Here is a 72,089-nt window from a genome sequence, read left to right as displayed (position 1 = left end):
GGCGTCCCAGTGACAAAAATTTCTGTACAAGTACAAGCTATGGCAATTCTCAGACTTTCACTAAATGTTCAGTCAACCTCCTGACACTCTCTTCAAGGACCTGGTTAATGAAATCAAGGTCCCTAATTGAAAACACAGTTTTAATATTTACTTTCCAGGGAACTGTAAAGATACCATAAACAAACTCTAACCCCCTCTAATGTTTGCATAACTATCAGCCTTCTGCAATTATCAGTCCTTTTCAGTTTTAAAATTTCACAAGTATAGCACCAAGTTCTCAATGGCTGAAGATTATTAAATAAACAGTGAGTTTCAGACCACTTGAATAAGAAATGTGGCTAATTTAAAGTTACTTTTATAGTTCAACATGTACAAGAAAATGCAAGAAGAAATAGATCATTACGATTTTAAGTACTTTCTTGCCACCTTTATTTTATCTATAGCTGAGCATGCAGAGTGTGGCAGGAACCTTTGTCGAACACAATTTTTTTCTTTTTTCTTCTGACTGCATCATGTGATGTGATTTGATTCCGGGTCCAACTTGCTGGAGCGAGAAACAAGGGACAGAGAGCAGTGACAGGTGGAGGAGGTCACAGACACATGGTCCCTGGAACATGCATGACCCTTGCTTGGTGACCATAGGAGAAGGAAGCAGGGAAAATCTCTATCCAAACTGGGACACATTGACTTGATACCAGCAGCAGAGAAGGTCTGGTCCCCTGGTCGGATCTAATTCCCCATGTGTTTGATCTGGCACCAGACTTCAGCCAGCTCTGCCCAAAGTATTTCCCCTACCGGCCTTCCGTGCTGTGCTATTTAGAGACAAGACTCTAAACTGGCAAGGAGTACAGAGACAACTGATCAAAATGTCAAATGATTTATAACTGAAATCCAGGAGAACAGGGTATATAAAAAAAAACAAACCTGCATTCATTTAACCCTTCTTCTCCTCATTCTTTTTCAACACCTCTGTTCCTCTTGCTTTATGACTGATCTTCTCACATTCGCTTTGTGCTTTCCCCTCCACTTCTCTACTCCTCACCCTCTACTGACCACCCTGCCACATCATTGCCTATGTCAATTTGGGGGAATTTCTCAGCACCTTGGAGTCTCAGTTTCTTCATTGGTAAAATGGGATTAATGATATGTCTCAGTGAATTTCTGTGCTGCAGAGTGCATGCCCAGTGCTTAACTAAATGGCACAGATCTCAAGTTCTCCCCTCTGCCACTGCTTCTTCCTTGAAGACAACTCCCAGTCCTGACTTACCACTGGAGATTCCAGCTGAATGCATAAGGACATATGCACTTAACACCAGCCACAATTTACATTGGAAGAAAGAGGAGAGCAACTGGAGAATAAAGGATAAAGAGCCAACACAGGCAGCGTGGGACTGCAGATCATGAGCTTGATCCGGCCTTTGAGACGTTTCATTCGCAGGCTGAGATTACAATTGCAAGCGTGTACCCAGTTTCGTGCTAAAACCTTATCCATGAACCTGCTGTTCTGCGGTAATGATGGAAAGCTAGACTCATTCCAAACAGAGGAGTGAGCTACAGCCAACTTTTGATTAATGAAGGACAGCTGATCGAATTTGGAGCTCCCCTGGGGGTCCGGCAGGGCCACATTTCTGTCACATGCACCATTTTATTCTCCGCTTTCCTGCACTGAGGCTGATCCTGGGAAGGAGCCATAAATGACTTTCGATCATGCACATGCCATCAGTCGGTTGGAGGAGACGGGATGTTGATTTGCCTCTTTTGGGGAAAAGGAGGCAGCTAGATTGAACCTCAACCATCTCTAGATGCTACTTCAATTGTCATCTTCTGCTCGTCTTCTCCTTGCTCTTCCTTTCCTCTCCTTCTGCTCCGGATTGCAGCTAAGGATCTAGAGGCACTAGGAAAGAAGTTTAGGCTTGAATGCAATGGGGTGAGTGGGGCCGCAAGGCTATAATTATCATTAAATACTCAAGTTCTACCTAGTCGCTGATGAATTCATTCATTCAGTCCATCAGTCAGTCAGCATTCATTGTCTCTCCACATAGCCAGAAAGCACTAAACTCAAGCCTGTTCTAGGAAACTTACTTTTGTTGGAATAATTCCCAGCCGTGATTGTGGATAAATATCCTGCGGAGTTTGGGGGCAGGGGATGGGGACTGCACATTCCTGGGCCCTACCCTCCAAGGAGCCCAATTCAGTGTTTCGATGGGGTTCTCAGCATCTGTGTCCAGACGCGCGACACAGTGCCTCCGTGTCATTACCACAGGCTTCTGTATCATGAACGTCTTCCTCCAGTCCTTCTCCCTCTGCTCACAAACACTGTCTATTCCCATTAATTAGCTGATCAGATAAACTTCATCAGGACGTTTTTTTTCCTCTCACAAGGAATATAGATCCACTGGACAAACACACAGAAGCCCTGCGCCAGGAACTCAGTCTGTGTTATCCATCAATGTGGAGTCCTGGCCTTCCCTCCCCTGTTTTAACCAAGGTCTTCAGGAGACAATAGACTTTGCAAACTCACGTCAGTCGTGTCCGACTCTGTGCGACCCCATAGATGGCAGCCCACCAGGCTCCCCTGTCCCTGGGATTCTCCAGGCAAGAACACTGGAGTGGGTTGCCATTTCCTTCTCCAATGCATGAAAGTGAAAAGTGAAAGGGAAGTCGCTCAGTCGTGTCCGACTCTTAGCGACCCCATGGACTGCAGCCTACCAGGCTCCTCCAGGTTCCCCCGTCCCTGGGATTTTCCAGGCAAGAGTACTGGAGTGGCGTGCCATTGCCTTCTCCATAGAAAACAACAGAGAAGATTTTCAAACTGAGGGAAGGTGGTGCTTTCCAGGAGGTTTGCCAAAGACAGGTATTTTAGCTGCCACTTAATCTGACCCAAGGTAGAACTAGCCAACACCAGGTTCTCACGATTCAGGGGACCGGGGGAATTCCTTCCTTATCCTTGTTAGAAGCAGCAGACTGGAATTGGGCCTTGTGTTGAAGCATAGAAATCTGAATCTTAAAACAGAACATGACCTTAGGAGACCCCCAGAGAATCTGAGAAACAGATCGTCAACTCCCACATAATCAAGAGTTGGCAGAGAACACTGGATATGCTTAGAAAAATTAGTTTGTGCCTGACTTAAATGCTCTGCCCAATTTTCATCAGGCAGAATGAAATGCCTAACTTTCATACAAGCTGATATATTTTAAGTTTGAGATTATCTATGACAAAATCTTTTTTTCTTAATAGTCTGGAGTTGGCCATATTGTATTGTATAAAACATGTAATTTTTTACTATCCAACTCTGGGATTACCTATTAAGGAAAAAATCTATGTGATCTTAAGCCCAAGAGGTCTAAGTTAGTCTTGGATTTAAGCCTTCCATGAACACTAGGTTTGAAGGTGATATTTCCTCAAGGGCACATCCATCCCTGTGAATCCAGAAAACACTAGAGATTCTGAGGTTGATATGTAGATCAACAAATAATAGCAGAATTTAATTGTTTAATTCTTATTGAAAGGGAAAGATGGGAAAGAAACATCAAATTAGTAAAGGCACTTGGAGAGATTTTAAGGCTGAAAAGTACCCAAACAAACGCCTGTTAGACTAATTGGAACTTTTAAATGAGCTGGAGAACGTTGAACACGGGCTGTTCCGTGGTTTCTCATACCACCCCACTCTACCCTCAATCATTACAAGGCAGCAGTGGAATAACTTGATAAAATAAGTTTTGCATTACTGACATATAACACTTTTGGTGAATGAGTAACTGGCTAGATCATAAAATCAGAACACAGACATTTCTTTAAATGTCAAATGTTTTTGGAAAGTAACCTGAGGGCATCTTTCATGGTTCTACTCACAGACTTCAAACTTCACCTGTTTGTCAGTTGACTGTGGTGTGATGGCCTCACGTGGCTGAGGTGTGTCACAGGTCACCAGCTGCGCACACAGCATCGGTCACAGACTGCAGAGCCGGGAAACGAGTTGAATGAGACAAAGCTCATTTCAGATACCTGCCATTCCAAATGCCAGGATGATTAGAGATTAAACAGGAGGAAATTAAATGGACCAAAAGAAAAGAAGGGAAACCTGGAGGTCACAAATGACCAAGTTTTATTTCTTTACTTATTTGTCTTATTCGCAATTCTGATCTTTATCCCTTGAATTTTCTGTTTCACATGAACATATACATACACATGTATTCATAATTATCTACATAAAAACACACATATATGCAGTTCCTATGTTTCTCCTCTTCTGCTAGTAAAATAATAATACCCATCTTGTTTATGTGGGAGAAGCATGAAACAGATAAAATAACCAAATCACATTTTATTGCAAGAACCATAGCCTCAGGACATTTAGAAGTTGGAGACCAGAAATAAATAGAGACAGAAGGGGATCATAGCAAAGAGGGAAAGTCTTCCAGCCTTTACCCAGCCAAGAACATGTTTTCTTTTTCTTCCTAAATTCGGGGTGGTCTATAAAACCACTCTCATTAAAGCTTCAGAAAAAACTTTGACAAGCATTTTTGATGGAGGGAAGGAATAGGCATTTACAAGAAATTCCAGTGAACTGGTTAACAGAATACATAACATTGGAGGAGCCTCCCATGTCTAACATTTTGTACATTTGCTTGGATTTGTACTGAAGATGGGAAAATAAATAACTAGGGGATCATAAAACAACTGGCCACACTTACGAAGCCAAGAAGAAAGTCTGAACTTTAAACAACTGCAGAACTGAAAAATCAAAAGCTCTGTAACTATATTTTCACTCTAATTCTAAGAAATGACCAGTTTGGTGGTGAACCAGTGTGGTACAGTTTGATGTGGAAACAGATGAGACCCAAGAAGAAAACTAAAAACATGAGCCTCATTAGCCTGTGAGAAGATAGTCCCTAGCAAGGAGACACTGGTCGTCAGAATCAAGACTATGGAACTGTGGCTTGTCCGCCTAAACTTGCTTAGTTCACCTACTCAAATATCGATGTCTTCTGTTACCTCCGGGAGGAGCTACTATCAGCCCCATGAAATCCAGACCCTGACCTTGGCTTCTCTAAGAACATCTGCCTAAGCTGGTTGTGGGGTTCCTGCAAAGTGATGGGAATTTGATATTCTGGAGATCCAGTTAAGTTGATCAGGTAGATATTTCTTGTTATAACATTGCCTGAGCAAATCCAAGTTTTGTGTACCTACTTTTCTCTCAACTAGACCCCGATCTTTACAGGGAAAATTGATAGGTCATATTCATTCCCATATCCCCAATGCACATAGTTGATGCTCAAAAATATTTACTGAATGAATGGACCAACATGCCACTCAAAGTAAAAGAGGCTTCAGAGTAAAATGTTGAAAGTCATACATTCATTCAGTAGATTTTTACTGAGCACCCAGATCTTATGCTAACTAGGGATAAAAAGGAAATAAAAGGCAATATACATGCCCTCAAGGAGCTCACATCTCAAGCAGGAGGCAAGACCTATGATGGAGGGGCAGTGGAAAAGAAAGAAGAGGGCAGACTCAAGAGACAATGGGGACACCAAACCAACAGCACTGGATACCAGTTTCTCGCTTGGATGGAATGAATGGATGGTAAGGAAATTAGAAGAGTTTGGATTACAGGGAGAAACATGAGAGACTCTAGTCTAAGGGGAAAAACCATTTGAGAGAAAGGAGATAATTGATGTAGTGAAAACCCTAAAGCCTCCTCCCTCATCCAAACGACACCCAAAGACAGGTCAGGTCATAAGCTAAGTATCCCTCCAATAATGGGGAGTTCTTTCCACGATAAAGCTCCTAGTCCATTTTTAGCAACTCTGAGGGCTTAATGTCTACTTTGATATATCTTCTGCTCACTGATCCTAGTTCTATCTAGAAGAATAGGTTAGATTCTCCTATGTGATAACCCTTTAAATGCATGCCCCACTCCTTTTCTTTGGTCTGAGGTTTATTCACGGTTTTCATACATTTCACCATTTTTCCTCATACTTATGCTTCTACATTGACTAATTGGAAGATGGAAACACTAAGAGAATATGAAAGATAAGAAATGTTATGGTTGACAGTGCTAGGAGGTGTGGTAATAGAAGAGGAAAAAATTACCTACAGGTAAACACTAGGTTAGGACCTTTTTATACAAACTGAAATGTTGTAGGGATCTGAAGCTAATTCCATGATGCCTTATTCTCCTCCTTCAGTTCATTCCCATTTACTTTCTTTTACTAGGTCACTTATCATGCCCTTGTTATTGTTCAGTCACTCAATCATATCCAATTCTTTGAGACCCCATGGACTGCAGCATGCCAGGCTTCCCTGTCCTTCACCATCTCCTGGAGCTTGCTCAAACTCATGTCCATTGAGTTGGTGATGCCATCCAACCATCTCATCCTCTGTCGTCCCCTTCTCCTGCCTTCAATCTTTCCCAGCATCAGGGTCTTTTCAAATGAGTCGGTTCTTCACATCAGGTGGCCAAAGTATTGGAGTTTCAGCTTCAGCATCAGCCCTTCCAATGAATATTCAGGACTGATCTCCTTTAGGATGGACTGGTTGGATTTCCTTGCAGTCCAAGGGGCTCTCAAGAGTCTTCTCCAACACCACAGTTCAAAAGCATCAGTTCTTTGGCACTCAGCTTTATAGTCCAGCTCTCACATCCATACATGACCACTGGAAAAACCACAGCTTTGACTAGAGGGAGGCCAGAAGTCCTCAAGCATCAGGAGGAAGTAAACTGCAAGTGGCAGAAGGTTTCCCTTCTCTGTTGAGGACACCTGGTTCCGCCTGAACTTAACTTTTCTCAGACTTTGGGCTGATCTACGTGCTTTTCTTATGGAAACGTTTTTCTTAAGCTATGTTAAGGAAACTATGTATTTGCTTTGGATTCTGCCTTCAAATCTGTTCCGCTGAAGACTAAATTTTTTTCTCTTCTCAAACCTTGGGCCGATAATGGCTCAAGAAACCAGTATTCACGTCCATTGTTTTATGGCCAGGGACGACAGACCTTGTGCCATTTTATCTCAAAAATGCATATTGTGGGAGAGGGGCCTGGTGCAACTCCCTCAGCCCAGAGGTGTCTCTCTTATCTGATTAGCAGCTGGCTATCAGACATGAAACGCCTTGCCAAAACCTAGCGAGCAGGCACTCTTTCTGTCCCCTTCTGATGTCTATGTCAGAAGCTTTCCCTATCTCTATTACACTTTAATAAAACTTTGCTACACCAAAAGCTCTGAGTAGGCAAGCCTGGTCTCTGGCCCCAGATGAAAATCCTCTCCTCTGTAGGTCATGAATCCCAGCGTAGCACATGGCTGGCAACCGCAACCTTACAATTTTGCATGATGTACTCTGCATATAAGTTAAATAAGCAGAGTGACAGTAGACAGCCTTGACATACTCCTTTCCCAATTTGGAACCAGTCTGTTGTTCCATGTCTGGTTCTAACTGTTGCTTCTTGACCTGCATACAGGTTTCTCATGCCCTTAAACTATATTAATTCTGTTTTTCTCTTCCCATTCTTCTGTAGTAAACTACTTATGAAAATAATGTGCTGGGCAGTAGGATAAGTACCGATATTTCATAGTCTTTTAGAAATAAAATATATTTAAGTGTGAGGCCACAAGCAATGATGAGCCAGCTCTATCTTTGGCCATCTTAAGTCATCCAAACATCCTTTGTAGCAAGTTTAAGGGGGAAAAAATTGAGCATTTCACTATTTCTGTGCTGCATCTGCCTTAACACATCCAAGGTGAAAGCGGAGAGAGGTGTAAACTCAGCTTTTTTTGTTTACATGCATAGTTTAATAGCTTTTAAAATTAGGAAAGACATTGCTCAACCAAGAAAAAGATACTATAATTTCTTCCAGACATCAGAATCTATTTGAAAACTGTCTTCCAATTGGACTGACATCTGGCTTCTAACACTTCAAATCAAGTATCTCTTAAATAAAATACTTCTTTTCACAGGTTGAATGGCTTCAAATGAGGCTCAATTTACCCTCTTTTTTTTTTTCCCTGTAAAGTCATTCACTTTACAATTCACCTTTCTTATCATCTTGTCACAGTTTATGTTCCCGATTTATATATGGGACCACAAAATTTCAGAATCAGTGTCCAAACCAACAGCATCTTTTTCTCTTTAGGGTCTTGTTCTACATGTATAGACCTTGAGAAAAGGCTTAAGAAATATATTTCATCCATTATCAACACTCTAGGATCTTTTTTCCTGTAAGGAGTTTTAGCATATCTGTGCTCCACAACTTGCTACTTCCCTTTAAAGCAAAACCCAGCATAAACTGGAGAAACTTCCAAAATAAGCTCATCATGTCCTGCAGCCCTGTAGCTTCTAGCAGTCTAGGCCATCACTGGGCAATGCATTTAAACCTCCAACTAATTCTGTTAACAAATCTGTTTAAAATCCCATCTTTTGAATTTGCCTTTGGTAAAGATGGGATTGTCAGTTTGCTAAATGAAACAATTCCCCTAACCATGCACACAGTATATCTTAAGAACATAGTGGGACTTCAAATTTGTTTCAACAAGGAAATTTCACTCCTATTCCTATTCTATCACACTTTTCAACGTATTATCCCTCTTGAGTTTCATGTTTATATTATCAAACAACACATCAATTAATATCAAGCATTTTGCACCTATTGGAGAAGGAAATGGCAACCCACTCCAGTGTTCTTGCCTGGAGAATCTCAGGGACGGGGGAGCCTGGTTGGCTGCCGTCTCTGGGGTCGCACAGAGTCGGACACGACTGAAGCGACTTAGCAGCAGCAGCAGCAGCAGCAGCACATTCTCACTACTTCCGGTTAGCTTGTGGCTCATTTCATTGTACACTTACTTCTACATGCTACTAGATAAGTTTTGTTTTTATAGTATTACAAAAAACAAAAACCAAAAAAAACAGGGCTGTTGTCAAACATTATATAAGGCAACGGTTTCCTTGATAACCATAACCACAAGCATGTTGTTTGAAACTCTTGATCATTGCATGGTTTGTTTAGTTACTGAAATATTTCAAAACATTTTGAATCAGACTCAGATGCTAATATCTGAATTTATACAACAAGCTAGAAGTAGAACAGGTGATAAATAATCCACACAGTTGCAAAGTATTTAACTCAGCCGTTTCCAGGTATTAGAGTTCAACCTGTGACACAGTCTCTAAAAGGACGAATGTGGAAAGCTTGATATTTAAGATTAAAAATATATGAATATCCCAAGGACACAATTTAAAAAAAAATAGTAGCTAGAAATGCCAAAAAATGAGATATCATTTAACATGGAAAATGGCATTTCAGTTTTATTAATTCATAATTAGGTGCCAAATGCTGATTCTGTAATAGGAAAGAGGTCCACTTCAAGGTTATCAATGGAACACCAGAAATTTGGTCAAAAGTGCTTCTAAGACTATGTCTCTTGACAAAATTAGACCCAAAACAGGGAGTATCAGTAAAACACTTAGTGTAATATTGCAAATGTAAAGAAAATGTCTCATTGTTCATAAGATGAAAAAAATCTCTATCTCTGGGAAACTCTCAAACTAAAAATATCTTCCTATATATCAGTTTTTCACATAAAATGGAAACGTACAGCTTGTAAGGATTATAAAAACATTACATAAATCAATGTGATTAGCATCTCAGGATAAAATTACTAACAAAAGTTTATAATTCCCATACTGTCTTAATGCTCCTTCTGAAGCCTGTCAAAGATAGAATATAATAACAGTTTCCTTCAGCCCCACAACATTATTAATTTGGGGATGTTGTCAGACTGTCTAGAATCAGAGTAATTGGCCTGAAATAAATTATATAAACAGTTATGTTTGTGTTCATATATGTATATTAGGAAAAAATTGTGCGAAATATGGGTCAAAATTTAATTAAGAAAAGCAGTGGAAACCCTTTAAGAAATTGGAGCTATGGTCCCCAGATAGGTTGAACAGCAAGTGGAGAAGACAAATAGAAATTTACTTTCAAGCTCTGAGAGTGTCTGTGAATTTAGATATGAATTAAGGAGCAGGGGTTGGGGAGGCAGGCAGGGACATAGGAAGGTGGAGGGAGGAGGAAGGGAGAATGGATAAAGAGGAAAAGGGAGGGATGGAAGGAGGAAGAAAAAGAAAAGAAAGAGTTCTGGGGGGAAAAAAAATAGGCCAAGCTACTCAGTGTTTTGAACATTCAGCAGTGCTCTAAAAATCAAAGGAAAAGTCAGTGAGCAAGTTAAGCAGAGATTCCATTCTGAGGCGATTTTGGGAACAGTGTCAAAATGAAGCCAAAGAGATTTATCTAAGGCCTAGTCATAAAAGGACCTCAGTTCTCCACGACTGAGAGCTTAATCTTTTTTACATATTATACTTACACTCTAACCACACTGCTCTACAGACACATAATGTTACAGCCCTTCCGTTCAGCCATGTGTTGGAACAGAACTAGAACTGTGAGGAGAGCTTTGGTAGTGCCACAACGACTCCTTGGCCCAACCCCAAAAAAAGACCTCTACTCAGGTGGCATCCATATCTGAATTCTTTACATTCACCTGAGGAATTCTATCTGATCAGGTCAGGTTCTAGACACAACTGACCACAGAGCAATGTGCATTCCAGGAGGTATTTGTCAGGCAGAATCTCATCAAAATCATCGCTTTCAATACCTCAAAGCTTGCTTGGGAAATATCATGATGGAGAATTGCCTGACGGATAGAAAACCCAGCCATTCCTCTGCATACTCTAAAATCTATCTTTGAAGAGATCGAAGCCAGAGATCTTCATATCTAGATAGTCTCATTCAGTTCTACCTTTTGATGAATTTTATTTATTTTGGTTTTAAAATGTATACATCTATAGTTCACTTTGTTCTATAAAAATTTTAAGATATGAATTTTGTTGAACTGTAGACCAATACCAATTTTTATCTGAGGAACATTATGGGAAACGCCCATATGAAACTATGAAATGCCTATCAAAGTACTGTTGAGAATGTTACTCATTATATTTCAAAGTGTCCTCCTTAAGAAGACCCACTGGGAGAACTTCCCTGATGGTCCAGTGGTTAAAACTCTTCTCTCCCAATGCAGGGGGCACGGGTTCAATCCCTGGTCGGGGAACTAGAGCTGCGTGTTGTGCATAGCCTGGCCTAAGACACAAATAAATAAAGATTAAAGTTAAGAAAAAGAAGACCCACTGGGGAAAAATGACCTCTTGCTTTGATACAAAGACATGTTGTACTTCTTTTCTCATGGACACTCACTCAGAATAGATGATGTTTCTCACTCGGCACAGAGGTGACTTGTAGCCTTTGTCCATCATACAGAACCTCACAGCATACATTTTGTGGATTCACTGCTAGAGCCATCATTCTTTACGTATTTTCTCTGCATTCAAATATTTCCACTCTCTTATATTTTTGCATTAGTCAATGTAGGACGCTGAGTAAACATACCATGGGCTAGGGTAGCACAACTCCTGCCCACATATGGAGAGAGGCAAACATAGCACATGGGGATTGAACAGGAATCCTACCCATGAAGACCCAGGAAGGAGTTTGAGCCTCTCTTCTTCCCGTAGAGAAAGAGTACAAGAAAATCACAAGCTGCCATCACCTGCCAGGCCACCTCATCCAGGGAGGGTACCTTTCCGGGAATGCATTTTGGAGTGTCTTGTAATACCACTCAATTCTCCTGTATAATGATAAAATAAAATACTCAGCACTTTTAAAAAGTGAAAACAAGAAACTAGAGTTCATTATGTTCATTATTAGGATGAAGTGTTTCCTTCATTCCTGGGGTAGGATGGAGACAGCCTACTGCTCTGAGGACAGTGCTGGCTTCCCCTGCCGGCCCAGCCCTGCAGTAGAAGGAATCAGATGAGAAGGCCATGATAGAAGCCAGCTCTTCTGGAATTCCTGGGGCAGGGGTTGGTTGGGGGCAGTGGGGAATAATCCCCACTATCCACCTAGAACAGGGGTAGCTTTTTCTAATTTCATTTGACTCTAAACCAGGACAGCCCTCACTCTCTCAAACGCTGACTTGGCCGTTAACTTCAGCCTCTCTCCTTAACTCTGCTCTGATCTTTCTTTAACCCCACTAGTTTTGCTCATTGTCTCCAAGGTTCTACAACTCACCTAGGCCACCAGGAGAGTTCACGCCTTCTCCATAGCCACTCCCTTGAGCTAAGATGAAGAGCTTTTCCTGGTGTTAAAACATAAAGCCTCACATGCTGGAAACCTCTCAGTCCTAGGGAAACAGGATAGTTGGTTATTCCCAGTCTGCAGTGAGCACACTGCAAACTGATAGCAGAAAAAGAAACTTGTTTATTTTATTTATCTATTATACAACTTGTAAAAAGACAGCACTGTGAGCAAATATCACAGAACTAAGTTATCTGAGTATATGTGAGCAAGAGAAGCGATAGCCATAAAATTCAAATCTCATTCTCCTCGCCTGTCACCCTGTGTCCTTCAGAAATGCCGCTGCTGCCTTTTACCACTCTATGCTCAAGTAATATAACTTTGAAATTGGCCCAAGGAAAATGACGTAGGACAGTATATCTTCTATCTAAAAATAAACAATGAATTGTAAATCCAAACAGAAATGATTTTCAGATAATCTGATTTTATCACATCTACATCTCTCTCCTCCCCCTTTTGTGGAAGTAAAAAGAACAACCTATGAATCTATGTCAGAAGACAAAGGGAAAAACAAAACTCTGTGCCCGGGAAGACCTGATTTTACAAACCAGGAGGTGACCAAATTTCCAAAACATTATTGTCATAACCACGCACCAATAGAAAGGGGACACTAGAAGTACAAATAGTCAATACACACAATAGGACTCACCCATTACAAATCAGTCACTGATCCTTTATGCATTTCTTAACTCACCCAGTCTCAGAAAAGGTGCGCACGAAGACTTGTTTATGTTATGGTCTCAGTTGTTCATTTTTGAGCAACCCACAGGGCAACCTATCCACATATGTTCTTCTGGTTTAGTTGCTAAGTCGTGTCTGAATCTAGCGACCCCAGGGACTGTAGCCCACACGAGGCTCCTCTGTCCGTGGGATTCTCCATGCAAGAATACTAGATTGGGTTGCCATTTCCTACTCCAGAGGATCTTGCTGACCCAGAAATCGAACCCGGATCTCTTGCATTGCAGGCAGATTCTTTACTGACTGAGCTATCAGGGAAGCCCATGAAGAATATTTCCTTAACTGTTTCAACAAAAAGAAATTAATGCATAATCATTTCAAAGCTCTGACTTTAAAGTTTCCATGCTTGTTGATATACTGGAGAAAAGACATACTTAGTGGACATCAGAATTGAGAGCCAGATTAACTTGATGAAGCATACATACAGTTCTGCATCCAATTCTGGAGGTAATAAAACCATTCTGTCATGTCTGATGGATGCTTGAACAGATTTTCGGGTTTTGAAAGTCTCAAGTTAAGCTTCTAGTTTATTCCACTAAATCTCCAAGGCTTTGTAAAAAATGATCTCTCATATCTTCACTGCAAGACTTGAGTATGAAACTCTCCAGCAGGAAACCATCCTGAGCGCCAGGTATATTTTATAATCAATTATGTGTCCACATTACCTGAATATAGGAGACCAATGCTGAAGCTGCTTGAAAATAACAATAGGAAAACTGGGGGCCAGTGGAAAGCCCCAGAGATGGGGCACCAATTTACTACAGACATTCTGATGAAAGAGGAAAGTTATTTGTCTTAAAGGAAAACTAGAGTCAGACATGGCAAATCTATTGGCATTAAAACCTAAAACTTTGCCTATTTTAAAAGAACTACACATTTTTAAAAACAGATGTTACTTTTTAGAGTATTTTTAGGTTTTTAGAGGGGAGAGAGAGAGTTCCCATATGTCCCTTCCCCCTACGCATATGCACTTTCCCCACAAGTACCGCACAATAGAATGATAATGTATGTTGCCCCTGATGTACCTGAACTAACACATCCTCATCACCCAGGTCCATAGACTACATACAGGTCCATAGACTACATACACACATACTACATACATAGACTACATACATACATGCTACATACAGGTTTGGACAAATGTATAACATGTATGCACTATTGCAGTATCATCCCGAACAGTGTCACTGTCCTAAATTCCTCTGTGCTTCAACTATTCATCTCTCTCAATCGCCGGCAACCGCTGATCCTTTTACTGTCTCCACAGTGTTGCTTTTCTCCAAAATGTCATCCTCCGTATGTAGCCTTTTCAGATTGGTTTCTTTCACTTGGTAATATGCATTTAAGTTTCCTCCGTGTCTTTTCATGGCTTGATAGTCCATTTCTTTGGAACCACATGTATTTTTATTTGACTTTCTTCCATAACTTAGAACTGTGGTTTCCATAGTTGGAGGAAGAGTTTCCATTTTACAAATTGGTAAACATAACATATTGGAGTAGGTAAGCCCTGGACTTAGAGACAGCAGTCATGGGTTTAATTTGTTCAGCTCTGCAATTTACTAGAATGAGACCTTGGAGAAGTCCCTTAACCACTGAGGAGAGTGCAGACTGGACATAAATAGGTTTAATTGTCTGTGAGGAAACTTGGCTTAAGGTTGTGCCTGAAAGGAGCATCCCTGAATGAGTGACAACCCACTGACCTAGCTGTAAAATGAACACACAAAAGAAACAGGGAGTTACTAACTTTGAGGACATCAAAATCATAAATAAAGATCATAAAACTGCTGTTGAATTCTAAAACAAATTCCAGTTACCCCCATACAGTGGAACAAAATGTAGCCAATGAAAATCATGATTTAGGGTATGGGACATTTTACTAATGAGGGATCACGCTCATAAATAATCCCAGGGGGAACAGAGATATAAAGATTCATACCCAGAATTATACTAAATCTGTTGCCCATACATGGGGTCATAAATAAAGGCAGCTAAAGAAATATATCAAAATGTTTATCAGTGCTTACCTGTGGTTAATAATTATAATTGTACTACCCAGGATTTCAGCAGAAAAGAGATGAAACTCTTAAACTAAATAATTTAAGGAGAGTGGAACATGTATTAAGGGACTATTAGCAAGATACAGGGCAGAATGGTACAGGCTTCCAGAGCAGACCACATTCCTGGCCTACATGGTAGGGGCTGGAGGAGGAAGTGGTCTCCTGAACGTATAGAGAGAATTCTATAAAGAAGGCTGTTTGGTAGGAGCTGTGCCCTTCGATCAAGGTGCACAGCCAGCTGGCGGCAACCCTGCAGGGAGGAAATAAATAACCCAGCCTCATTCACACTGGCAAAACCCAAGGGGGAGTCAGAAGGCAATGCGGTCAGGTTCCTAGATACTCCGTAGCATGGAGAAGGATGGATCTAGAGAAACAGAATGATTTAATTCTTTTTTCTAAAATTTGAATTTTCTGTTTTCTCCAATGAGTGTGTAAAACATGTATTTCATAGATTTACTTTTTTTTTTTTTTGCACCTGTAGCATTTCAAGTTTGTCATCCTTTGCAATGGTTTGGATAAAAAAAATAAAATAAAACAGGGGCGTGGGTCAAGAAAGATTGAAAATAAATAAGAGGGAAAACAAAAAATTACAGAAAGGTAACATGAGGAGCAATACACGGAAATATAAGACATACTTGGTGGTTAAAGAAAATAGATGTCTGAGTGTTTCTGTGCCAGTTCCACACATCTTATGCTCTTTAAGGACTAATAGTCATAGAAGTAATAGTAAATTTTTTGCATTTGATTTATTTTTAAAAATTTTATTAGAATAATAGCAATTTTTAAGAGAACATTTAGGAGACCTTCTGGCACCCACTTTGACATACAGTCAGCCCTGAATGAAAACACTTGTTTCAGAGCTGCCAAGGTCCTTTTTCAGCATTCTGAAACCATTTTGTCTTCTCCTATCTCTGATCTAAACACATCTGCTTTCAAACCCCAAACAGTCATTTTGCAAATGGACCAGATCAAGTGCAATCCAAACCTAGCTGATCTTACAGATGGGGCCAGTTTCAGTATCAGCAGATGTCAAACCAAGCAAATCATTGTCACTGGCTAATGGCAAGCAGATAAAGTCAGGAATAAGTTGTGGGGTCTCCACTTCCTCAGAGCTCAGTTCTGTAAGTTAACACTGTTTTTCAAAACTCCCCAGTGTCCATCCAGATGCCTGTGCCGATTCAGTAAAGGGCAATCAACAATCTAGGAGTCTGGTCCCAAGCAAGGATTCCCGGGTGGAGGCACAGCTCCAAACGGCTTCATCCGTGTGAGGCAGGCGGGGTCACCTGAGTTTATTTCTCCATCACAGTCTGGTCTGTGGCTGCTCCCTTAGCAACCCTGTGGCTGCTGCCAGCAGTCATGGGAACGGGAGTTATGACCTTTGCCTCAAACTGCAAGCCTGAAAACAAAAGCCACAGCACCTCCACAGCCTTGGCAACGTCTAATTTACGTCTGAGTTGCCTGGCTGTAGATTTCAGACCCAAGGCAGCCCCTGAATGAGGTAGGTAGGGGCTAGTCCATTAAAAGGGTGGTGGGAGCACCAGGAAGTCCAAAGCAGATGTCCAAACCTAATCGAGTAGAAACCTAAGAGCAGACACAATCAATGCCAGTTTTGGCAGGCCTGTGGCTCTTAATTAAACAGACCCCTGACCTGACACTACAATCAATGCTAGAGAAGTGAGGGTGGTTCTGAAGAAGCAAAAGCATGTCTGAATTGCAAAACTTCAAATAAACTGTGGAAACTATCAGAATGGAGTATTAGCTGATAGGTACCTCTAGAGATTTTAACCCACTAGGATTTTCTAGAAATACTTGATTTAAGAGAAGCTGGGGAAGCACATTGTATAGGAGTTTCCCTAGTGCCACTTCACTTTCCTATTAAGGAAAACAACTTTAGTAATTTGCATTGAGCCATTTATATGCAATCAAGAGTTAGTCTTCTCTTCAATGGCATATAAAAATAGAAAGCATAAATGTCAGAGCTGGAAGAAACTCTAGATAGCACTATTTTTACTTTGTTAAGCAAAGCAACCCCTTTTTAAAGAGATAAATCTTGCATATAACCTGAACATACCTAGAACAGATGAGAGAAATGTTTTGTTGACATAAATGTATAAGTTCACATTTCTGCCCAATGCTGCAAGTTTAGTCACTATGAACAAAGAGGTTTTTTGGATGAATGTGATTAGGATTTTGAGAGATGATTTGAAGACTTGTATCAATTTTAGAATTTAAAGGGTTTTTTTTGGGTATTTTCTTTGCAACTGCTTTTGAAGGTGATGACAGCGATTCTCACAGATAAATTGCTGCTGGTGGTGAGGATGTTTTTGTAACAGCATTTTTTTTTTTTTCTGCAGCCATAGGGCATTTTATTGAATAAAGCAAATGAAATTTCATTCTGAAGTCTTCACTGAAGCAAGTTAACATTGGCAATATTTTAAGAAGCTGTAGTCTCCAAAGAGTTAAAATATCTTTTTTAAATGACTGTGATAAAGATAGCTAGCTGGACTCTTAACAAAAATCATCTCTCTTTCCTTTCCTTCCTGGGTACACAGTTCAGCCATGTTTTCCAGCCTTCTTTGTAGTTATCTGTCTGAGATTTACCTAGCGAAATGTGAGCGGAGCTGATACACACCACTCCCAGACTCTGCACCTGCAGACTTGTCACAGGCAACCCTCCAACCCCCGACAGCCTGCTGGCTGGAAAGGACTCCAAGGATCCAGTGAGGAGGATGAGGCCACAAGACAGAGGAAGCCTGGGCTCTCCAAGGACCAAGCAGAAGGCCACCTGCAGATCAGGAACAGTTTACTACACTTGGAAGAGCAAGGACTAAACTTTAACTGTGTTAGGCAAGTAAGGTTTAGAACCTTGTTATGATAGCCAGCATTATTTACTCTTAAAATATAATGGTTAATGTAAATATGCAAATAATATTTGAATCAAATGTTTACAGGACTGCTGAAGGACCTATGTAGAAGCCATGGTTTGAGAACTAGAACTTTGATCCAAATTTCTGTAGAAAGGTATGTTTTCTGTGGTACAGGACAAAAACAACCCTTATTCAAAGCCGCCAAAACATCAGGAGAGCTTTTAGTAACTGGTGAGGACACTAATACGATCAAGATAGCTTCCTTTTCTGTGCAGGACTGTGCAGGGAGACTCAAGGCTCCATTCCCTCTCAGCCTAAATCATTATCATTCTGGCACACCTTCATAAATCTCAAAGGACTCACCTTCTATACCTGCCATACTTGGGGGCGTAAGTTAGAGCAGGACTTCTTTCTTCTAAAAGATTCCTATACCAGAGGGACACCTTCTCTGCCATACTACTCTTAGTGAATTAGCCACAATAAGACAGGAAGCTGGAGGTAGCAAAAGACCAGCAAACTCAGAGAAGATTAAACTTCAAATTCCACACCCACTTTTTTAAATCATCTTATTGAGGCACGGCCTGCCTGCCTGGTAAGTCACTTCAGTTGTGTCCGACTCCTGGTGACGCTATGGACTGTAGCCTGCCAGGCCCCTCTGTCCGTGGGATTTTCCTGGCAAGAATACTGTAGTGGGTTGCTGTGCCCTCCACCAGGAGATCTTCCTGGTACACAAAAGCTGTATATATTTAATGTATACATGTTGTTGAGTTTAGAAATAAATATAAAACCATGAAAAGAATCACTACAGTCTATGCCAGAAACCTATCCATGACCTCTAAAAGTTTCCTCCCAACATCTTATTCATTATGTTTTATATGTATGGACTGTTGTTTTGTTTAGTTGTTCAGACATGTCTGACTCTTTTGCAACCCTGTGGACCATAGCCTGCCAGGCTTCTCTGTCCATGGGATTCTCCAGGCAAGAATACTGGAGTGGGTTGCCATTTCCTTCTCCAATACATATGGATAAGGAAAATTAATATAAAATCTTCCCTATTAGCAAATATTTATATGTACAATACAGTATTGTTAACTATAGACACTGTGCCATACATAGATCTCTAGGACTTATTCATCTTGCATAACTGGAACTTTGTACCCAAAGCCCCTCAGTTAGAGAGCAAGGAAGAGAGGAGTTCACTCTAATTTTTGCTTCTGAAATAACTCTAGCTGAGAAAAAAATTAGAACAATTCCCATACTCCCCATTTTCCAATCCTCAGTGATATGAAGGGACAGGAATCTAGATGTTTAACTTTTCTTAGTGCTATTTTTTCCCTATAAGATCAGAAAAAGCCTTTACCAAGAATTGTACAAAGGTAGCAAGATACAACAAATCTATTATATGTCTTTATACTAACAATGAAATATCAGAAAGGGAAAGTAAAGAAACAATTCCCTTTAAAATCTCATTAAAAAAAATACTTCGGAATAAACCTGACCAAGGAGCTGAAAGATTTAAACACTGAGAACTATAAAACATTGATAAAGGAAATTGAAAATAGTTTAAAGAAATGGAATGCTATCCCATGCTCTTGGATGGAAAGAATTAATATGTTTAAAATGGCCATACTATCCAAAGCAATCTACAGATTTAATGCGCTCTCTATTAAATTACCCATGACATTTTTCACAGAAGTAGAGCAAACTTCATACCATTTATATGGAACCATAAAAGACCCAGAATTGCAAAAGCAATCCTGGGGAAAAAGAACAACGCTGGAGGCATAACCCTCCCAGATTTCAGACAATACTACAAAGCAACAGTAATCAAAACAGCTTGGTTTTGGCACAAAAACAGACATGTGGGTCAATGGAACAGAATAGAGAGCCCAGAAACAAACCCACACATCACAGGGAATTAATCTTCAGAAAAGGAGGCAAAAATATACAGTGGAGAAAAGACCATCTCTTCAGCTAGTGGTGTTGGCAAAGCTGAACAGCCTCATGCAAATCAGTGAAGTTAGAATGCACCCTCATACTGACACAAAAATAAATTCAAAATGGCTTAACGACTTAAATATAAGACATGAATGACACCATAAAACTTCTAGAAGAGAACATAGGCAAAAGATTCTCTGTCATAAATCATAGCAATGTTTTCTTAGTTCAGTCTCCCAAGGTAATAGAAATAAAAGCAAAAATAAATAATTGGGACCTAATCAAACTTATAAGCTTTTGCATAGCAAAGGAAACCATAAATAAAATGAAAAGACAACCTACAGACTGGGAGAAAATATTTGCAAACTATGTGAGCAACAAGGGCTTAATTTCCAAAATATAAAAACAGCTGTTAAAATTCAATAATGAAAAACAAACAACCCAATCAAAAAATGGGGAAAAGACCTAAACAGACATTTATCCAAAGAAGATACACAGCATGGCCAGTAGGTACATGAAAAGATGTTTGACATTGCTAATTATTAATGTAAATAAAACTGTAATAAGGTATGACCTCACACCTGTCAGGATGACCATCATTAAAATGTCTACAAATAAATGCTGGAGAGGGTGTGGATAAAAGGGAACCCTCTTACACTCTTGGTGGGAAATTAATTTGGTATTAATTAATTAATTAATTTGGAGAACAGGATGGAGGCTCTTCAAATTAAAAATAGAGTTGTCATATGTTCCAGCAACCCCACTTCTGGGCATATATCCAGAGAAAACTGTAACTCGAAGATATATGCACCCCAGTATTCTTAGCGAAAGCGACCTAAATGTCCATCAAAGATGAATGTAAAAAGAAGATATGATATATTTACACACTGGAATAGTATTTAACCATAAAGAATGAAATAATGCCATTTTCAGCAACATGGATAGATCTAGAAATTGTCATCCTGAGTGCAATAAACCAGAAAGAGTTATACCATAAGATATCACTTACAAAGTGAAGTCACTCAGTCGTGTCTGACTCTTTGCAACCCCATGGACTATAGCCCACCAGGCTCCTCTATTCATGGGATTCTCCAGGCAAGAGTACTGGAGTGGGTTGCCATTTCCTTCTCCAGGGGATCTTCCCGTCCCAGGGATCAAACCCAGGTCTCCTGCACTGCAGGCAGACGCTTTACCCTCTGAGCCACACTTACATGTGGAAACTAAAATATGATACAAATGAACTTATTTACAAAGTAGAAACAGACAGACATAGAAAACAAACTTATTACCACAAAGGGGTTGCGGGGGGGGAATAAATTAGGAATTTGGGATTAGTAGATACAAGCTACTATATATAAAATAGATAATAAACAAGGTTCTACTGTATAGCACAGAAAACTATATTTAATATCTTATAATAAATCATAATGGAAAAGAATATGAAAAAATATATATAACAGAATGATTTTCTTGTATACCAGAAACTAACACAATATTGTAAATCAACTATGTGTGTGTGTATGTGTGTGTGTTAGTCGCTTAATCTTATCTGACTCTTTGCAACCCCATGGACTGTAGCCTACCAAGCTTCTCTGTCTGTGGAATTTTCTAGGCAAGAATACTGGAATGGGTAGCCATTCCCTCCTCTAGAGGATCTTCCTGACCACGGAATCGAACTCAGGTCTCCTGCATTGCGGGCAGATTCCTTACTGTCTAAGCCACCAAGGACACCCCAAATCAACTATACTTCAATCTGTACATACTTGTACAGATGTGCCAATGGCCAGCTCAGCTAGAACACCTGCCAACTCAGGGCTCTCCTTGGGCATTTCTTGGGATAATTCTTTGTTATCCCACCAGAATTTCTGCCTTGAAAATTTTTTTCTGGTTTAAACAGAAAAGGCAGTGTGAATACATCTTCTGCCTCCAAATCCTCTCCCTATGTAAGGTTTATTTTTTTAAAAAAATAATGGTTTCAGGGGGAAGGAAAGGGCAGAACAACCCAACCAAACACACACAAGCATCAACACGCCTCAACTATCCTCAACTCAGAAATAAAGCACTGTTGATTAAGCTCATTCCAGAACATCCCAATATGTACTAAAAGGAAACAAATCAAGAGGGAGAGGAAATGCCTCGGAGAACAGGTTATGATGAGATTCACTGCTGTGTGCTCTGGCAAAAGCAACCTAACCAGAAAACACCAGCCTAGAAATAATGACAGTTATTCCCAAGAAAGTGTCACCACTTTCTCTAGTGGACTGGTTTTCTTTATTTGGCTATCATTATTTTCCAAAGGTCTTGTTATTACATTTAGAAAGAAACCAGAAGCTAGAATTGAGCAGGGACCATTATGATAATAGCTGCTCTGAGTCCAGCCTTGAAGACAGGTCCACAGAGTTAGTCAACTCCCCCGCCCCTCCAGTTAAACATCCCTCTCAGTACAAAAAAAGGATGCAATTTTTAGCCACAAAAAATATATATATGCTATTGTGATAAAAAACACTAATTAGCTGTCTGGGGGGAAAGAAGCTCTGTTGTAGAATCAGGAAGGAATGTTAAAAGCTCAATGTGTGAATATACTATAAATGCAGAAGGAGGCAAGACGGTGAAACAAACACTAAATGCCACCAGAAAAGTAATTTGCAAATATTTCTTTGTGATAAAGTTAATGCTTCTTTTTTAAAAAAGTTGTTCTTTGGTGGTATAAATAACTAGAAATGCAAAACAAAGACATTCCCAGAGAAGAGATTTTTAAATGCTAATCAAGCAAGCAGTTTTTATATAATATAAAAGTTAACATTGAGAAAAAAGAAGAGAAAGGACAAATGTAGTAAGTAGGAAATTTTTTCTTCGAAATATTGAGATGAAAATCCTTTCTTGTAATTTCTGCACAATACAAATTGCATATAAACAATATTTATGATAATTGATAAATTTTTATATACTTTTAGGAAACACAGCCCAACATTTATAGTCAATTTGCCTTCTGGAAAGTCTTATTGGGAGGAAGTGTTATACCAACCCAAAGCCTCACAACCTGTTTTACCTCTTTTAACCTTGAATATCACACTTTACAGACTGAAAACAGACTCTGTCACAAAACAGCTTAGTTATACGATTTCTAAATGCTTCCAGAAAATCCAGGGGATGATATTTTCAAGTTAATATCTTTATAAATTTGGTGTTAAACTGTTACTGAAAAGTATATATCATATTCTGACTTTCCCTAAATACAGATTCACAAAATAAAATTAAATCTATGATTTCTTATAGCCCTCTAGGAGTATATCCCCATCCCAGAATCACAGCAAACAATGGCAGACTCAAAGCTCTAATAGAAACTTTATTTGCAAACCAGGTTTATCTAGGATCCCAACACCAGATCATTCAAGGCCTAAGGAAATTGAAGTTTGGTTAGTAGGTTTTTGTTATACCTATCTTATTGTTCACCAATCATTCATGGGTGACACTTCACTTAACAAATATTTACTGCACACTTACTACACGTAAAGTGCTCTTTTAGGCACTGAGGTTAGGGCAATGAACGGTGTCCACCACATCCCTTCTGTCCCAGCGTTTACAATCTAAACAAGAAGTAAAGCTGAAGAGAGGACAAGGAAACGTTTTTCAACTGGAGAGACTACTGGCGTTTGAGGCCAGACTATTATTTGTGCTGTAAGGTTATCCTTTAGTGGCAAGGAGCACATTATCACTAAAAGCTGCCTGAAAAATTCCATGGAGAGGAGCCTGGCAGACTACAGTCCATGGGGCTGCAAAGAGTGGGATAGGACCGAGCAAGCACCCACACACACACTACTAAAAGCCAAGATCAGCTCCTAGTCAAGGGTGATAACTAAAAACATCGCTCCACATTTCCAAATCTTTCTAAGGGTAAGAGATGACTTCAAAAGTGCTTGGATGAAAAAAAGAAGCTTTCTGTGTAAGATATAAACTCTCCAATCTGGGAAGGTTTCCCAAATTCAAGACAACCTAGGAAATCAGAAGCAATCCTAATAGAGGTTGACCCTAAAAGAAAGGAAATGTTTTACTGCCAAACTTATTTAGTATTTCCTAGCATTTCTTATTCATTCTGCCCTTGTGCTCCATCTCAGGAATTGAGAAGAAGGGCAAAAAGACCAACCTCCAGTCTAGGAACTCCTGAAAAATGATAGATAAGTATAAATTCTGTTTGGGATTTGTATTTGCTTTTTTGGGTACAATCTGTTTATTTGTAGCAATTCTAACATGCTCTGAAGCAAAAGAGTTATGTTTTGGAATAGAAGAAAAAGTTTTAGCAACTAGATCTCTAAAACAGCATATTGTAAACCACTTTGATTCGTTTAATTCTTAAAAGCTATTTATTATAAACACTGCTGAATTAGAAGTTTTATGCGTCCATTCCTCAAAGTTTTAGAGTTAGTAAGCTAATGTTTGCTCTTTTGATAAGTGACCTTCAAATACAATATCCTGAAATTCAGACTCTCAGGCATATATTCATTTTAAACATTTGTGAATTAATTTGTTAGTGGAAGGAGACATATAGGTAAATTTGTTCTTAAATGCACTCTTCTAATGAATAACAAGGGCTATTTATATTTAGGAAGTTCATTTGGTTTTGCTTTGCTTTTGAAGGTTTGTTTTGCTAAGAAAAACACCTTGAGTACTGCAGTGGTTTCAAAATGCTTCCCACAAATTCTTTGATGCTCCTCTCTTTAAGAGATGAAGCTTAATTCCCATCCCCTTGAGTGTGGACTGGACTTAATGACTCACATCTAGTGCATAGCATATGGCAAAAGTGTGTATCTTCCTCAACTAGATCATAAAGGATGTTGTGGCTTCCTTATTGCTTATTTGTCTCGAGTCAATCATTCTGGGAGAAGCCAGATGCCGTGTCATGAGGATACTCGAGCAGATCTATGGAGAGATCTACCTGGTGAGGAATACTCCTGCCAGCAGTTGTGTGAGCAACTCATCTTAGAAGAAGATCCTCCAGTCCCAGTCACACCTTCAGATGACTGCAGCTCCTGCTGACATTTTGAGTCAAACCTCATGAGACACTGAGCCAGAACCATCTAGCTAAGCTACTTTCAAATTCAGACCCATAGATACTGGGGACAAAAAATGTTTGTTGTTTTAAACTGCTATGTTTGGAGGCAATTTGTTTCTCATCAGTAGATAAGTCATGCAAGTTTGTACTCTGATCATCAGGTCTAAATAAAAACCTAAAGTCCAAGGCTATTTTTAACTCTCCACATCACAAACAAGTGTAACTCAGAAGTCAGTGTTAGCATCTGCTGTTCAGATATCTAGATCTAATTGACTCTGCTCGGGACCCTGTGAGTTCCATAGCTGTGGACTCCAAACTCCACTCTGTGGCATCATTCTGGACACAGTACTGACCCTTGCTTTCTAGACCTCTTTTTCCACCTAACTTCCCTGGTGGCTCAGATGGTAAAGTGTCTTGCTTACAATGTGGGAGACCTGGGTTCGATCCCTGGGTTGGGAAGATCCTCTGGAGAAGGAAATGGCAACCGACTCCAGTACTCTTCCCTGGAAAATCCCATGGACAGAGGAGCCTGGTGGGCTACAGTCCACTGGATCGCAAGGAGTCGGACACAACTGAGGGACTTCACTTTCACTTTTCCACCTAACCAGAGAATACCAAGACATTCTTTCCAAATAAATACAGTGTCCTATATTTCTTTGGCAAGGAATTGAGGTAAATACAAATTTCTCTATTTTATCATTCAATATTTTATTAAAGTTTAATGCATGAACTTATAAACTCTGAACCAGACTAATATCAACATATCCTAAAGTACCAGACCCATTTAGTGGAATAACACTCCCATGCCACAAATTTTTAATGTGTGTGATAGACAGCTTCTAAAATGGCTGTTAATGATCCCCACTTCCAGGGTATTCATGCTCTGGTATAATTCCCTCCCCTGAGTGTGGAGAGGACCTAGTGACTTGCTTTCTACAAATAAAATGTCACCAAAGTGATAGGATGTCACTTCTGAGATGAGGTTGCAGAAAGACTCTGGCTTCTGTCTTGCTTATCCTCTCCTGTTCTCTCACTTGCTCATCTGATGAAAGCCAGCTGCCATACTGTGAACTGCCCTGTGCCAAGGTCTATGTGGCAAGGGGTAGAGGGAGACCTTCAGATAACAACCATAGCAACAGAGCCGATTGCTACACAGCGGTCAGTCTAACAGCTTACAAAGAGCTAAATCCTTCCAGTAACCACATGGGTGAGCCAGAAAGCACATTCTCCCCTTGTCATACCTCAAGACAACTTCAGCCCCTTGGCTGCAGTCTGGCCCCTCAAGGTGTAAGGATAATAAATGGTTGTTATTTAAGCTGTTAAATTTGGGAGTAATTTGTTATGCAGCAATAGATAACTAATAAAACATGGGGAAAGAAGAGCTTTAAGATATAAACCATAAAGTACATGACAGTTAAGTGTTTCTGGAGTATACCTAGGACTGTTGGCACAAAGTGCTAAATAATTATTGAACAAGACTTAGTAATGTCAAAGCCTAGATTATTGGATGCAAATTTACCCAGGTATAACATGTGTTTTTTCCCTATGGTAGTTTCCCAGATTCATCTTTGTCGTCCTCAAGAGACTGAAATGAGCCTATAAACATGGTTATAGGGTCTTAATGTGCTTTCTGAAAAATCAAATAGTGAGGAGTGGCCAAGATGGCAGAGTAGAAAGACCCTGAGATCACCTCCTCCAACAGACACACCAAAATTACAACTCTTTATAGAGCAACTATTGATGAGAAAGACAAGAAGATTAGCAGAAAAGATCTCCTACAACTAAAGATATAAAGAAGGAACCACAACGAGATAAGTATAAGGGCAGAGAGGAGATGTAGCCAAGACCCATGTCACTGGGTGGGCAACCAACCAACAGGATGACGATTCCTCACAAGAAGTGAGGAATTTGATCTCCACATCGGGCTCCCCAGCCCAGAGACCCTGCATGAGGAAGATGATGCCTAGAATGCTTGGCTGTGTTTGGCCAGGAGGGCTTACTTTTGGGATAACCAGAGAGATGTGGGAAATAGAGACTACACTCTTAAGGGGTCCACACAAAATCTCACATACTCCAAGACTCAGAGCAGGAGCAGTAATTTAAAAGAAGCCAGGGTCAGAAACATCTTCTAATCTTAGAGAGCCTCCCAGAGAGGCAGGAGGCACCTGGAACTCACTCTGGGGACATGGACACTGGTGGTAGCCATTTTGGGGAGCTTGTTTTTACCAAGAGGACATTGGTGCTGACAAGCACAATTCTGGAATTCCGTCTCTAGTTTATTAGCATTGGATCCAGTTCCATCCACCAGTTTGTTGACACCAGGACTTGTGTGCCTTAGGTCAAGCAACTAGCCAGTCAGGAACATGGCCACACATACCAGCAGGCTAGCTGATTTAGACCCCCTGAGCCCACAGCCACTCCAGAATATGGCTCTCTTCACCAGAGGGCCCAATATCAGGCCCTGTGCAACAGTGCCCCAGCATTAGCCATGGGAACCCCAAAGCCCTGCATCCAGAAACCCAAAGATCCAGCTCAGGCCCCAGTGGGAAAGCCATGAGCTCCAAGAGCAGCCTCAGCCACCAGGGGCAGGCACCAGCCCCAGAATCCCTGGGCCGTGTTGCCTGCCATGTTAGGACCCCAGCGCACCCACCAGCAGGCTGGCACCAGCTCTGAAACACCTTGACCCCCTAGTCAGCTGCCTTGGGATCTGGCCGCAATCACCAGTGGGTGGACACCTTGGACTACATAACAGCTAGTCATGTCAGGAGCTGGCTCCACCGCCATGTAAGCTGACATGAGATCCAGGAATCCCAGACCTGAAACTACCTACCATGAAACCTGGCTCTACCAACCAGTGGGCCAGCACTATCCTTAGGGCCCCCACATCTCTGCAGCCATCGGCCTAGTGACCTGGTCCTACCCACAAGTGGCCAACAGCCTCTGCAAAAGACAGGGCCTGGAAACCAACAAGACTAGGGCCCAATGCTTACCAGACCACACACAGTACTCAGCCCACAAGAGAAAGACCCACACAGCCCACATACAGAGCATCCCTAGAACATATAGCTCTGGTGCTCAAAGAAGAGTGCACTGCTGGGATATAAATGGATATATACATATGTGGTATATGTGTACAATGGAATATTATTCAGTCCTAAAAAATAATGAAATCTTGCCATTTGCAACAACATGGCTAGCCCTAGAGGGTGTGATGTTAAATGAAATATGTCAGATAGAGAAAGACAAATACTGTATGATTTCATTTATATGTGGAGTCTAAAAAAAAACAAGTGAATAAACAGCAAGACAGAGTTATAGAAATAAACAAAAAACAAAACAAAACAGGTGGTTATCAGAGGAGAGGGACTTCCCCAGTAGCTCAGTGGTAAAGAATCCACCTACCAATGCAAGAGATGTGGGTTCAATCCCTGGGTCGGGAAGATCCCTGGAGTAGGAAATGGCAACCCATCCTAGTATTCTTGCCTGGAAAACGCCTTGGATAGAGGAGGCTGGTGGGCTGCACTCCATGGGGTCACAAAGAGTCAGACACTACTGAGCGACTGAGCACGCACGCAACAGAGAAGGGAGTCGGGAAGGGAAGAAATAGGTGATGGAGATTAAGAGGTACAAACTTCCAGTTTTAAAATAAATAAGCTACAGGTATGAAATGTACAACATGGAGAACATAGTCAACAATGAAATAACGTCATATGGTGCCAGATGGTAACTATAATTATCATAGTGATCATTTTGTAACGTATAGAAATAGTGAATCACTATGTAGCATAACAAGAACTAATACAGTGTGGGAGGTCAATTATACTTCAAAATCAAACAAACTCAAAGAAAAAGAGATCAGATTTGTGGTGAGCCGAGGCAGGGGGTCAGGATAAGGGGAACTGCACGAAAGGTACAAACTCCCAGTTATAAGATAAATCAGTACTAGGGATATAATGTACAACAAGACAGATATAATTAAAACTACTGTATGTTATGTTTGAAAGCTGTTAAAGAGAGTAAATCCTAAAAAGAGTTCTCATCACAAGGAAAATTTTTATTTCTATTTCTTTAATTTTATATCTGTGTGAGATGATGGATGTTCATTAAACATATTGTGATAATCATTTCATGATGCATGTAAGTCAAATCATTATGCTGTACACTTTAAGTTTATACAGTGCTGTATGTCAATTAATAGCTCAATGAAACTTAAAGAAAAGAAAGAAAGAGGGGAGGAGAGAAAGAAAGAGAGACAGGGAGAGAAAGAAAGAAAGAAAGGAGGAAGAAAGGAAGGGACAGAGGGAGCCAGGGAGGGAGGAAGTCACCAAAAAAAAAAAATCAAACGGAGACATATCTGGCATGTACATGGCATCTGATCTCCTTACCTGGGTTTTATGAATTCACTACCTACCACATGGTTGATAAGTTATGTACATCTAAATATGGATGGAAAGGTAAACTGGAGAGGCTATTTGTCAGTACAATTTGTCTTGAACTCATGAATTTTAAAAAGGGAAAAGTAGCTGAATTTTGAGTTTTCTATGAATCAGCATTTCTCTAAATGTGTTCCAAGGAGGACTAATTATACAGGCTATTTAAAGGTGGTATATTTTTAAAGAATTCCATTATGAAATAAGTTTGAGAAAAGTGAGGTAGAATTAAGTTAAAGCAGCATTCTTTTTCACATATCTCTAAGCCTTTGCTATGTAAATGAATACTGTGAGTCTCCAAGAAGAGAGTAGGTTACACAATGTTTTTAAAGCTTATTTGGATGGAGCACTGCAATTTCTTCCTGAGCATGCCCTGGACTCACATTTTGGAAAACTCAGAAAATTAAGAGTTTAACTTATGGCTGACATCAGAATGTTGTTGCCTGCTCTCCCCTATTAAAGATCCCATCCCTCATATATGGTCCAAGTCCTTCTCTCCAAACCTCTCTCATGGACTGTAAACTGTATTAGGTCCACATTTAAACAGATTTAGTATCTCTGACCACTGGCAGTTTTAGCTTCAAGCACAGCTGTTACAGGCACCCTAATAGTTTTCCTGCTCTTAAAATAGGGGTCATAAATTCTAATAGTAAACTCACACCAAATTCTAGCAACGTGTCAGACAACTGTTTTGATGCAATATAATCTGTACCTACAGATGAAAGTGTTGACACCCAGACGGGTTAAAGGAACCACTGTTTAAATTCTGCCTCTAATATACAGGTACCACATAAATACGGCATGAAATTCTGTTGTAATATGGACATGACCTGCATCAGTTCAACAATGTGATACAAATTCATGATAGGAAGAGCACAAATTAATGTCACAGTCTATTACAACTCATCTCAATTCAATGCTGCATTTCCCCTTATTGATTATTATATTGTAACAGAACCATACTGGCATAATAGTTTCATTGCAAATTAATATTAATGCACCAAGAATGATATAGTCAATGTCAAAATTAAAAAAAATTAACAATCCATTAGGTTTCTGTTACAATCTTTTGAACTAAATTGGTTAAAAAATTCACAATGTTATTTTAAAGGTGTACAACATCAAAGTGAGATTTTTTTTTCTGGGAACTTCTATTAAATCTATATGTGATACCAAGCAGTAAGAACACTTACAATTTCCTTTTGCTTTTGTTAATGCCGTTAAGTCCATCTGTGTTTTGCACCATGAATATTAATGTATGAAACTACATGTGTTTTTATAAATAAGCATTAATCAGTTTTAAGAGGAAAACGTCTTAACTTTAAAAAATTATACCACTGAGACTTTTTTCTGATTATTGAAAAATTTAATCGACTATCATAGTAGAGTTTACAATTGATAACAAAAACAGAGCAGATACTCATTGTATAACCTAGAAGGAACCCAATTGTTTCTCAAAAGCTAGTAGCCTAGCTTAAACACGTGCCTTACCTCATAAGTTTAAGAAATAAAAACAAAAAACAAAGAACTTGAAAGTAGAATTATTCTGATGAGGAATAAAAAGATTGTATGGAATTCCCCTTGTCATTAAAGCATAGAGGTAGTGAAAAGAGTTTGAGTTTCTGAGTTAGACACATTTATGTTCTAATTCCACTTCTGGCTGTATTACTTCAGACTGGGCCTTCCCTGGTGGCTCAGACAGTAAAGAATCTGCCTGCAATGCAGAAGACCTTGATTCAACCCCTGGGTCGAAAAGATCCCCTGGAGAAGGGAATGTCTACCTACTCTAGAATTCTTGCCTGGAGAATCCCATGGACAGAGGAGCCTGACAGTCTACAGTCCATGAGGTCGCAAAGAGTCAGACACCACTGAGCAACTAACACTTAACTACTCTGTTTTCTCATCTATGACTTGAGAGTAGCAGTGGAGTGATAAAACAAGGCTTAGAAGCCATATATTAAGCATCTAGCACACGGTAAGCACTCAGTAAAGTCCTAGAAATACCATCATTACTCAACAAAAAAAAAAGATGAAACTTTTTTAAAACCCTCAGTATATCTGTTTCAATATTAAAAAAAAAAAAAGAAAGAAGGAAACCCCAACTAGTGAGTGATCTTATGTCTGAAATCTGCTTCATATGACACAGTGAACCTTAGGACACTTTTTTTCTCCCAACATAGGGAAAATCTTTAGCCATTAGTCATCCAATCCTCAGAGCAAGCTTTAGAAGGGAGAAGGGGAGGAATAGAGGAGGAAGAGGAAAGACGTTAGCAGATTTGGGATAGGGCTGCACAGATAGGATGGAAGTGAGGAAAAGAAATATGAGGGAAGATTTTTATTCTTTGGCTTCTCTGCCCATGGGATTTCCCAGGCAAGAACACTGGAGTGGGTCGCCATTTCCTTCTCCAGGGGTTCTTCCCAATCCAGGGTTTGAACCCTGGTCTCCTGCATTGGCAGGCGGTTTCTTTACCACTGAGCCACCAGGGAAGCCCTTACAATGTTTTACCACATTCTTTGTCTGTCTCAAGGCTATGGTTTTTCCAGTAGTCATGGATGTGAGAGTTGGACTATAAAGAAAGCTGAGCACCAAAGAATTGATGCTTTTGAACTGTGGTGTTGGAGAAGACTCTTGAGAGTCCCTTGGACTGCAAGGAGAGCAAACCAGTCCATTCTAAAGCAGATCAATCCTGGGTGTTCATTGGAAGGACTGATGTTGAAGCTGAAACTCTAATACTTTGGCCACCTGATGCGAAGAGCTGACTCATTTGAACAAACCCTAAAGCTGGGAAAGATTGAGGGCAGGAGGAGAAGGGAATGACAGAGGATGAGATGATTGGATGGCATCACCAACTCAATGGACATGGGTTTGGGTAGACTCCAGCAGTTGGTGATGGACAGGGAGGCCTGGCGTGCTATGGTTCATGGAGTTGCAAAGAGTCGGACACAACTGAGCGACTGAATTGAACTGAACTGAACTGAACTTGTTGCTTGAGAACAATGTGAGAAAACAGAAACATGTCTCCTTTATTTTCTGTTGGCCACAGTGCTCAGAATGGACTTTTTTTGGTTTAATTGGATTTTTTTAAACTATTTGGTGTGTTTTTTTCTCGGTTGTAGCATATGGGATATAAGTTCCCCAACCAGGGATCAAACCTGCACCCCTGCATTGGAAGCATGGAGCCTTAACCACTGTACCACCAGGTGAGTCCCTAGCAAGGGCTTTCAAACACAGTGTTGTAAGTGCTGGGAGTGGGGGATGAAAGAATGAAGGGGTGAGGAAAGGGAACCAGAGAGAAAGGAAGGAGAAAGAAGTGGGTAATGAGCAAAAAGGAGGAAGATGAGAAGAAAGAGGGAAGGAAGAGGAAACAAAAAGTAGTTACTCTTTCAAACAATTCAGAGTAAAATCTGCTCCCATCTATGTTTTTGTGATTTGGTTTTTTTTGTTACTTTCCCTTTACTTAATTGCTATCTATTCTTTTACCTGAACTAAGACTAAGAAAGCTTTGTGTAGTTGGGAGCAGAATTATTGGTAATAGTGTCAATGCTATACCAGCTTCTGAGAGACTGAGGCTGGGATGGTAAGGCCAAGACGCCAGACAGCCATCTATCACCCACAGCCCTGTGATGGCTAACCCTTTCTTCTGACTCACACTGGCCAATCAATTCGCAGCCTGCTAAAGTCTAAGGCACAACCATTCTCTTTGTAATCCCTCTGAAAGCCTTTTCTGAGCTTCAACCTTTTCTGCTTTATCCACTGGTTTCTGAAATCTTGAATTCTTTCCTTTCGACTCCATTTAAGAGCTAGCTGTGAAACCTGTCCCTGCTTCATAACTTCCCTCTAGTCCTTTGTCCTGACTTCCTCACCTGTCACATCAACTTCCAGTTGAGTCCATCAGTTTCGATCATAGTGCTAAGCAGGCTAAGGCCAAAGGTTAAATACCAGAAAAAAAAGCTTGTAAATTCCTGCACTCACAAACTTTAAGGCATGAAAAGAAACTTAAACAATGACTTAGTACAACACTTATTTTACAGATGAGATCATTGAGGTCCGGAAAGATCAAGTTTTCACAGGAAACACAACCAACCAAACATGGCCACAGAATGACCTTTAATCTTAGGTAATCATCTTGAAAATTCTTGTTTTCTTTCATTTCCAAAAGTCAAGCAAGAATGTGGATTACATCACATAATCATTACCCTCCTGCAGGAGGCCAGGAAACCTCAACGCCTTTTGGGGTTCTTTTTAATTGCCAGTCCCTTTCTCACTGAAGTATATGTCTTAATCCTCAACTCCAGCCTGCACTTCTTTATTCTGTCAACTGAGGAGGAGAAGAGCCACATAAGGATCTAGATAAGACAATGAGTGTAGTGGTGAGATGCAAGGATCCTGGAGACAAACAAGTTCAAGTCTCGGCTCTGAATGACCTCCTGGCACTCTTACCTTGGGCAAATTTCTTCACTTCTCTTTGCCTAGGCATTGTAGTGAAAAACAGGGATAAAACCTGGTCCTGCTTTGTAGAGTTTCTCTGAGGGTTGGATGAGCGACCCCGACCCAGTCTTCCCCATTACCATCTGGGACCTTATTTGGGACATGCGTCACAAGCCTAAACCCTCCCTTTTTCTTAGTGACTTCCTTCCTGGGTGGGAGAAACCTGGTCTGGTCAGGGCCTTCAACTGGAAACACCTTAGTCCATGAGGTCAGAGACATTCTAACAATATTGAACCTCAAAAGACAAGAGTTACCAAAAGAAAGCAGGAGTAGCAATACTCATATCAGATAAAATAGACTTTAAAACAAAGGCTGTGAAAAGAGACAAAGAAGGTCACTACATAATGATCAAAGGATCAATCCAAGAAGAAGATATAACAATTATAAATATATATGCACCCAACACGGGAGCACCACAGTACGTAAGACAACTGCTAACAAGTATGAAAGGAGAAATTAACAATAACACAATAATAGTGGGAGACCTTAATACCCCACTTACACCTATGGATAGATCAACTAAACAGAAAATTAACAAGGAAACACAAACTTTAAATGATACAATAGACCAGTTAGACCTAATTGATATCTATAGGTCATTTCATCCCAAAACAATGAATTTCACCTTTTTCTCAAGCGCACATGGAACCTTCTCCAGGATAGATCACATCCTGGGCCATAAAGCTAGCCTTGGTAAATTCAAAAAGATAGAAATCATTCCAAGCATTTTTTCTGACCACAATGCAGTAAGATTAGATCTCAATTACAGGAGAAAAACTATTAAAAATTCCAACATATGGAGGCTGAACAACACGCTGCTGAATAACCAACAAATCACAGAAGAAATCAAAAAAGAAATCAAAATTTGCATAGAAACGAAAGAAAATGAAAACACAACAACCCAAAACCTGTGGGACACGGTAAAAGCAGTCCTAAGGGGAAAGTTCATAGCAATACAGGCACACCTCAAGAAACAAGAAAAAAGTCAAATAAATAACCTAACTCTACACCTAAAGCAACTAGAAAAGGAAGAAATGAAGAACCCCAGGGTTAGTAGAAGGAAAGAAATCTTAAAAATTAGAGCAGAAATAAATGCAAAAGAAACAAAAGAGACCATAGCAAAAATCAACAAAACCAAAAGCTGGTTCTTTGAAAGGATAAATAAAATTGACAAACCATTAGCCAGACTCATCAAGAAACAAAGGGAGAAAAATCAAATCAACAAAATTAGAAACGAAAATGGAGAGATCACAACAGACAACACAGAAATACAAAGGATCATAAGAGACTACTATCAACAATTATATGCCAATAAAATGGACAACGTGGAAGAAATGGACAAATTCTTAGAAAAGTACAACTTTCCAAAACTGGACCAGGAAGAAATAGAAAATCTTAACAGACCCATCACAAGCATGGAAATTGAAACTGTAATCAAAAATCTTCCAGCAAACAAAAGCCCCGGTCCAGACGGCTTCACAGCTGAATTCTACCAAAAATTTAGAGAAGAGCTAACACCTATCCTGCTCAAACTCTTCCAGAAAATTGCAGAGGAAGGTAAACTTCCAAACTCATTCTATGAGGCCACCATCACCCTAATACCAAAACCTGACAAAGATCCCACAAAAAAAGAAAACTACAGGCCAATATCATTGATGAACATAGATGCAAAAATCCTTAACAAAATTCTAGCAATCAGAATCCAACAACACATTAAAAAGATCATACACCATGATCAAGTGGGCTTTATCCCAGGGATGCAAGGATTCTTCAATATCCGCAAATCAGTCAATGTAATACACCACATTAACAAATTGAAAAATAAAAACCATATGATTATCTCAATAGATGCAGAGAAAGCCTTTGACAAAATTCAACATCCATTTATGATAAAAACTCTCCAGAAAGCAGGAATAGAAGGAACATACCTCAACATAATAAAAGCTATATATGACAAACCCACAGCAAACATTATCCTCAATGGTGAAAAATTGAAAGCATTTCCTCTAAAGTCAGGAACAAGACAAGGGTGCCCACTTTCACCATTACTATTCAACATAGTTTTGGAAGTTTTGGCCACAGCAATCAGAGCAGAAAAAGAAATCAAAGGAATCCAAATTGGAAAAGAAGAAGTAAAACTCTCACTATTTGCAGATGACATGATCCTCTACATAGAAAACCCTAAAGAGTCCACCAGAAAATTACTAGAAATAATCAATGACTACAGTAAAGTTGCAGGATATAAAATCAACACACAGAAATCCCTTGCATTCCTATACACTAATAATGAGAAAACAGAAAGAGAAATTAAGGAAACAATTCCATTCACCATTGCAACGGAAAGAATAAAATACTTAGGAATATATCTACCTAAAGAAACTAAAGACCTATATATAGAAAACTATAAAACACTGGTGAAAGAAATCAAAGAGGACACTAATAGATGGAGAAATATACCATGTTCATGGATTGGAAGAATCAATATAGTGAAAATGAGTATACTACCCAAAGCAATTTATAGATTCAACGCAATCCCTATCAAGCTACCAACAGTATTCTTCACAGAGCTAGAACAAATAATTTCACAATTTGTATGGAAATACAAAAAACCTCGAATAGCCAAAGCGATCTTGAGAAAGAAGAATGGAACTGGAGGAATCAACCTACCTGACTTCAGGCTCTACTACAAAGCCACAGTCATCAAGACAGTATGGTACTGGCACAAAGACAGAAATATTGATCAATGGAATAAAATAGAAAGCCCAGAGATAAATCCACGCACATATGGACACCTTATCTTCGACAAAGGAGGCAAGAATATACAATGGATTAAAGACAATCTCTTTAACAAGTGGTGCTGGGAAATCTGGTCAACCACTTGTAAAAGAATGAAACTGGACCACTTTCTAACACCATACACAAAAATAAACTCAAAATGGATTAAAGATCTAAACATAAGACCAGAAACTATAAAACTCCTAGAGGAGAACATAGGCAAAACACTCTCCGACATACATCACAGCAGGATCCTCTATGACCCACCTCCCAGAATATTGGAAATAAAAACAAAAATAAACAAATGGGACCTACTTAACCTTAAAAGCTTCTGCACATCAAAGGAAACTATTAGCAAGGTGAAAAGACAGCCTTAAGAATGGGAGAAAATAATAGCAAATGAAGCAACTGACAAACAACTAATCTCAAAAATATACAAGCAACTCCTACAGCTCAACTCCAGAAAAATAAACGACCCAATCAAAAAATGGGCCAAAGAACTAAATAGACATTTCTCCAAAAAAGACATACAGATGGCTAACAAACACATGAAAAGATGCTCAACATCACTCATTATCAGAGAAATGCAAATCAAAACCACTATGAGGTACCATTTCACACCAGTCAGAATGGCTGCGATCCAAAAGTCTACAAATAATAAATGCTGGAGAGGGTGTGGAGAAAAGGGAACCCTCTTACACTGTTGGTGGGAATGCAAACTAGTACAGCCACTATGGAGAACAGTGTGGAGATTCCTTAAAAAACTGGAAATAGAACTGCCTTATGATCCAGCAACCCCACTGCTGGGCATACACACTGAGGAAACCAGAAGGGAAAGAGACACGTGTACCCCAATGTTCATCGCAGCACTGTTTATAATAGCCAAGACATGGAAGCAACCTAGATGTCCATCAGCAGATGAATGGATAAGAAAGCTGTGGTACATATACACAATGGAGTATTACTCAGCCATTAAAAAGAATACATTTGAATCAGTTCTAATGAGGTGGATGAAACTGGAGCCTATTATACAGAGTGAAGTAAGCCAGAAGGAAAAACATAAATACAGTATTCTAACGCATATATATGGAATTTAGAAAGATGGTAACAATAACCCTGTGTACGAGACAGCAAAAGAGACACTGATGTATAGAACAGTCTTATGGACTCTGTGGGAGAGGGAGAGGGTGGGAAGATTTGGGAGAATGACATTGTAACATGTAAAATATCATGTAAGGAACGAGTTGCCAGTCCAGGTTCGATCCACGATACTGGATGCTTGGGGCTGGTGCACTGGGACGACCCAGAGGGATGGTATGGGGAGGGAGGAGGGAGGAGGGTTCAAGATGGGGAACACATGTATACCCGTGGTGGATTCATTTTGATATTTGTCAAAACTAATACAATTATGTAAAGTTTAAAAATAAAATAAAATTAAAAAAAAAAAAAAAGACAAGAGTTAAGGATCTCAATCCCTTTGATTTTTAAAAGTTCCTTGGCACCTCATGTAAATATATCTTCCCTCTTCCCACCCTACATACACCAACCAGTAACCCCTATCTACCAAGAGCATAGAGAGGGGTTGGCCAGACAATGGTCTGGCCAGATAAAATACTATTCTACCACCATCATACATCTGCATTTCATGTATTTGCTTCAACTTTATACTATACCTTTCTTATGAATATGAATTATAAGTATTTGATCATATTGTATACTTAATGCCATAATATTTTTCTTGATTATGATTTAAGTATTCTCATATTGCTCCATAAACAAGTAAGCTTGTTACTACACATCCATGATTCTAAGAAAAGCCATTAACTAGTTCTTTCTAGAAAAAGAAGATCTGGTCCAAGCTGGCTTGATATCTCCAACAGCAAAAACATACTTTTTGGGGGACTATAAGATGCAAACTATTATATATAGAATAGATAAAACAAAAACCATATGATTATCTCAATAGATGCAGAGAAAGCCTTTGACAAAATTCAACACCCATTTATGATAAAAACTCTCCAGAAAGCAGGAATAGAAGGAACATACCTCAACATAATAAAAGCTATATATGACAAACCCACAGCAAACATTATCCTCAATGGTGAAAAATTGAAAGCATTTCCTCTAAAGTCAGGAACAAGACAAGGGTGCCCACTTTCACCATTACTATTCAACATAGTTTTGGAAGTTTTGGCCACAGCAATCAGAGCAGAAAAAGAAATAAAAGGAATCCAAATTGGAAAAGAAGAAGTAAAACTCTCACTATTTGCAGATGACATGATCCTCTACATAGAAAACCCTAAAGACTCCACCAGAAAATTACTAGAACTAATCAATGATTATAGTAAAGTTGCAGGATATAAAATCAACACACAGAAATCCCTTGCATTCCTATACACTAATAATGAGAAAACAGAAAGAGAAATTAAGGAAACAATTCCATTCACCATTGCAACGAAAAGAATAAAATACTTAGGAATATATCTACCTAAAGAAACTAAAGACCTATATATAGAAAACTATAAAACACTGGTGAAAGAAATCAAAGAGGACACTAATAGAAAAAAAAAAAAAGAAAAATAAGGCCCTATTGTTTAGCACAGGGAACTATATTCAATATCCTATAACAAATCATAATGAAAAAGAATATATAAAAAAAGAAATACACTTTTAAATAGCAGTTTTCTCGCTATAAAACACTCCCACATTTCTTCTCATTGTGCAACCCCACCAAAATTATAATAATATCATTTATTATGTTACTATTCTGTCCTAAGCACTTATGCAAGTGTTACTTCATTTATTCCTCATAATCTTAGTAGATCTGTATGGTTATGCCCATTTTTTTTAATTCATTTTTTAATTGAAGGTTAATTGCTTTACAAAATTCTGTTGTTTTCTGTCAAATCTTAACATGAGTCAGCTATAGGTATACAGAGATTCCCTCCCTCTGAACCTCCCTCCCAAATCCCCGTTAGCTATCTATTTTACATATGGTAATGTAAGTTTCCATGTAACTCGCCATACATCTCACCCTCTCCTCCCCTCTCCCCTCATAAGTCTATTCTCTATGTCTGTTTCTCCATTTATGCCCATTTTTAAAATAAGAAAATTGAGGTACAGTGGATAAAGTATTCTCAAAAATGCCACTCAGCTAGCAGATGAAAGGGCTGGGATTCAAAACAGGTCTATGATTCTGCAACTCATGCCTAAATCATCTTAATTTACAGAACTCTGCACCAATGAAATGTAAGGCAAATGGCTCAAAAGGCAACTGTGGCAGGAAGTTTTAAAGCTGAGACTGTTAAATAAAAAAAAAAAAAAAAAAGCTGAGACTGTTAAAGTCAGAGCTAGATGGTAGTTGAAGTGGTAAAATATATATTTTATTCAGAAAGTTACAATAGAGGAAAAGAGATCTCAGTATGGAACTGGGCTCAGTTTCAAAAGCAACATGCACAAGTGGGGATTTATAGTCAAGGGTGGAGGTCAGTGGATGGAAAATTACAAGGGGATTACTTACATTATTTACAGGGGAAAGGGGGGGATTTCTTTTTAATATTTCTTTTTATTTATTTATTTGGCTGTGTCAGGTCGCGGCATGTGGGATATAGTTCCCTGACCAGGGATCGAACCCAGGCCCCCTGCCTTGGGAGCACAGAGCCTTAGCCACTGGATCAACAGGGAAGTCCCAAGGGAGGATTTCTGTGCAAAGTGACTTGACAGAATACTTGCTGATGGCAGACCAGAGTGATCAGATATTACTTGAGAAATGCTGGGAGATGTGGAATTTTCTCAGATATCAAGGGTGGAGGGTTCTCTTTAAACCAATTTAGAAAGATTCTTGCTATAGCTGGGTGATGCTGGCCCCAAACAGACAGAAAACACAAGGTCAAGGTCTCAAGGATTTAAGAGCCTAACCAGGGTTTCGTCAAAGAGAGTCTTTATCAAGACTCAGTCAGTGACTGCTTATTGGCAGAGAGGACTTAGAACAGAAGGTCAAGAAAGTCACACATAATGGGCCACATTTGCCAGTCTATGGGCTACAGGAGAAACTGGGCTGTTTGCTGCCTGCATTGTTAAGACACCTTGCTTTGTGCTCCCACAAACAATTCAGTCCAGTATCGGTGAGACCACAGAAGGGCAGAGTCCATGAAAACTTCCCACAAGATATGCCATGTTCTGCTGCTGCTGCTGCTGCTGCTAAGTCGCTTCAGTCGTGTCCGACTCTGTGCGACCCCATGGACGGCAGCCCACCAGGCTCCCCCATCCCTGGGATTCTCCAGGTAAGAACACTGGAGAGGGTTGCCATTTCCTTCTCCAATGCATGAAAGTGAACAGTGAAAGTGAAGTCGCTCAGTTGTGTCCAACTCTCTGTGACCCCATGGACTGCAGCCCACCAGGCTCCTCCATCCATGGGATCCTCCAGGCAAGAGTACTGGAGTGGGGTGCCATCACCCTCTCCGATGCCATGTTCTAGTCTATATTAAATCTAGTAAAAAGTTGAAAGACATGTATGGAATACAAAAAATTGTCAAGGTGACTTCAATTCAAAGCCACCATATTTTATAAGAAAATTTTAAGAGAAAAAGATAGAAAAATGGTTAAAGAAGATTTGAGATAGGTAAGTAGACTCTTGTCATGAGGAAGAAGGAAATCCTAATGTTTGCAACAACACAGACAGAACTTGAGAACATTATGCTAAGCAAGAAAAGTTAGAAAAAGATGAAAACTGTGTGATATCACTTATATGTGGAATGTAGAAAAGCCAAACTTACAGAAAAAGAGAATAGAATGGTTGTTGCCAGGGGCTGGGGGCTGGAGGCAAAAGGAGAGATGTTGTTCAAGGGTATAAACTTGTAACTAGTAGATAAATAAGTCACAGAGATCTAATGCAGAGCCTAGTGAATATAGACATTATTGGATTATAATCAAACTCACTAAGAAACTAAATTTTAATTATTCCTACAACAAACAAGAAATGATAATTATGTGACATGATAGAGAAGCTAACTATCTCTACAATGGCAATCATGTGAGAATATACCAAATATCATATCAACATGCAGTATACCTTAAATTTGCACAATGTTATCTGTCAAATATATTTCAATAAAAATATACTTTCAAATTGAAAAAAAAGGTAATATACATGTAAGTGTGTATATATGTATATGTAGGTACAGATATGTAAATATATATATATTTATACAAATGTATACACAAACAATTTACCCTCGAGCAACATGGGTTTGAATGACATGGTCCACTTACATGCAGATGTTTTTCAATAATATGTACACAGAACTACATGATTGCTGGTTGGATGAATATGCAGCTTCTGACCACAGATACAGATGGCTGACATTAAAGTTGTACGTGAATTTTCAGTTGTGTGGAGGGCTGGCATTCCTGACCAACACACTGTTCAAAGGTCAACAGTATACATGTTGTAAATATCTAAATGAGGAATGAGATGTGCATCTGTGCACACACATCCTCCAAGGTTAAAATTCATCTGTAAAAATCAGACAATCTATCCCTGATAGTTTGAAATGACAAATGCTTACCAATAGCATTAGAAATACTTGAACTCTGTATTGCTTATCTGGGCAGTTATGACGGAGATGTGGTTTCCTCAGTAAGCCACAGTTCTCAAGAGAAAGGGCTTCTCTGCAGTCAAACGTTCTTTTCAATCTAGACTATAGATCCTGGAGCAGTGGTGATGTCTTAAGGAAGATGCTGGTTGAGAAACCTCATCCAGAAATCTGTATGGCATTTGGTCATAAGCTGTTGAGTTTCCTTTGGGGCACTCTGAACACAATTCTCTGCACTTGGAACATATGAGCCATTATAACACGCAGCTGGAGTCAGAAAGAGGTGAAGGTGAAAGTCGCTCAGTCGTGTCTGACTCTGCAACCCCATGGACTATACAGTCCATGGAATTCTCCAGGCCAGAATGCTGCATAGCTGTTCCCTTCTCCAGGGGATCTTCCCAACCCAGGGATCTAACACAGGTCTCCCGCACTGCAGGCAGGTTCTTTACCAACTGAGCCACAAGGGAAGCCCCAAGTGTCCCCCACAATTCCAGCCTTTCCTTGCTCCCGTTTACAACCCCAGACTTCCTTCGGGCTTCAGCCCAGCTTCATCCCTGGCTCCTGTCTGTTGCCTTTGCTTTCTCTGATAAGGCTTAATGTTCAAGCCTGTGTCTGCTCTTTGTTCCCATTAGCATTGACTCTTGCTTTGAGCCAGCTCCATCTCTGCGTGAAACTCCACCCTGGCTTGCCTTTGTTCCCAGTTCCTCCCTATACTATCCCAAGTACCCAAACCCCACTAACCCCTCAGCCCATTTATTCCTTCCCTAGGGCTTGGACTCATGCCGGCCCACAACTGGTGTGGGCTCCAACTCTTGTCCAGCTATCTGTCCTGGCTCAGATTCCCCCTTGCTGTGACAGCCAGAGTCACCAAGTTCCAAACTGAGGCCCCAGCCATTCATCTTTCAAAAATATATAAGTAAGTCCCAACAGCCTTGCCAGAGCCAAGGAGAATTCACATTTCAATAGCAACTCTAATCCTGTTCTCCATCTCACAGTGTAGACACATTCAGGGCACAATGAAAGGAAGTATTTTCCTTGGAAGCCAAGAGGCTGACCTTGCATCCCCAATCTCAACCACTAATCCTAGGAGCCATAATGTCTTCAAAATTTTAACTGTACAGATTCACAATGAATGGAGAAGTTGTGACACTTAATTTACACTAATGTGTCAAATGTGTCATATTCCCCTTACTAGAACTATAGGAGATTGAGTTAGAATTATTTGATTGCAATTTAATAAACAAAGCCGATTTCCATAAACTTAGTTCTATTGGAAAGAAAGCATAAGTTAAAAAAAAAAAAAAAGGAATGTGATATGTCTAGTAACAGCAAATAATACCAGGAGAATGTGGATATTTCTTTTTCCTTCATCACAAAATTAATAAAAGATTTGTTAAAAAAAAAAAACTAAACTATTCTACTGCAATACACAGTATTTCATATATTTTCTTCATTTTTATCCTGTATCTTTTGTATAACATGAATCATAAGTATTTGATATATTGTAGACCCACATATGGTTATTTATTAATACAACCTGTTTTTATAATGCTACATAGTCTTTATAACCATTATTTTAATGGTTGCAAAATATTCCACAAACAGACCAAACTGTTTATTTTAATCCAACCATTTAGGCAATAAATTAGGTATATAAAGTGGTTGCGGTTTTTTCCTGTTTTTTAAATTACTGCTGGTAATGTAAAACAGAAAAAAATACTTATAAACGGTTGCTGACCCCAATTTTTGGCACAGAACTCCTCAAACCCTTGTAATGTCCTAAGTGATATGAGCACTAAAAGAATCTTGGTACTCGAATATTTGGCCTTTGTCCCTGACTCTTGACACAAAGCTCATAAATTGCCTGGAATTTCCTGGGTGACAGGAGTGTCTTTTGTTCTAATGAGACAACATTTGGTGGGTTCCTGGGTAGCTACAGAACGGGGGCTGATCACTAAAAAGATCAAGTCATGATTAGAAGGTTGGAACTTTCAGCACCAGCTCCCTCTTCTCCAGACAATGGAGAGGGGCTGGAGATAGGCTTAATGATCTTTCACACTGAGGTGATGAAGCCTCCATGAAAAGCTCCAAAGTGTGGAGTTCAGAGAGCTTCTGGATTGCTGAATACATCTACATGCTGGAAGGGTAGCACATCTCAACTCCATGGGGACAGGGGCTCCTGACCTCAGCAGCATTCCATGTTCTTTCCTATCGATCTCTTCATCTGGCGTTTCACTCAGAGCCTGAATTATATCCTTTAAAATACATCAATAAATATGTTTCCCTGAGTTCTGTGAGTCATACTAGCAACTGATCAAACGCAAGAGAAGAGGGTCATGGGAAACGCTGATTTATAGATAATTGGTGAAGAGTCCAAGTGACAACCTGGAACTTGTGATGGGTATCTGAAGTTGGGGCAGTCTTGTGGGACTCAGCCTTTAACTTGTGGGATCCGATGTTAACTCTGAGTAGACAGTGTCAGAATTAAATGGAATCGTGGGCCACCCAGTTGGTGTCATGGGGAACTGCTTGAAGTGTGGAAAACCCACTCACCAGCTGTCAGAAGTATGGCAGTATGGCAGTGGTGAGTAAAGGGGAAGGAGGATTTGTTTTTAATTTACTGGAGTACAGTTGCTTCACAATGTCGTGTTAGTTGCTGCTGCACAGTGAAGTGAATCAGCCACATGTACACATGTATCCCCTCCCTCTGGATTTCCCTTCCATCTAGGTCACCACAGGCACTGAGCCGAGTTCCCTGTGCCGTACAGTGGGCTCTCCCTAGTTATATATTCCATGCTAAGCAGCAAGGGCTTACATGTATACATGGGTGTTTTTTTCCAACTCAGCTAGTAATACCTTTATGCCACTTTCCAACATTTATAATACTGTCTTAGACTAAAGTTCCAGAAATGGATTTATGATAAAGGGTAATAAAAGAGGATATAAATATTTTTATGGTTCTTGATCTGTATTGCTAATTTAAAAATAAAACTTAACCAATTGGCAGGAAAAGGCTTGATTTTATTCAACTCTTGTCAAAATGAAACATTGCCATTTTAAAATTATTTTTTATTCAGTTAACTCAATTTTTATTTTAACTCAGCTTTCTTTGATTTGTACAGAGAATTTTTAAAATCCATATTTACTTATTTTTCTATGAAGTACTTTGAGCTCCTTGGGTACAGAAACTATATCTTTTGGTTTGTAATATTCCTTGTATAAGATAGTAGATAGAAAGAGAACAAGAAAAAAAAAAAAAAAAGAAAGAGAGCAAGACTTGGAGCCTGAAAGGCCTGGGTTCAAGTATCTATTTTTTAACTTACTTGACTGTCACTGTGACCTAGGACACCTTCTCCTCTCAGAGTCAGTGTTTCCGACTGTGAAATGGGATAATCAGCTCTACTTCACTGGGAGTCCGCATAAAATGACTGGCGTATTCCAGGAGTCTAATATATATTCGTTCTTCCAACACATTATATATAAGGAGCTCTATACATTTTGGTGAATAAATAAACTCATGCTTTTCTCACTTAATGGTTTAATTGTTAATCTTGTCTATTTGAGTACATTTTATACTATTTACTGCATATAGTTTACCTACTAATATTTTAAGGAGTGTCACTACTTTGATCTACAAATGTTTGGGCTGTGTTTTATGAAGTCAAATATCTTTTTGTGGTTCCTTCTGTTAGGGTGGGGATATTTGAGATGACAAATACGTGAGGCAAAGTCACCATAAGAAGCAAGCACACAACATTGCCATTGTTGGGAACCTTTTCAAAAAGTCTTTATTGAAATTTCTGTCAAGAACTACCTTTGGTCCTTCCGTGAGAGCATATGTATACACAACCAAAAGCCATCTTTTAAAAATATATTCCTAGCGGTTCAGAGGGGTATCAACATGAAGAATTCCAACTTTGATTTTAAAAATAAATAGTTGCCACCATTATAAGATGAAAGAGTTTCTTTTCTGTGATTCATAAAGTAGCTTCTGGAAGCAATTCTAAAAGAAGAAACCACAAAATTATTTTGAAAGAATATAGACTGAGGTTATAATTGATCCTTGGATATAATTTGAAAGAATATAGACTTTCAAAGTATACACTGGAGGATATAATCAACCAATGGGAAAACTTTAAAAAGCAGCATATATAATTCTGGATGTTTGCAACTAAAGACAGTGGTGTTTTTACTTTATACTAAGTAACAACTTGTAGATACTGCATTGAAAATTTTTGCACTGAAAACATCTGTCAATACATCAATAAAATATTTCTAAATTATTTATTGAGTACTCAATTATTATGCCATCTGGGACCTGCTTCAAGGGACAAGAGGTATGTATTGCCAAGAGAGTGAATTATGTCATTAATCAGATAGTCAAAGAACTAATCAGGAAACAATAATAGACATAGTTACACATATGCATCCAATGAACTGAGCCTAAAGGTATAAAAAAGAGGAAATATAATATACTACTAGCATCTGTTAAAAAGAAAAAGCCAAGATAGGGATGAAAAACAATAAAGAATTTCAGTTAATAATATGCTTTGTATGAATTAGCAATGTGGCCACCAAAACAGCAGCTAAGGCCAGATTAGCCAACATTAATGGGAGTATATATAGTACCTAGAAGCAAGAAATTGTACTTTAGTTTGATTGACCTTGAACCACAGCAGAGCTCATTATAGAGAACTATAAATAAATAGGGTTGTGTTCAGCCATGTGCAAGCAAGTCAGTAGCAGTAGTAGTGTTAGTCACTTCATTGTGCCCGACTCTTTGTGACCCCATGGACTGTAGCCTGCCAAGCTCCTCTGTCCTGGAATTCTCCAGGCAAGAATAGTGGAGTGGGTCACCATTCCCTTCTCCAGGGGATCCTCCCAACCCGGTGATTGAACTCCGGTCCCCTGCATCACAAGCAGATTCTTTAAAAATATGAGCCACCAGGGAAACCCAAACAAGACAGTAAAGGGACTCAAAAATCAAGCCACGTTAGCCTGGATAAGGAGCAGAGAGAGGCAAATGATAGTAATATTGAGATATTTTCAAGATTATCACATGGAAGGGAAATCTGATTTCTTCCCCATAATCCAGGAAGGTAAGTATGAGTGATGAGTAGAAGTTGTCAGATTTAGATTTCAGACCAATATAAATCAGTTTTCCAAACATGCTTTGCAAGTTATGAGTGCTTCATCACTTAGAGGTATTCAAATACATTCAATAGGCATTCAAATATTGAAATCACTTCTATTAGCTAGCATATCCTTCCTTGACTAACACTGGTTAAACCAGTGCTTCTCAAACCAGAGTAACTGAATCCCCTGAGTGACTTAAAATGGAGATTCAAGACCTGACCTCAGAGTTTGATTCAGCAGACCTAGAAAGAGACCTGAGAATTAGCATTTTTAACAACTTCCCATTTGATACTGCTGATTGGGAGACTCACACTGAGAACTACTGAGTCAAATAAACACTTGGATACCTTAGAACTCCAGCCTCATATGATGGCTTGAATTAAGCGACTTTCCTTTCAATCCTACAGCAAGTATAAGACATTCATAGTTAACTTATGTGACAAATTACAAGAGGAGTCATAAAGGAAAGAGGAGGAAGAATGTTCTAAGCCAAGAACAACCTGAACAGAGTAAAAGTGTTGAAGTTGGTGAGATAAAGTGTTGCGTATGAACTGATTATTTCCACCCCCCCAGTGTTTCATTCTCCTCTACCCCTTTCCCCCTCACCTCTTCCCTCATTCAGATAGCAGGGCTGTTCTGTGTGTCTTGCCTTGGGAAAAGTAGGCAGTGACAAAGAGAAAGGAGTTTCCTTGCGGTTTTTGACTTTTAAAAGTTCAGATTCTTCCCTGGGTCCAGTAGCTAAGACTGCGCTCCCAGTGCCAAAGGCCCGGGTTCAATCCCTGGTCAGGGATCTAGATCCTACATGCCCCAGCTGAGAGTCCTGCATGCCGCAATGAAGATTAAAGATATTGCATGCTGCAACTAAGACCTGGCACAGTCAAATAAATAGATTAAAAAAAAAAAGTTCGGGCTCTTAAGAGAGGACTAAGGACATGGAGGAAAGAATTAGAATGCTAGATTATTCTCCAGGCTGAGGAAGGAGAGAGGTGAGGAAATACTGGACAGAGGACTACAAGGAAATATGGACTACCTATTTGATACCTTGGCTCACCTTAAATTCCTTTTTATAGAAGAAAACTTTGATTTTACTGAAAATGAGTTTGGTAACTCACCAGAAAAAAGGCTTGAAATGGAAGTTAAGTTGTTAGAAAAGTCATATTATTTGCATACCTCATGTCCCAAGATAAATACCTGCCAAAGGAATACAATGTGTGCTTGGATTGAAGAGCAGGCTAGCCTGACTGGGGAGAATGTGTTGGAAAGAAAATGAGAAATTAGGTTGGGTGAGCAAGGTGAGACCAGAATGCAGTGGACTTTGAATGATGGAAAGGAGCTTTGGTTTAAAGCAGGGAGTTAAGCTCCTGTGCTTGAAGACAAACTATTTGGCCTCTAGGGTCACCTTGAAGCCTGCTCAGACTTCTAGGGCCCCATCTTCAACCTTCTTTCCTACAACTTAAGGAGAACCTGGCACTTTCAGCATTCTTCACTGGGACACCAACAAACCATCCTCAGAAAGACTCTTTGCTGACATTTAAACTGAAACAGAGATCTGATCTCATCTTTTTACCATTCAAGGACTAATCTTTCATTTTGAAACCTGGTAATGCTTCCCTGCAGAGAAGGCAATGGCACCCCACTCCAGTACTCTTGCTGGAAAATCCCATGGATGGAGGAACCTCGTGGAGTGCAGTCCATGGGGTAGCTAAGAGTCGGACACAACTGAGCGACTTCACTTTCACTTTTCACTTTCATGCATTGGAGAAGGAAATGGCAATCCATTCCAGTGTTCTTGCCTGGAGAATCCCAGGGACGGGGAAGCCTGGTGGCTGCCATCCATGGGGTCGCACAGAGTCGGACATGACTGAAGCAACTTAGCAGCAGCAATGCTTCCCTGATGTGTTACAGAATTATTACAGTCAACTATTACCTAGCCATATTCATAAGAGTTAGTTATAAATTAGCCTACATATTTTTAGGTGGATGATCTTTTGGTTGATGACAGATGAATTTTATAGAGGGGTGATCTCACTGGAAATAAATGAATCTTATCTTCAAACAAACATTTATTATTTTTGTATTTTCAAGGAAGTTTTCCCAATCATCAACTGGGTAATTCTCTAAACTATCCCAAAGATTTATTTGGATATTGGGTGGAAAAAATTCAGTTCTTTGAACGTAGTTTTCCACATGTACATACAAATACAAGTGTTTAAACTCAACAACAAAAAGGCAAGCAATCTGCTTTAAGTACGGCCAATGACTTGACCAGACAGAAGGCATACAAATGCCCAATAAGTTCATGGAAAGATGCTCAACATCATTAGTTATTAAGGAAAAGCAAATTAAAACCACATTGAGATACCATCTTACCTCCACTAAGATGGGTACTATCCAAAAATAAAGAAAATAACAAGTGTTGGCAGAGAAGTATAGAAATTTGGAACCCACTGTGCTCTTAGTGATAATTAAGTAAAATGGTGCAGCCAGTATAGATAATGGCAGAGCAATTCATCAAAAATAAATAGAAGTAGAATTGATATGATCCAGCAATTCTAGTTTAGGGTATATATCCAAAATAATTGAAACCAGCAACTTGACTAGGTTTTTGTATACTCGTGTTCATAGCAGTATTATTCACAATAGCCAAAATGTGGAAGTAACTTGTGTTCATCAACAGATGAATAAATAACCAAAATGTAGAACATATATACATACAGTGGAATAGTATTCAGTCTTTAAAAGGAAGGAATTCTGACCCATACTACCACATACATGAATCCTAAGAAGATTATGCTAATTAAAACATGCCAGTCACAAAACAACAAATATTATATGATTTCATTCATATGAATTACGTAGAGTAGTCAAATTTATAGAGACAGGAGGTAGAATGGTGATTACCAGGGGCTGAAGAAAGGATGAGAATTTCTGGAGATGGACACGTCAATGGCTCCACAACAATGTGAAGGCATTTTATGCCACTGAACTGTACACCTAAAAATGATTAAGATGTTAAAACACACACACATTTTTTTTTCACACATACATTTTTACTGGCAATTGTTTTTTAGTGAGGTTGAGTATTGCATTTTGACTTTAGGGTGGTTAGATTTTTGCTTATTTTTTAATTGGAATTGCCATTTTGATATTAATTTTTGAGATGCAATTATATAATAAAGAGAAAGTGCATTATCATATTTTAAAAGTAAGTGCTTAATTTAGATGCTATTGTAGGCGGAGAGATTACTGAAAAAAATTGCAGACATTTACCAAAGGATTGCATCCCAAAATGTGAAGTAGATTTTACCAAAAGTCAAAATTCAGGAGTTTTAAAAACCAGAGATCTTCAGTTTAAAAATCAGAGATTATCTTTCTTGCCTCTGGTTGTAATTTGGCATCATTTTATAAAGTGCTGGTTGATCTTGAAAATGCTACATTTTATGGGTTTTCCCCCTAACAATGAGAAAACAATATTAATAGATTAATTATTCCACCAATGCAGACGTGTAAGAGTGGCTTGTTTTATAGGATATTGGGTGAGGTGACTTCCATCTCACGACGCCGGTCCTATAACTAGTATCTACTTCATAAAAATGACTTTATCTCTTGCCTTGCCCTCTGTGTATGGAACATTTATCTGGTTTCCTGAAAGGAAGCTAAAACTGTTATTCTGAGAATTGCTGCCCGTTCACTTGGCAATTGTAAAGAGGGAGAAAGGCTGAAGGAGAGGGTGAGAGGGAGGCCTGGAGGGAGGCAAGCTTAAAGAAGAGTCAAACAGGATAAATAATTGGAAGAGGTCCATTTCTACAATTTTGACTTAAACACTGAACTTTTAAAACAATACAGAACATTTTTGTAGGAGCTAGAAATTAGGGTCTGTGCAGTAAGAGGGTAAAGAGTTTAGGAGCTGGCAATGTAAGATCAAGCCCAGAAAAACAGTGGCCTTTCCATGTTCCTGAAATAAATTGCAAGCCAAACCGGATTCTTGACCAGGTACTTCAAGCCAAGTAAAGCATGGCAGTGTACTTGGAGTCCTGCACCCCGTGTGGACCTCTGACAAGGCCAGGGCACAGCACTTTCCCCCAAATGATCTTAGACTCATAGGAGTGACCCATGCAACCTTCTGTCAACAAACAGAGCTGTGAAAATAGCTTGGCCTTTATGTCCACTGGCCCACGTCCTCGAAAAAGTCAACGTGGAAAGCAAGCAAGCTGTATGCCAAAAAAATTAAGTAACAGACTTTTGACACACTTCATGACTTTTCATATTCCGAGGGTTTTCAAGAGAGGACTCTATCCTTGTTCACAAAATGACTATTCATTGTTTTCCAACAATACAAGATCATTTAAAAAATATGTTCGTTTAATGGAATATTTATAATCTTTAATACATGTAATGACATGGAAAGATATTTGACATATTGTCAAGTGAAAAAGAATTGTGACAAACCACTGGAAATTGTTAATTGTATCTTTTTGAAAAGGAGACACTACGACTCTCATAAGATAAAATATACATTTGTCAAAGGTTTTGGGGCTTCCCTGGTGGCTCAGATGGTAAAGCGTCTGCCTGCAATGCAGGAGACCCGGGTTCGATTCCTGGGTCAGGAAGATCCCCTGGAGAAGGAAATGGCAATCCACTCCAGCATGCTTGCCTGGAAAATCCCACGGATGGAGGAGCCTGATAGGCTACAGTCCATGGGGTCGCAAAGAGTCAGACACAACTGAGAGACTTTACTTTCACTTTATTTAACTTATTATTATTGAATAAGGACACTAGGCAAGTGTTTCAACCAATGCAGTGGAGAAATTAGAGAACCACACATTTACACGGGGTGAATGAACACGGAAATAAATTTATAAATAGACACAAAACTGGCTTTTTCCAAAGTGATGGGTAGTGGGGTGAGAGTGGTCTTCTCCATTGTACAGAAGTCATTTGTGAGTCTACAGAGAAAAATTAGCTGTGTTTGCAACAATTTGTCAGTTATCTGCCAACTATAGGGTTAAAAAAATCCTAATCAAAGACAAAGGTTCATATAGCAGTGTTTCTCAATATTTTTCATTATTATTTTCCTAAGAAGACACTTAAGACATTTTTTACCTAACCCTGTGTGTGAGTGTGTGAAGTCGTTCAGTTGTGTCCAACTCTTTGCGACCCCGTGGACTGTAAGACGCCAGGCTCCTCTGTCCATGGGATTCTCCAGGCAAGAATACTGGAGTGGGTGGCCATTTCCTTACCTAACCCTTATTTCCCCCAAAATAAATGCTAAAGAATAAGACATTGTTGGTACAGCTGATCTTTGGAGGGTCACAAACCATCGTAAAAGCTGAGAGGCTTTGTTTTTGCTTTTACCACCCTAAAGAATCAGTATTTGCCCCATTTGGGGCAATTAAATATCATGCTCTGGGACAGACGTCTAATCCCCAGAGGCTTCAAGATTTGAAAGAATATTTAGTAATATCCTTGCTGCTTCTGCTACTGCTAAGTCGCTTCAGTCGTGTCCGACTCTGCGACCCCATAGGCGGCAGCCCACCAGGCTCCCCTATCCCTGGGATTCTCCAGGCAAGAACACTGGAGTGGGTTGCCGTTTCCTTCTCCAATGCATGAAAGTGAAAAGTGAAGGTGAAGTCGCTCAGTGTCCGACTCTTAGCGACCCCATGGACTGCAGCCTATCAGGCTCCTCGTCCATGGGATTTTGAGTACTGGAGTGTGTTGCCATTGCCTTCTCCGAGTAATATCCTTACGATGTCATTTTTTTTTTCACTTTTTCTTTTGTATTGGGGTATATCTGATTAACAATGTTAAGATAGTTTCAGGGGAACAGCAAAGAGATTCAGGGAAACATATACATGTATCCATTCTCCCCCCAATTCCCCTCCCACCTTAGGATGTCATTTTTAAAAACCAGTGTATATATGTTATGGGCTTCCCAGTTGGCCCTAGTGGTAAAGAATCCACATGCCAATGTAGGAGATACAGGAGAGGTAGGATCCATCCCTGGGTGAGAAAGGTTCCCAGAGAAGGGAATGGCAACCCACTCTAGTATTCTTGCCTGGAAAATTCCATGGACAGAGGAGCCTGGCGGGCTACAGTTCATGGGGAGTAGAGAGTCAGACACAACTGAATGATTAAGCACATATATATGTTATATATTACACATATATTACCTTACATATTACATATGGACTTAAAGGATGGTGTATACAGAAGTCAGCAAACTATAGCCTGCAGGCCAAATCCAGCCAGCCTGTTTCTGTAAATAAATTTGACTGGAACACAGCCACACACATTTACTACGATAGTCTTATCTTCTATAGCTTACAGCTGCTTTTCACACCACAACGGCAGAGCTGAACAGTTGAAACAGAGATCACAAGGCCCAAGACTCCTCAAATATTTACTATTTGTCTGTTTACAGAAAATGTCTGCCGCCCTTTGGGTCACACTAAACTGCTGATAGTAATTATCTCTGCTTAACAGGATAATAAGAGTTTTCTTTCAAAGAAATCTGTATTTCCTATAAATGTTTTACTTACTGATGGAATAAAACTTTAAAAAATTTACTACCTATCAATTATGTACAAAGTACTCAAATAAAAGTAGAAGGTGTGGTTCTCACCTTTGAAAAAGCTTCTAATCTACTGGAGAAACAACAGGTCCTACCTATTACCCAGGGAACTATAACCAACCTCCTGGGATAAACTATAATAGAAGAGTATTTTTAAAAAGAATGCCTATGTCAGTAAAACAGTCACTTTGCTGTACAGCAGATTAGTACAACATTGTAAATCAACTACACTTCAATTTTTAAAAAGCTGTTAATCTAATGTTGCTGAGATAAACTGATGGGTTTTCTACTGAAATAAGCCAAAAATAGAAGTAGATAGGGATAGCTAGAAGGGGAAAAGGTAACATGAATAAATATGAATTGGGTCAATGTAAATTTTTAAGTTAGATTTTGACCTTCAGAGCCTTAATTATTAAAGGCAAAGCAGATTTAATAGTTCACTGTGACTGGGGTATTTACTTCAAATCATTATAAAAATAAAAGTACATGCTGGCTATAAATCTCTAGAGAACATTATCCCTCCACTGATTGTATTTTTAATTGGAGGATAAGATACCAAGGGAACATTTCATGCAAAGATGGGCACAATAAAGGACAGAGAGGGTATGGACTTAACAGAAGCAGAAGGTATTAAGAAGAGGTGGCAACAATACATAGAACTATACAAAAAAGATCTTCATGACCCAGGTAACCACAATGATGTGATCAGTCACCTAGAGCCAGACATCCTGAAATTCGAAGTCAAGTGGGCCTTAGGAAGCATCACTGCAAATAAAGCTAGTGGAGGTGATGGAATTCCAGTGGAGCTATTTCAAATCCTAAAAGATGATGCTGTGAAAGTGCTGCACTCAATATGCCAGCAAATTTGGAAAACTCAGCAGTGGTCACAGGACTGGAAAAGGTCAGTTTTCATTCCAATCCCAAAGAAAAGTAATGCCAAAGAATGCTCAAACTACCACACAACTGCACTCATCTCACACGCTAGCAAAATAATACTCATAATTCTCCAAGCTAAGCTTCAACAGTACGTGAATCAAGAACTTGTAGATGTTCAAGCTGGATTTAGAAGAGGCAGTGGAACCACAGATCAAATTGCCAACATCTGTTGGATCATAGAAAAAGCAAGAGAATTCCAGAAAAACATCTACTTCTGCTTCATTCATTCTAAAGCTTTTGACTTTAAGGATCACAATAAACTGTGGAAAATTCTGAAAGAGATGGGAATACCAGACCACCTGACCTGCCTCCTGAGAAATCTGTACGCAGGTCAAGAAGCAACTTAGAAACAAACATGGAACAACGGACTGGTTCCAAATAGGAAAAGGAGTACGTCAAGGCTGTATATTGTCACCCTTCTTATTTAACTTAAATGCAGAGTACATCATGAGAAATGCTGGCCTGGATGAAGCACAAGCTGGAATCAAGACTTCTGGAAGAAATATCAATAACCTCAGATATGCAGATGACACCATCCTTATAAGCTGAAAATGGAGGAACCAAGAGCCTCTTGATGAAAGTGAAAGAGAGTGAAAAAGTTGGCTTAAAACTCAATATTCAAAAAACAAAGATCATGGTATCTGGTCCCATCACTTCATGGCAAATAGATGGGGAAACAATGGAAACAATGAGAGACTTTATTTTCTCGGGCTCCAAAATCACTGCAAATGGTGACTGCATGAAATTAAAAGATGCTTGTTCCTTGGAAGAAACGTTATGGCTAACCTAGACAGCATATTAAAAAGCAGAGACTACTTTGCTACTACTACTTTGCCAACATACGTCCGTCTAGCCAAAGCTATGGTTTTTCCAGTAGTCATGTATGGATGTGAGAGTTGGACCATAAAGAAGTCTGAGTGCCCAAGAATTGATGCTTTTCAACTGTGGTGTTGGAGAAGACTCTTGAGAGTGCCTTGGACTTCAAGGAGATCCAATCAGTCCACCCTAAAGTAAATTAGTTCCGAATATTCATTGGAAGGCCTGATGCTGAACCGGAGGCTCGAATACTTCGGCCACCTTGATGCAAAGGACTCACTCATTGGAAAAGACCCTGACGCTGGGAAAGATTGAAGGCAGGAGGAGAAGGGGATGACAGAGAATGAGATGGTTGGATGGCATCACTAACTCAGTAGACATGAGTTTGAGTAAGCTCCGGGAGTTGGTGATGGACAGGGAAGCCTGGCATGCTGCAGTCCATGCAGTTGCAAAGAGTCGGACATAACTGACTGAACTGAACTAAATTACTTTACAGTGTTGTGTTGGTTTCTTCTGTACAACATGAATCAGCTATAGGTATACATATATCCCCTGCCTCTTAAGCCTCCCTCCCACGCCCACCCCCAATCCCAACCCTCTAGGTCATCACAGAGCATCAAGCTGAACTCGCTGTGCTATACAGCAGCTTCCCACTAGCTATCTATTTTACAGCTGATAGTGTATATATGCCAGTGCTACTCTTGTCAATCCATCCCAGCCTCTTCCTCCCCCACTGGGTCCTTAAGTTTGTTCTCTATGTCAGTGTCTCTATTTCTGCCCTGCAAATAAGTTCACTAAAGTCATGAAATTCAAAGTTATCTTAAAAGCCACTGTGAGAAGATATATGATGTTTCAGAACTTAAGCTGCCCTGATTCACATAAATCGCTAATCTTTTCCTGTCAAAGTTTCAGGATACTGTAACTTATCAGAGCACCCCAAGGTAATGTGTGCCATTCCATTCAGTTCATTCTTTCCAGGTTCCAGAAACTTTCTCAGGGACCTTATCCTTGAAGGGATCTCTTTAATACTTGAATGATATCTTAGTTTCCTTAGAAGCTGTTCTTGGTAATATAGGACTCTTTAATACCTAAAACCATTAAGAGCCCCCCCCAAATGATTTTTCTCACTGCTCAATTCTAAGAATTTGAGAATTCTAAGAATTTTCTAGGAAGTAGCTCTTAAGATCACTAGTATTAAATCTAAATTGATTCAAAATCATTTGAATCCCTAACATAGTAGCCTTTTCCAGTCAAGTTGTCATGATACACTAACATGTTCCAATGAAGTATGAGGTGTGTTTCCACCAGTCTATCACTGATAAAGGTTAAAGTACTGAAGTTTGCAAATTATCCACTTTTTCAGAAATTAAAACTGATGCAAGCTGATCTCAATAACAACCACTCTCATTCACCTGCCTTCTAATACATGTTACTATATGAGCAAGAGAGAAGACATTGAGGCCAGTGACATGGGCATTCCCATCAGAGGTGTCTGGCTTATGAACAGTGTTAGTCATTTGTACATTGGTATAAAAATGTGACTTAAACTTGTAGTTGAAAAGAGAGAATCAACGGGGGAAAAGAAAAAAGGGAGGAGAAGGAGGACCAAAGGAAGTGGGAAAGAAGAAGAGAAATAATTTGAGGAATAAGAAAGAAGGAGGAGAGTTCAAAAGAAACAAAGAATAATCAGAGAACAGAACGGCCTCATGGAAACCAAGAGGGCAAAGTCTCAAAAAAGGGGGTGTGGTGGGCAATGTCAGTTGCTGCTGATAAATTAAATTCCTGGTGATGGTGAGGCAACGAAATGTCCCTGAAAACCTCAGTAAGGGCAGAAAACTGACATTAAAGCTGGAACGGAAGCAAAAGAGAGGAAATAGAAGAACATCTAGATGCTACTTATTGATGTTTGGCCCTGCTGGGAAAGAGAAAGATAGGTTGGTAGGGCCCTGGGTAGAGCCCAACACTTCTAAGGATTGGAGAGACCTTAACTTGCATGTGGTCTTCCCTTGTGGCTCAGCAGTAAAGAATCTGCCAGCAGTACAGGAGATGCCAGTTTGATCCCTGGCATCAAACTGGGTCAGGAAGATCCCCTGGAGGACGGCATGGCAATCCACTCCAGTATTCTTGCCTAAAAAAATCCTAGACAGAGGAGCCTGGCAGGCTATGGTCCATGGGGTTGCAAAGAGCTGGACATGACTGAAGTGACTTAGCACACACACATGAACATGTGCATGGGCTCCAAACCATAAAGAGGAAGCAGTTGAAAATGTCAGAGAGAGAGGAAGTAATCAATACAACTAGGTTCTATTCCTAGAAAGGACAGCGTGGGTAGGATCAGGATTGAGGATTGGTTTTGGGCAGGAAGAGGCATTCTCTTCCTCATAAATCAGAGGAGAGGAGGTGAGAGTGATGCATGTGGAGGTTAGCAAAATGTGGACAGAAAGCCAAAAGGCTTCACACCTTGCTTTCCCAGCCCTGCTTTCTCCTTACAGGAGGGTCACAATCATCCGCTGAGAAGAGAGGGGTCAGGGTGCAAAATGATGGCTGGTGTAGAAAATGCTGGAGGACGATGAAAGGAAATGGGTAAAATCATTGCTCAGCAGGGCCTGAGGCTGTGAGGGGAGAAGCTGAAAAAAAGTGGGTTGCAGGCAGAGCCTTAGGGAATGCACACATCTTCCAGGAGAAAGGAAGCAGGAACCAGCAAAGACATAGAGACGGCTTTGCCACAGAAGTGGGAAGAAAATAATATTGCCACAGAAGCCATGGTGAGGAACATTTAAAAGACAAGACAGAGAAAAGGTGGAGTTGATCCACAGAATCTAAAACTACAAAGAGCTTTGGACTCTAAGTACGAGAAAAATATACTGGATTTGGCACTAAGAAAGTCATTCATAACTAAGAGCTTTTCTATAATGATAAAGATTAAACAGATTTCATGGAGTGGTAGTAAGGAGTTGAAGGCTGTCATGGGAACATTTTTGTTACCTTTTTAAGAATTATGGAAATTAATAAAGGGCTCTGCATGTGGTCTACTGGTTAGGAATCCAGCTTGCAATGCAGGGACACCGGTTCGATCCCTGGTCCGGGAGGCCCCACATGCCTTGGGGCAACTAAGCCTGTGAGCTACAACTACTGAGTCCATGCTCTAGAGCCTGGCCTTACAAGAGAAGCCACCCCAATGAGACGTCCACGCCCTACAACTAGAGAGAGACCCCTGCTCACCACAAGCAGAGAAGGCCAGCGTGCATCCGTGAAGCCCAGCACAGCCAAAACTAAATTTTTTAAAAATTACTTAAAAGCAGAAATTAATAAGGTGTGAGATAAGAGATAACAGTTTGAGGAGATGGTAGTGTTGGGGCACTTATATATGAGAGAAAACTGAACATGTATGTTTATGTTTGTGTATGTGTGTGTGTGTTGGGTGCCATTGTAGCTGAACAGCTCAACTATCCTATAGGATTATTGTAGGAATGAAATAAAGCACCGTTTGAACTGAAAAGTACCATATTAACATTAGATATTCTTTTCATCATACACAAATTCTCAGTTTTTGAATGTGAGAAACATTATTCTGATATTTCCTACTATTCAAAATTCCATGAGTGTTTTATATGAATGCAGTAATGAATCAATAAGCTCTATCTTCAGGCTTCTCTCTTTGTAGCCCTAAAATTCTCGACAGCCCTGAAAGATGAACTCTCTGGAGAGTTTGAAACCAGCAGTTGCCATCTCAGAAGCTGAACAGAGGAAAATGGAGAAATTGTGTTAAACTGATTTTTGTGGTTCTTAAACACCTGCAGATTACGGGAACAAAATACTGACTTTGGGGATTCACTTGACTTTCCCTTTCTGCATTAGGATCTGTTACTCACTTAGTGAAACATATTTCTGCTGGGCAAGACCAAGGTAAGGCTTAGGTCAAGTTATAAACCCAAGTCTTTTATCACACTCTGACAGCAGGAAAAATCATGTCTGGAAAATGTCATTATCAGGAAAAAAACAGTGTGTTTTGCTTTAGGCTTTTTGGCTTGAGGTTTTGTTCACATTTGAAAAACCACTGAAGAGTAAAAAAGTTTGTAGCTAATAGCCAGTAAAGTAATTACACTGTGGATCGACCAAAACCATTTAAATCCATTAATTAGAAGGATTGCATTACCCTCTATGATTTTGCCCCCACATTTTTATAAGAGCGGATTCTCAAATTCTTGATCTGAAATCAGTGGGCCTTCAGAATAGGGCAATCATCCTATTTTGATGCTGGTTTAAATACTTGGGAGCAAGTAAGTGAACTTAACTGAATTTCAATTTATTCATATATAAAACCGGAGAAGGCAATGGCATCCCACTCCAATACTTTTGCCTGGAAAATCCCATGGACGGAGGAGCCTGGTGGGCTACAGTCCATGGGGTCGCTAGAGTCGGACACGACTGTGCGACTTCACTTTCACTTTTCACTTTCATGCATTGGAGAAGGAAATGGCAACCCACTCCAGTGTTCTTGCTTGGAGAATCCCAGGGACGGGGAAGCCTGGTGGGCTGCCGTCTCTGGGGTCGCACAGAGTTGGACACGACTGAAGTGACTTAGCAGCAGCAGCATACATAAAACATAGATAGTAAGAATCATCTCATAAATCTGAACATTCACACTCTTCTTGGGCATAACAGGCAATGGACACTTTCCCCTCATCTTCATAGAGCTTTGTATATTCAAAAAGCAGTATTACTAAAATAGCATTTCCATCTCCTAAGCACTGGAAAACCTAGGTACTTTAGCTGCGGATTTGAAACAGAGAATCTGTGGAAAATCTGAAATTACAACCCAGACCATGGAAAGGTGAAATGGCATACACAACAGAGTCATTAATGTTTGTCACTTGAGGTGAAGGTAGGGACAAGGTAGGAGCTGGAAGATTTGAACAGTATTTCAATGCATATGTCATTACTCTGAAAATGTGTTATAAGCATTTGAAGGGTTTCTCTAAATATTTTTAAATAAGTTTAAATAGTCCATATTCAAAGTACTCTTTTTGGTACAAATTAATATATAGTTGGTTAAGTCTACATTTTAGGAAACATAAGTGAAGATGCTTTATATAAACCTATATTACTTTGTGAGGCAGCTTCAAATTGGAAAACTTTTATAAAACTACCAAATGGAATACTTGGCTATTACATATTTCTTCACATCTAGTGAATTTCCTGGGCTGTCACCAAGAAGTCTGGTCTGAGGGAAAAGATGCTTAGTAAGGAACAAGGACAATCGTTTATGCCAGTCTTACATAAAAATCACATTGGTAGCAAGTCTTCCAAGCCTGCCCCGTCACATGCTTCTGTCTGCTAAAGACACGAACGGTGCAGTAAGCTGCTGGAAGAGGAATGAGTCACGGGCAAGACCTGCCACCCGAGTTATCCTTAAGGTAAACGCATGTCATGAGACGAGGCCACAGAGGCCGAAAATAGTCTGAGCCTGTCACTTAGCGCCCAAAATAATTACTCAAGAAATAACTCTCTCTAAAGGGACAAATTACCCCATCAGCATAAAATGACACTGTCATGAAATTGTTGGATAATGTCTTTTAAAAAAATTTCCTGGAGATCACCCTGACATGAAAATTATAAATTAAAATTATATTAGCTAAAGGAAGCCAAGAAGTGATTTCTAAAATCTCTTCTCAGTTCTAGTCTAGGTTTGAAGTCACTATGCAGAAAGACCACAGCAGGAGCTGGTCAAGAGAATCCATGGGAACCAACTGCCAGGAAAACCAAAAAACAAGTACAGCAAGTCTTCTGCATACACACAAGCTCCATTCTAAGAGTACGTCTGTAAGTCCAATTTGTTCATGAGTTCAACAAAGTTAGCCTAGGTACCCAACTAACAAAGGGGGCTATAAGGTACTATATTGAAATAAGTTTATAATACTTTTCATACAAATACATAACAAACACAAAAATAAGACATTTTTAATCTTACAGTACAGTACCAACTACATCACTGCTGCTTTTACACTTGCTTCCAGCCATCCTGGGTTTGGAATAAAAGGTACTGTATTACTGTACTCTACATAGTAAGGAAAGTACACAAAACCACAGCCATCACAGAGGCACCATGCATGTGACAATGTGTGCGAGACACGTGAACTAACCTACATGAATGGACATGTGAACGCAGGTTCGCATCTTTGAAAGTTCATAACTTGAAGGTTCATACGTAGGGGACTTAATGTCCCTTAGAAAGGCCAAACAGACTACAAGCTTCCCATGGGGAGAGATCAGGAGAAGCAGCCCCACAGGCCAAGTACACATGCCCGCTGGGGACCCATCCCGTCTCAGAGCACATGAAAGGGGTGGCAGAACACCAAACTTTAAACACCGGTCGGGACCAGCGAAAGCTCACATTTGTCAGGTGTATCAGTTTCCTCGAGCTGCCGTAACAAATGACCACAAACCGGAAGGCTGAAACCAGCAGAAACGAATTGCCTCATAGTCCTGGGGCCCAGAAGGCTGGAACTAAGGTAGCGGGAGGGTCGGCTCCTTCTGGAGGGCCCGAGGGAATCTGTTCCAGGCCTCTATCCTGGCCTCTTGATGTCACCAGCGATCCCTGGTGTGGCTTGGACTGTGGATGTTTCACTCTGATCCCTGCCTCCACTGCCTCATGGTGTTTTCTCCCTTGTCTGTGCCCGAGTCCAAGTCTCCCTTTTCTTACAATTAGCTTCCACCCCAACCCGGGATGACATCATCTTAACTTGACCACATCTGAATAAACACTATTTCTAAGTAAGAATACGTTCACAGGAACTGGGGGACTTGAACCTGTATTTGGGTACCCAACTCCACCCACAACACCAGGTCTTTCAGGAGCGATCTGGTCATCCATGACCAGTATGATCTGGGACTTTGAGGCACAACGTAAGGAAAACATAGAATGTTAAAACTCAAAGCTACCTTAGAAATCACCAAACCAGTGCTAGTCATCAAGTCATGCCCAACTCTTTGCAACCCTAGGCTCCTCTGTCCATGGGATTCTCCAGGCAAGAATACTGGAATGAGTAGCTATTCCCTTCTCCAGGAGATATTCCCAACTCAGGGAATGAACCCCAGTCTCTTGCATTGCAGGCAGATTCTTTACCATCTGAGCCACCATGGAAGCCCAAACCAGACCTTCTGGTTTTATGGATGATTAACAGGTCTCTCAAAAGCAGCAATTTGCAACCAACCAAATGCAGTTTTGAGACTTAGGGTACAATCTTTAATAAAAGTTTATTTTAATAAAACACAAAGTGCTAAGGAGTTAGCAGTAAACTTTAATAAAACACAAAGTGCTAAGGAGTTAGGATGATTCACCTTTTTTATACACAAGAATCAATTAAAGTCTGTGCCCATAATCATCTCAAATTCACTTGCACTTCCTCTCTTGGAGAGAAACTGGGGTGAATACAGAGAAGATAGAGCAAGAGGCTCTTAGAGTTGTCTATAACCTACAACCCATCTCACCTCTGTCTCCAAGAAAGTATGTCAAGAACAAGAATGTCATTTGGAGTTTAACTCAGCACAGAAAAGGTTGAAGACCTCCATCCTATAGAACTATTTTGCCAGGCAAAGACTGTGTGATATACCTGTGTTCCTCCTAGACATATACAGAATTGCAGTAGAGGGTTTCAAAGGACAATTTTATCAACCCTTTAACTGTCCTTATTTTTTGTCTTTCCTTTGTTAGATGTACCAATCCTTGAGCTTGCTTTAAAAAATAAAGAAATAGAAGAAGCAATAGAAAGGAGGATTTAGGAGAAATAAGCAAATGGAGCACCTTAAACAAGGAGGCTTGAGGCCAGGGCAGGTTGCAAAGGAGAACAAAGAAAACACATAAGAGGAGAATCAAAGGAAAATTTCCCTATACCCTTACAGAAGGCCATCCAGACACAAAATGACTGTCTTCAGTTCTCTCCCTTCCAGCAGGAGGAAAAGAAAGAGACATATAAGTCATAAAGAGAAGGAGAGAAGACAAGAGAGACAAGCATGTATTAGATGACTACTGTATACCAGGAACCATGGAATGTATCTAAATGGAAAACACTTCTCACTGCATCTTCACTATCTAAAGCATTGGCATTCTCTCCACTTCACAGGCAAAGAAATTAAGGATCAGTGTATTTGAGGATCTTGCCCTTTGACAGAATTAAAATGAAACCTAGGACTCTCTGATCCAAGGCAGCTCTCCTCAAGAAGAAAAGCAGAAAGGAAAAAGGCTCAAGTTATCATTTCAGGTTGTTTCTGGGGAAAAAAATTCACAGGCTTTTGAGCATAAAAATTTTCTTTAAAAATAGGATAGATGGAAAAATATGATCTGGGTGCTGCTTTTGGCTGTCTTGAAACTCTGTATAAGATGACAGCAGCCCAGAGAAATAAAGAAAACTATCTTTGGGTTAGTTTAAAGGGAGGTGGGAGGCTGAAAAAGTCACAGGACTTCACTGACATTCAAGACTTAACTTATTTTAAAGTAACAGAACATAACCAGATAAAAGATACATTCTTTATTTTCACACTTTACTTTATTCATCTTAAGATCAAGGGTACAGAGCCCTGATCCCAGCTGGGGATAGGGTCTGAGCTTTCAGCAGACAGGACTCTGATGTTGATTTTTTTTTTTTTCCTATATAGCACTGGTGCCCAGTGAGTGCTAGTCCAGATTCAAGTATTTTCACACAGTATTATTCCCAAAAGAGAGAAGGTGGTTTGGAGGATCATTAAAGGGTTCAACATGTAGAAGGCAGCTACAATGTATGGAAAACTATAAATAAAACATTCTTATCTGTCACACTTGTCTCAGAGTGGGTCACCTGATTGGAAACGGTAACAACTCAACCATAACGGATGACTAATATGTTCCTGGACCTCGACATCAATTATGGTAGCATACTTCCCTGTCTTTTCTGTCGTGAGGTATCCGTCACTTACATTCATCCAAAGTGACAAGTCATTCCCTTTGTCTTCAGTTCAACTCAATGGCCACATTCATACCTAATCTTGGATTCCAGACTTATTTTCTGCTGCCTATTGGGCATCTCTCCAAGATGGTCCCACAGGCATCTCACAGGCAGTATGGCAGATGATAAGGAATACACTCCTTAGAGCCAGACTGATCTGGATTTAAGTCCCAGCTCTGTTTCTGGCTTCAGTTGCTCTGTTTAAGACTTCAGTTGCGGATTCTTCTCTAAGCTTCAGTCTTACATCTATAGGATGGGAAAAATCAGTACCTGGCTCAGGGTAAGTACTCAATAAATAAATATTGTACAACACAAAACTGAACTATCTCTACCTGCAAGTCTGTATATTTCACCTAGTCCCATTCTCCTATACACATTTTTTTGCATCTATATTATATCCAATGTGTCATGTCGTTCTGTTCATATCTGCTTTTTTTTTTAAAGACTCTGCGGAGCCATTTTAGATTTTCAGCAAAACTGAGAGGAAGGTATAGAGATTTCCCATATACTACGTCCCCCACCCAACACATGCAGCCTCTCTCCCATCATCAATATCGACCACCAGAGAGGTACATTTATTGAATTGATGAGTTGATATTGACACATCACAATCACCCAAAGTACATAGTTTACGTTATACCTCTCTTCGTTGCTAAGCATTCTAAGTGACTGGGAAAACGTATGACATGTATCTATAATTACAGTATCATACAAAGCATTTTCACTGCCCTAAAAATCCTCTGTGCTTCACCTATTCATCCCTTTTCCTAGGAACCACAGATATTTTCACTGTGTCCATAATTCTGTCTTTTCCAGAATGTCATATGGTTGAAATCGAACAGTGTATAGCCTTTACAGATCAGCTCCTTTCATTTAGTAACATGCATTTAAGTTTCCTCCTTGCCTTTTCATGGCTTAATAACATTTCTTTTTAGCACTGAATAATATTCTATGGTCTGGATGTGCCTCAGTTTATCTATCCTTTCCCCCACTGAAGAACATCTGGTTACTTCCAAGTTGTAGCAACTATGAATAACGGTGCTATAAGTGGCCATGTGCAGGGTTTTGTGTGGACATGTTTTCAAGCCTTTGGGTAAATACCAAGGAATGCAACTTGTGTACTCCATGGTAAGAGAACCTTTAGTTCTGTAACAAAGTGTCAGATTTTCTTTCAAAGTGGCTGTACCATTTTGCAGTCTCACCAGCAATGAATAAGAGTTCCTATTGCTCCAATACTCCTCAGGATTGGGTGCTATCAGAGTTCCAGATTTTGGCCATTCTGATAGGTGGGAGGTGGCATCTTATTGTTGACTTAATTTGCATTTCCCTGATTACACATGATATGGAACATCTGTTCATATGCGGTCTTTGACTCATTTTTATAGAGTTGCTTCTTATTGTTGCGCTTTAAGATTTCTTTTGTATGTTTTAAATAACAGCTTTTTAACAGAAGTGCTTTTGCAAATATTTTCTCCTAGTCTGTGGCTTGTCGTCTCAGTTTCTACATTTTTTAAATTTCTTTAGCATACAGAAAGAGAATTATACAGAATTACAATTTTTTTTCCCAAAATAAATTCTGGCAAATTGAATGGTACAACAGAGGAAAATCTCCGTAATTTGAAGCCCCAAATATAGCAAAGTCAAAAACTAAAGATTTCATTTAATTACAAGAAAATTTATCATGATTTTTCTTACTATCTTGAGAAACACTCTCCCTAATGACTTAGACATGGCCAGTGCCAAGTTATATAATGCAGCATATGGCCTTGGAAAAAGGTACCTGGATAAGGTGTTCCAGGTAAATATAGCAGCACTGGGAGGGGAAAAAAATACAATAAAACTTCATGGGAAAAAGATAAAGATCAATCTATACCCTGACCCTGCTTACTTAAGCAGCTCTCTAGGAACTCGACTAAATCCATTCTAGGGCCAGTCCCAGCTCTCCTTCAAGGCTCTGTGACCTTGAGAAAGTTACTTTAACTCTGTGTTTTGGTTTCCTCATCAATAAAATGAGGGCAACAAGAGTAACTAGGGTTGTTTTAAGGAAAAAGTTGATAGATATAAAGCTCTTAAAAGAGTTCCTGGCACAGAGCAAGCACTCGGTATTTTTAGCTATTATTTTTATATGCTATTTGTGAGGCTTGAAGGAAATGGCAACCCACTCCAGTGCTCTTGCCTGGAGAATCCCAGGGACAGGGGAGCCTGGTGGGCTGCCGTCTCTGGGGTCGCACAGAGTTGGACACGACTGAAGCGACTTAGCAGAATCAAACATTTGTAATCGTTAAAAGCTATACAAATTGATACTGTTATGTCAAAAATAAAGAAGAAAATGACGTCTTCTTTAAACCAGATTATTTGGTACTTGACAAGGATTTATGGCGCTCTTCTGACATGATTGCTTAAATTTAAATTTAGCTACGGAAAATAAACACTGCTCTGCTTTTTCAAACTCAGGTAACAGCATTTTTTAAATGTTTTAAATTATTTGACATCTTATTAGTCAAATCTTGTATAGACTCATTATTTTGGAATCTTGGAGTCTTTCTAAATGCTCTCTAAATTCATCACATTTTAGTAAAAATCATAGTCTAGGGTTCAAATTCCACTCTGCTGTGAGCATGCTGAACGTTGTTTAGGCATATCACTCAGCCTCTTGAAGCCCCAGTCTCCTTACATATAAAATTACCTAGTAGGAGCGGATAATCTCAAAGCTCACATTCAAGAACAAAAGTCCATGAGTTATAGGTTACGATAAGCATCACAGCCTTTGTTTCAGTATTTGTTGGGGGAGGGGGGTGGATGGCAGCAGCAGATAGCTTTCTAAAAACTTACCTTAAGTCAGACATTTGGAATTTCAAACAAACAAACAAAAAATACCATTCTTCTGACTCTCAGGCTGGAATCCCAGACCAGTGAATCTTAAGCTTTTCAATCAAAATGCCATAGGTTTCCTCTACTGTGTAAAACATTGAAAATAAAGACAATTGAAGAAAAATAATCTCTACGATTCTTAGCAAGTTGATACCACCTGAAAATACTTTTTCAGTTTTAATCTCTCTCAGCAAAATAATACCTCTAACTAGCTTGGTGGAAGCAAAAATCAAAAATGTTTCCAAAGGTAGATTAAGCCTGTTATCCTATTCATACAGGCTGAGACCAACAAAGCACCTACACTCTTGACCTGCACTTGTCTCAGTTCTGCCCAATTTTAAGAAAACTGCAGTGTCAGAACCCAAAACTGTCTCTGACTCCCCACCAATGAACTAACAGTGATGGGAAAAGGACAACAGGAGGGACAGTAGGTTGGCAGATGAGAGAGATGAACAGAAAGCATTTTAAAGTCTAGCATTTTCTCACTGGTCATATTAAAATCAGATGAAGTAGACTTCAAGATGAGAGATATTACCAGAGATAAAGAAGGATACTTTATAATGATAACAGTGTCCATTCATGAACAGCATGACTGCAAAATACATGAAACAAAAACAGAACTGAAGGGAGAAAAAGAAATCTAATAGAGTTGAAGCATACATTATTCTTTCAGTCATTATGTTAATATATCAAACAGAGAAGATCAGTAAGGATACTGAAAATTTGACCAACACAATCAACCAACTAGATCTACTCGACTTTTATAAAACACAAAATACTTTTTCCAAATACACATGGAACAAATATCTAGAAGGTGCATATGATGGGGGCATAAGTCAAATCTCAAAGAACTTAGAGAATTCCTCCAAGTGCAACAGAATTAAATTAGAAGTCAGTTATCAATAGAAAAACCACAGAATCTGGAAATTACTAAACTTACTTCTAAATAATCCATAAGTCAAAGATGCAATTTAAATGCAAATTAGAAAGTATCTCAAGCAAAACGCTAATGAAGTCAAAATTCATGGGATGTAGCTATACTGAGCTTAGAGGGAAATTTCTAGCTTTGAATGCTTATATCAGAAAAGAAGAAATACTTAAGAAATAATGATCTAAGCTTCTACTTAAAGAAGCTAGAAAAAAACAAGATAATTAACCTCAAAGTAGCAAAAATGAAAATACAAATGAATGTAAAAACAATGAAAGGATAAACAAGCAACAGATAAAACTTAAAAGTCAAAAGCTAGATTTTTGAAAAGATTTTTTTTTTAAGTGATAAATCCTGTTAAGACTGGACCAGGAAATAAAAAGGAAGAAATAAAACCCACAAAATGCCATATCAGGAATGGAATAAGGACATCATTACAGACCTTCTAGATCTTAAGATAATAATAAGGGAATATTATGAGAAACTGTATGCCAATAAATTATCCAACATAAATGACATGGAAAAGAGATCAATTAAAAACACAAATTATGAAAACTAATAAAAATGTAATAGGAATAATTTGAATATAACTGTTCAGGACAGTTGAACATTAAACTTTGCATGTGAAAATATTTAAACTTTCCAAAAAGAAACCCAAGGCTTAGATGATGTCACTGGTGATTTCTATCCAACATTTAACTAATATCAATTTTATTTTATAGGCTTTCCTATAAAGCCTATATAGGCTTTATACATAGCAGTGGCACAGTGGTAAAGAATCTGCCTGCCAACGCAGGAGATGCAAGAGTCATGGGTATGATCCCTAGTTCAGGAAGATCCACTGGAGTAGAAAACGGCAACACACTCCCATATTCTTGCCTGAAAAATCCCATGGACAGAGGAGCCTGGTGGGCTACAGCATATGGGGTTGCAAAGAGTCAGACATGACTGAGCAACTGAACACACAAACCAATGTTATACATACTCAGAAAATAAAAGAGGAAGAAATAACCCAATGTGTCTGAGGTCAGGATAAACTTGACACTAAAACCTGACAAGGATATTACAGATACATACCAATAACTATTGAATATAAATATAAAGATTTTTTATCTATTTGGGGTTTTTTTTTTTTTTTTTTGGCCATACCACATAGGGTTGAACCCAGCCCTGCCAGTAAGATCGCTGAGGCTTAACCACTGGACTGCCAGGGAATTCCCCCAAAATTCTTAACAAAAAATTAGTAAATCTAGTAATATAGGGACTTCTCTGGTGGTCCAGTGGTTAAGATACTGCACTCCCAGCTGGGGAACTAAGATCCCACATGCCGTGTGGTGTGGCCAACAAAAAAGAAAACATTTACCAAAAAAAAAAAAAACACCTAATAATATACAGAGTATAATGCATCATCACCAATAGGTTGTTTAGTTCACCATAAAAGCATCTCATTCAAAGCACAAACATATGACAAAATTCAAATTCATTAATTTGGAAAACAAGGAATAAAAAGGCAGCAACTTAAATCTAGTAAACAACATAGAAATAAATACTATTTTCTTTCCTCTGCTCTCACCAACACTTCTGACACCAAATGTGTGGAGTTTTTCCCCCACACTGACCAATTTTCTGATTTGATGCCAGTGAGGTGTCTTACAATTCAATTCTGCTACTACCTACTTGAGGCTAGTGTTAGATTCCACAGATTAAGGTCTCAGTCTCACAGACTCCACCCACTTCAAATTCCAAATGCAACTTCCTGTACTTCTAACTGGCCAACTCTAGACTGGGGATTCCCAAGACCTCCTCCTCAGGATTGATTTTCTAGAATGACTCACGGAACTCAGAGAAACACTCACTTGCATTTACCAGTGTATATAATAAAGGATAATTAAAGTATACAGATGAACAGACAGATGACATTTCAATAGTGTGAGGTCTGGAAACTTCCTCAGAGTAGGAGTTTTGTCCCTATGGAACTGGGATGTACCACTCTTTTTGCTTGTGGAAGTTCTCCAAACATTACACTTTAGATATCTTTGTAAAGGCTTCATCATATAGGCATAAAGGATTATGAATCAATCTCTAACTCTTCTACCCTTCTCAAAGGATTAGAGAGGAGGCCCAAAAGTTCAAAGCTTCTTATCATGGCTTGGTATTTCTCATAACACATCCTGAAGTTGTCTGGATGATTACCCAGATGATAATGAACCCACCAAGAGTCACCTCGTAGGAGCTAAGGAATCTCCTATCAACTAGGAAATTCCAAAGGATTTAGGAACTTTGTTTCAGGAATTGGTGTCAAAGAACAAATATTAGAATATTTGTTATTAGAGGTTCCCATCATCCCTATAACTCAGGAGATTACATGGGTTTTAAGAGTTTTGTGTAAGGAATTGGTGGCAGATAACCCACTCCAGTACTCTTGCCTGGAAAATCCCACAGACGGAGGAGCCTCGTAGGCTGCAGTCTATGGGATTGCTGAGTCGGACACGACTGAAGCGACTTAGCAGCAGCAGCAGCAGCAACCTAATAATGTATCTTTATCTTGCAGGGCATTTATAAAAACCACAGCTAACATTATACTCAGTGGTGAAAGACTAACATACTTGTCCTAAGATCAGAAGCAATTTCTTCTAATAATGGCTCTTCTATTTAACTTGTAACTGGAAGTCTTAGTGCAATAAGGCAAGAAATAAAAGGCACAAATATCAAAAAAGAAAATTTTTAATTGTCTTTCTTTGTAGATATGATTTATACATAGAAAATCCTAAGAAATCTATAGAGAAGCTAATATAATTGATCGTTTTGCAAGATTTCAAGTTACAAGGTTCATATAACAAAATCAGTTATTTCTATATAACTAGAAGCAAATAATTAAACATTTAAAATTTTATTGACGTAATATCATAGAAGAATTTTGAAATAAATTTAATAAAAATGTGAAAGACTTCTATAGTGACAAGTAAAATATTACTAAGAGAACTTAAAGACCTAAATAGGGATATGTAATGCTCATGAGTTTGTAAGACTCAGGTTTGTTAATATTGCATTTTCTCCCCAAATTTATCTCTGGATTTAAAGTAACATTCAATAAAGAACATGTGGTATATTTGTACAATGGAATGCTACTCAGCCATAAGAATGAATGAAATAATGCCATTTGCAGCAACATGGATGCAACTAGAGATTATCATACTAAGTGAAGGTAAATCAAAAAGAGAAAGAGATACCGTATGATATAACTTATATGTGAAATCTAAATATGACACAAATAAACCTATCTACGAAACAGAATCATGAACATAGAGAACAAACTGGTGATTGCCAAGGAGGAGGGCACTGGGGGAGGGATGGAGTGGGATGTTGGGGTTAGCAGATGCAAGCTTTTATGTATAAAATGGATAACAACAAGGTCTTACTGTACAACACAGAGAACTATATTCAATATCCTATAATAAACCATAATGGAAAAGAATATTAAAAAAAGAATGTGTATATATGATACGTATAACTGAATCACTTCTACTGGACAGCAAAAAGTAACACAACATTGTCAATCTATTATACCTCAATAAAAACATAAAAAATAAATGTAAAATAAGGTGATCCCATTAAAAACCCTACAAGCCTTTTTAAAAGTAGAAATTAACAGACTTTTTCTAAAAGTTTACATGAAAATGAGAATGACTGAAAATAGTCAAAATAATCTTTAAAAAGAAAAACAAAATTT

The sequence above is a fragment of the Bos indicus genome, chromosome 16 (assembly GCF_029378745.1).
Source record: "Bos indicus isolate NIAB-ARS_2022 breed Sahiwal x Tharparkar chromosome 16, NIAB-ARS_B.indTharparkar_mat_pri_1.0, whole genome shotgun sequence".
Lineage (NCBI taxonomy): Eukaryota > Metazoa > Chordata > Mammalia > Artiodactyla > Bovidae > Bos > Bos indicus.
Note: the sequence above shows the minus strand (reverse complement) of the source record.